At 41.0% G+C, this 72,089-nt stretch overlaps 4 protein-coding genes and 1 long non-coding RNA gene across 5 annotated transcripts; 4 read left to right on the forward strand and 1 right to left on the reverse strand.

The window, feature by feature from the left end:
- Positions 1 to 9,344: 9,344 nt before the first annotated feature.
- Positions 9,345 to 10,206, reverse strand: LOC311050287. Its single transcript, XR_014601282.1, has 4 exons — positions 10,076 to 10,206; positions 9,819 to 9,966; positions 9,590 to 9,699; positions 9,345 to 9,399 (listed from the first exon to the last, which is right to left on the reverse strand). It is a non-coding gene; the product is annotated as an uncharacterized lncRNA (long non-coding RNA).
- Positions 10,207 to 26,980: 16,774 nt separating this feature from the next.
- On the forward strand, positions 26,981 to 27,913 carry LOC311050435 (delta(3,5)-Delta(2,4)-dienoyl-CoA isomerase, mitochondrial-like; the record flags this gene model as incomplete). Its single annotated transcript, XM_084064518.1, has 1 exon — positions 26,981 to 27,913. One exon carries the CDS (start codon positions 26,981 to 26,983, stop codon positions 27,911 to 27,913), a length of 933 nt encoding a protein of 310 aa, XP_083920644.1.
- A 350-nt stretch (positions 27,914 to 28,263) lies between these two features.
- Positions 28,264 to 29,088, forward strand: LOC311050821 (delta(3,5)-Delta(2,4)-dienoyl-CoA isomerase, mitochondrial-like; the record flags this gene model as incomplete). Its single annotated transcript, XM_084064987.1, has 1 exon — positions 28,264 to 29,088. The coding sequence occupies exon 1, from the start codon at positions 28,342 to 28,344 to the stop codon at positions 29,086 to 29,088; it is 747 nt and encodes a 248-aa protein (XP_083921113.1). The 5' UTR covers positions 28,264 to 28,341.
- A 2,749-nt stretch (positions 29,089 to 31,837) lies between these two features.
- Positions 31,838 to 32,770, forward strand: LOC311050139 (delta(3,5)-Delta(2,4)-dienoyl-CoA isomerase, mitochondrial-like; the record flags this gene model as incomplete). Its single annotated transcript, XM_084064106.1, has 1 exon — positions 31,838 to 32,770. One exon carries the CDS (start codon positions 31,838 to 31,840, stop codon positions 32,768 to 32,770), a length of 933 nt encoding a protein of 310 aa, XP_083920232.1.
- A 350-nt stretch (positions 32,771 to 33,120) lies between these two features.
- LOC311050427 (delta(3,5)-Delta(2,4)-dienoyl-CoA isomerase, mitochondrial-like) lies at positions 33,121 to 33,945 on the forward strand (the record flags this gene model as incomplete). The annotated part of the gene is made up of 1 exon (XM_084064512.1): positions 33,121 to 33,945. The coding sequence occupies exon 1, from the start codon at positions 33,199 to 33,201 to the stop codon at positions 33,943 to 33,945; it is 747 nt and encodes a 248-aa protein (XP_083920638.1). The 5' UTR covers positions 33,121 to 33,198.
- Between the last annotated feature and the right edge of the window lie 38,144 nt (positions 33,946 to 72,089).

Below are 72,089 nucleotides of genomic sequence, written 5' to 3' on the forward strand. Positions count from 1 at the left end.
CCTGCTGGTGGCGCTATAACAGGCCAATGTGAAAAGGGTGGCATTTCTTCCTCACATGACTATAGAGATACTGTGTACTGACTTGCATGACGTTTGGTTAAAAACTGTAGGAGTAATGTAAAAAAATGGGTTTTGCACAAATCGGCTCCTGGTGGTGCTATAACAGGCCCATGTGAAAATTTTGGCAGAGGTTCTGAATTGGCATCCAGGGAGTGTGTGTGCACAGTTTCGCAGCGACCGGGCCAACGATGCCGGAGATTAGCCGCTCACAGACAGAAGGACACACGGACGGACGGATGGACGGGGTGAAAAACATACTCTCTCGCCATGCCTTTCGGCCTGGCAGAGACAATAATAATGATAAATTACAGCAGCAACACAGTGTCCTTCAAGCACCATTCTGCAATCTGCACTTAAGTGCAATATACTTAAATATATTATCTTATTTTTCTGTTTTATTTGAAAGCATACACTCTGAGAGTACACACATGGAACCAGACCAAACTGTGGGTCCTTGGAATTAAAACGTTTTAGAATGTACTGTATTCCTGTTGGTGGAGAGGAAACACTGAAAAATACATGCATGTGAAAATGGTCTTTCATTTTATATTGCAAGAGGTTGTTGGGCTTTCATAAAGTGTTCAATTGAGAACATTCTCTGGTTTCATTCATATGCTTTCAAGACTATGCAGTGTTATACTGTGTTACATTGTCAGGAGGAACAGTTTGGCACATCCCTAGGAGGTGATCTAATGGGTGGGCCACACATGCTTTTGAGATTTTAAGTGGGCCCTGATCCACAAAAGGTTGGCAGCCAACCACTGACTGAACACATTCTACTCCTCCTCACCCGTCAACCCCTCTTTCCCCTCATACCTTCATCATTCATTCCATTTTTACCATTGTATTGTTTTTTTTAATCCTCAATAAATACAACCCAAAATGATTCATTGTTTGAAGGTGTGGTCTTTACTAGTGAAAGCTTTTTAAAGAAAATGCCCTGGGTGTCGTTTCATGTAATAAAGGATTTCAGTTTATTTTGTTTTCTTTCCTATAGCCTAGTCTCTTCGTAATAGAGGGGTCAAATGGAGAGTATATTATTTTGGATTTCATATTTTTAGGCGAGTTTTCACAATATAAATTATTTTTGTTTAATGCTTTGTAGTGATAAGATAAATGCTTTGTAGTGATATTTCAACTTGGCTGTGTGTATGATCTGAAAGCATTGTTTGATTTTGAGAAACTGCACAGATGCCAACACAGTAACGAGGATCACATTCAAATCACAACTTGACTTTCCTTAGAGGTAACATATACACGTTTAACTCAGACTACAACTCAAACATACACTATATAGAATAACTGGATCACAACTTGAACTAACATGCAGAGATCCTGACACACACACACTGAAATGCAGCAATGAACAGACAGCAAGGGTTTAAATAGGAGTTTGTTAGCCACAACAGTCTCAGGTGGCATTCACAGGTGAGTCAACTCATACCAATCAAGGTACTGGGGAGAGAGGTGCAGCCAGTGGTGGACAGTAACATAGTACATAAGAGTAGTGTACTTTCAAATGCAGTGAAAATATGCTGGCATATGGCAGTGAATTCTGTAAACAATATATGGCTGTGCATTCTGTAAACAATAATAAAGTGCATTTTAAGCGTTAGGTACCCCATCACCTTCCTTCCTCTTATTTTCCACCCATCTTCTCTTTCCCAATCCACCTCCCATTTCTTCTGCCTATCTTCTCCTCTGCTTATTAATTTTTCACCTTTAGGTTCTCTCCATCTCCACCACCCCTTCTACTACAAACTTAGACTCGTAAAGTTGGGTTTGAGTCCATCTGAGAACTGCAGTGTCACAACACAATGAGGCTAGAGTCAGCTAGCTGCTCAATGAAATTAGGAACTTTCTGAATTGAGGTAGAACTGTCCATCAACATAAGTTCCTCTGTGTAGTCAGTGTCTTGTCCCTGAGTTGAGTGGTGATTAATGTCAGCTCCAGTATACTTTAATCCTCTCAGCCGGCCTAAAACAGATTAATGAGCAGATTCTGATCAACCACTGTCTGTCTCACACAGACACACACATTCCCTTAACGCTACAGGACTACCAAAATCTTTTGTTTAGCTTTAGCAGAAGCTGGTTCTCAGAGTTCTTTGACCCAATGCGTGCTCTTTTCGGGCGGAAAATCAGTCCTGCGGTGCTAAAAAGCCTCTCACAGGCAGCTGAGGCAGGTAATGGTGTGTTGAGCTTGAGAGACAAGTGGCACACTGATGGGAAAGATTTGAGGGCACCCATGGTATCAGCTTGGCCGGCCAGGTAGGACTCAAGCTGCTTGGTGTTTTCATTCGTGTTACCCTGCTTGATGGTGGAAAATAAGTCATCCTCATCTGAAGACTGGGAAGTGTTGTCATCTGAATGCACTGTGGGTTGATTCTTCAGATGGCTTTTTATGTAGTCAAGGCCTATGGAATTACAAAACCACAAAACCAAAGGATTTAAGCATTTCCCCAATAAACACTGTTGCAAAACATTTGAGCATTCAAATATTGTCTAAATCCATGATCTACTTTTTTAATCTAGGTATTACAACGTATTTTTTGGACACATGAGGATTAGTAAAGGGTTGTCATTTTGTTTTCACAAGTAAACATGACTTATTTTGCAAGAAAAAATTGCTCAGTACATTGTGGATACTTCAAATGACAAAATGTCCTTATCATCAATAAACAAAAAAGCATTAGCACTTACCTAGTTTTAGGATGCCTTCGTCACGTGTCCAGCATGTCCTGAACTTGGGGACAAGAATGGCTGCAGCAATTAGCTCTGGATCACCAAGCATCTGTCCAAAACGCCTTTCCAGTCCTGACTGAAGAGCATCCACCAAAGGCCCACAGTACTTGGAGGAGATGCGGAGCTGTTGGAGCTGAGCCTTGATGGAATATTTTATAAGACAGAAATGCAAACATCACGAGTACAGTCAAACACTTAGTCTAAAGGATAACAAAAAAACTGGACTTGTTGGTCCTATTCAATTCATCAACATAGCATAAAAAAGAACACAAATACAATATACAAATATAAAACACTATATGTACGGAGTAGAGAAAGGGGTAAAAAGGGGGGGGGGGAGTGAACGCACACCTTGAGTAGTGTTATTGTAGGTACAAGCCATCCCATCTGCACGCTTTCCTCTCCCTGGAGAACATCAACGGCCTTTGCAACTGGGCACATGGTCTTGGCATATTCCCTGAGAAACGCGACCTCAGCAGGAGTCAACCTGTCAAACAAACAAACATGAATGGCTCCAAAAAGTAAAAAAAAATTAAAACCACATATTTTCAAAAGGATAGGCATACGCAACTTCTATTACTTAGTCTAGAAAGTAGGAATATTGTGCTTTCTTTTTATAGTGTGTGTGTGTGTGTGTGTGTGTGTGTGTGTGTGTGTGTGTGTGTGTGTGTGTGTGTAGTTAGTGGAAACATGTTAATTACAAAATAGCCCATTTTAATCGGTCCTTAAAATGGTAAATAAGACACAAATTGATGACTAACATCACCTCATGCAGTCAATCAGTTTAAAAACAGAGTGGTATAGACTCACATGGGAATTTTTAGTGCACTGCACACAGCTGTAAGGGCACCTTCTCCTTGTTCTCTCAGGATCCTTACGATCCTCTCCATAGCGAAGAAAAGAGAATTCCATCTCATCTCAATTGGCCTCACAAGCTGCATTTTGCATTTCTTTTGGAGGATCTCGGCAGCTGTGCTGGATCTACTGCTCTTGTTCCAGAGACTCTGGCACTTTGCAAAAACCACCCCAGGTTTTTGTTGAACACCCTATTGCCATCAATATCTAACGAGATACAAGGACTCGAAACTTTCGTTTTGGTGGTGCAAGCCAGGTTTTTTTTAAGGTTTTCCATAAGGTTCGAGAGTTATCCTTGCTTTCCCTGATTTGCTCAGTGAAATAGCTGGACTTGGCCTTCTTCACTTTGCGCTGAACCTGATTTCTGAGCCTTCTAAAACGTAGGAGGTCAGCTCGGTTACCTGATTGCTTGAAACGTGACAGGGCTTTGTCCCTGGTGCTGATGGCTTCAAAGAGTGCTTGTGTGAACTATACATTGGATCGCTGCTTGATTCGGACTGTTCTGGTTGGAGCTACTGTGTTAATTACAGAGATAAAAAGCTTTTTGAAACTACCCCATGCCTGATTGATGTCATCAGAATTAAGAACTGGGGACCAGTAGTCTAGCTTCTGTAAAGCCTCGCAAAATTGAGCTACCAAATAGTGCTTAAAGGATCTGGCAGTGATTGACTTATGGGAGTTAAAAATGACTTGTTGAGCTCTCCTGGAGCAGTAAGTAAGAAAGTGATCGCTAATGCCATAGGTTAAAACACCACTTTGAGATATAAGGTCAGTGTCTGAAACCAAAATTAAATCTATGGAGAAGAAAAATCATCAATACGAGTGGGTTCATGGATCATTTGTGTGAGTCCAAAGGCACTGCTAAACCTATCCAGCCCTTTGAAAGTGGCACAGGAATTATTAGCAACATCTGTGTTAAAATCACCAATATAATTGCATTCCCTGGTCAGCAAATTAGGACATTTTGACAAAACTTAATCAAAAAGGTCATATAAGGAGTATTGCTGCGGAGGACGATAGCATACACCCAGGAGTATGGGCGATATATGGGGAGGACGGATGTCAATCATTAGAATTTCAGCCAAATTAGTCTCAAGGTCTTTTCTAATGGTGAAGTCAAGGTCGGCTCTGATGTATGCACACCACCGCCACTACGATTACGATCTTTCCGTACAATGGAATAATTATCAATAGTTAGTTCGGAGTCACTGATACTAGCAGCGAGCCCGGTTTCAGTGAGACAAAAGACACCAACTTTAATTGATTTGACCAGGGCTCTGATCTCATCGATCTTCGGCCACAAACTCCTAACATTAAGATGCACAAAATGCAGGCCCTTTTCTTGAAAGGGTTTGCATAGGTGCGCAAAGTCGGGAGGTGAGAGATTTGTCCGTGAGACAGGACCAGGGTTGAGTTCAACATTGCCAGACAACAGAAGTAACAGGAGGATAAAACATGTTTTTCTGAGAGCACTTACAGGGTCCTTGTTTACATAGGAAGACACACACCTATGACTGAGACAAAGAACATAGTCCTGAAGTAGCATGAGAGCTGGGAAGTCTGCAGTGACAGACAACATTATAACACGAAGAGCAAGAAGCAGCTAAAACAAAAAAAAACACTTGGAATGTGCAAATGTTGTGCTGGTTCCTTTGCTGGGAACACTCACCCCAGATGACGGGTGCGTTGGAGGAGACCCCCAGTCCGAGGAGGTAAAAGCACTCAAAGCTAAAACTATTAAAAAAAGTTTGAAAGAGAAAAGCGAGCCATCCTTACTGCTCGGTAAGGCTGGCCACTGCAAGTTTGCCACTGTAGCCTTCTGAAGTTACTCCCTGGAGCTGTTAGCCTAGTCCAGACCGAGCAAAGCCCCACTGCGGGAGCTGTTGACTTGATTCCGGGAGACGGACAGGACGGAGCGCCGCTGCGGGGAGCTCACTGTAGCCACTGCCCTGGGGCTCGTAGCCGGTGGCTGGCCACTGCAAGTTTGCCACTGTAGCCTTCTGAAGTTACTCCCTGGAGCTGTTAGCCTAGTCCAGACCGAGCAAAGCCCCACTGCGGGAGCTGTTGACTTGATTCCGGGAGACGGACAGGACGGAGCGCCGCTGCGGGGAGCTCACTGTAGCCACTGCCCTGGGGCTCGTAGCCGGTGGCCTCGTAGTTATGCAGTCCATAACTTATCATCCACTAAAAAACTAATTGTGAGCTATATTAACTGATATTAAGTTCTATAATAGATCAAATATTTCTTAAAGTTAGCTGGAAATACTCAAATTAAACATTTGTTACTAGTATTAGGAAATACATTTGGTGTCATAATGAGACATTTTGTCCAGTTTGGCAAGCCTATTCATTTCAATTCAAGTATATTCTAAGCTCTACAAAAGTGATATTGTTCTAGATATAAGACCCATCACCTACTTCAAATATGACTGAAATGATTAAAACAAGTCTTGCATCACAAAAATATTTATTTTATACAGCAGCACTTGCAGTGCATCACATGGCAACTTCTTCACAGTACATACAATAGTGTCTGACTGGAGCACCATTCACTCTTCCCTCCAACCATTGACTGGACAGAAGCCTCACTATATAGTCAGGGCTGTTAAGTCCATTTTTATGTTACAATCGTTCACTTTGTGATACAAGCGCCAAATTTGGCATGAACAATGCCTAGGACCTACTTTTGCAGAAAAACCCGTTAGCCACGCAAAAAATCCAATATGGCTGCCATTTTCCAAAATGGCTGCCTCCGAAAGACATTGTATGTGTATTTTGACCTGGATTGTGATTGGATTTTGATTATTTTGGTATCAACATATAGTGTTGACTCCCCCGCCCCCTCCCCCCGTTAGCCACGTGAAAAAAAAAACAATATGACTGCCATTTTCCAAAATGGCTTCATTCAGAAGGCATTTTATGTGTATTTTGACCTGGATTGTGATTGGATTATCCAATTTTGATTGTTTTGGCATCAGAATATAGTTTTGACTCCCCCCCGCCCCCTCCCCCGTTAGCCACGCAAAAACAAATAAAAAATATGGCTGCCACTTTCCAAAATGGCTGCTGGGGAAAGACATTTTATGTGTATTTTGACCTGGATTGTGATTGGATTTTGATTATTTTGGTATCAACATATGAGTTTTTACCCCCCCCCCCCCCCCCCCCCCCCGGATCACAAATGGTTCTAAGCGTCACATTTGCTGGCACTAAGCTGTGTGCACTGAAGGCCAAAGCAGTAGCACTGCATCTACGACATTCAGTCTTGCACCGGCATTTTGTCAGTTGTTCACAAATCTGGGCAATTGGTAGAGTGTCATCCACGCTACTTCCCAAATATCATCTTCTGCTCGCCATCCTCAGCAGGGCTCTCTGTATGCATTTGACATACAGTTGCCTGGCTTCTAGGGTTGCCAACAGTCCCGTATTAGCCGGGACGCCCCGTATTTGAGCCAAAAGGGGCGTGTCCCGTACGGGACTTTGTTTGTCCCGGACTCTGGTGTAAAGGGAAAAATAAAAAATATATTTCTGTTTGCGCACACTGCAGTGTGTCTGGCTGCGTGTTTGTGTGCTGTATGCGAAGGGCGCTAGGACCACTCAGTTGACAGGGCAGGCACAGTGCTCGCACGCGTGCTTGTGTGTGTGTGTGATTTTCTCCGGTGGGAACGGCATCATTGTTTGTGTGGCATGTCAGCCTGTTCCCAACCCTAACCCTAACCCTAAAACCGAAATAAAGTAACAAAAAAAGCAACTTTATCCGCGGGAAACCCGAAACCCCTGTGCGTGCATGTGTCCCGTTTCTCCAGTTCTGGATGTTTGCAACCCTACTGGCTTCAGACACGGGCAACTTGATAAGTGGCATGCTTCACATGATGTGCAAGAGATGCCCTTGTAGGTGGAATGGCATCATAGGAGGACCTCTGCTTCCATGCAAACAGGTAAAATCTTGCATCATCAACCCCATCAGCAGTGCTGTTCTTGTCATGCACTGTTACTGGTGGGTATTGACTGAGCTTCTGGAAGACATGAGACACTTCAGGCCACACTTGCCGGGTTTGCCATGCTGTCTTTTTGCCTTTTCCCACTGGCTGACACGACATCACATCCAGTGAAAGTGTGAAAGAAAAGGATGCCAATGGATTTTTCAGGGCCTAGATTCTTCACTAAATCGTGACCTGGTAACCAACAACAATACAGTACAGTACAGTTCAATAACAATACAGTACAGTACAGTACAGTACAGTGCAGTATAGTACAGTGCTGTTCAACAACAAGACAGTACAGTACAGTACAGCACTGTGCTGTACAATAGCAATACAGTACAGTACAGTACAGTACAGTACAGTACAATACAGTACAGTGCTGTACAATAGCAATACAGCACAGTACAGTACAGTACTGTACAATAGCAATACAGCACAGTACAGTACAGCACAGCACAGCACAGCACAGTACAGTACAGTACTGTACAATAACAGAACAGTACAGTAGAGTAAAGTACAGTGCTGTACAATAACAGCACAGTACTGTTTTTTAATGTGTTAGTTTGTCGCCGGCAGCCATTTTGGAAAATGGCAGTCATATATATGTTTTTACGTGGCTAACGGGGGGAGGGGGCGGGGGGGAGTCAAAACTATATTCTGATGCCAAAATAATTTCAAACCAGGTAAAAAAACACATAAAATGTCTTTCACTGGCAGCCATTTTGGAAAATGGCAGCCATATTGTTTTGTTTTTTTTGGGTGGCTAACGGGGGGAGGGGGTGGGGGGGGGAGTTAAAACTATATTCTGATGCCAAAATAATCCAAATTGGATTATCCAATCACAATCCAGGTCAAAAACCACATAGCATGTCTTTCGCCGGCAGCCATTTTGGAAAATGGCAGCCATATTGTTTTTTTTTGCTTGGCTAACGAGCTTTCGTGAAAAAGTTTTCGTGAAAAGCTTGTATCACAAAGTGAACGATCGGGTCACTAACAGTCCTGGCTAATAGTCTGTCATTCACAACATTAAACAATACATATTGCACTGGCATTAGATGTTTTCAATACTTTTTGGCTCACAATGTGTACTGAATTAAAACATATATACTGTATAACAATATAGAAATTTGCACAGCATGTCTAATTTGTATAACATTGAGGTTGTAGCCTACTGAACATATTATGACTAATGTCATGTCCCTCAATACACGTACAAAGTGCTTGCTGTATACTAACATTCAAATAGGGCATTGCTTCAAAAGGGCAAGAACACGAGGTAGGGTTGTGAAGTTGCCTTGTGAAGATGCAACTCCAAGGTGGATAAGAAATTCAAAATTCTTATTAGAAATTGATCATCAAAATATGCTCCTCATTGACTCACATTGTACGATGAAACAGTCTCTTCTTTAGCCCGTAAACAAACGCTAACAGCTGATTCAGACATTATAGAACATCACAAAACCCATGTTTTTCCTTTTTGAAATTAAGATGTCAACTTCCAGTTTATTTTACAATTTGAAGATCCAGATGCGGATCCAGTCCAGGTTTTGTTCTTAAAAGAGCAACTTTGAGAGCTGTTTCACTGTACTATGTAGTCAAGTCAATGAAGCAATGGACCAATTATTTTTTATTCCTTGCCCACCTTTGGAGTTACATCATGGCAAGGTAACTACACAATCCAAACCTCTAACAAACACAATCAGCACAGGAGAGGATAGAGGATGCTTCTTCAAGTACGCATTGGGGTCTTCTTTTTCCTTCAACACAAAACACACACACAGCTGTATCAGGTAATGCACCTTTGTTTCAATTATCATTTTTTAAACCTAAGCCAGCTAAATCCTGATTAAGTTATATGCAGGACCTTCAGTCATAACTAGTTCAACACATCAGATTGTGTTGCTTTTGACAGGTGAATATTATACTGTAATGTTGTACACAGCTCACCTCCAAGACATGCACCAGAGCCTCACTCGCGTCTCCTAGCATCTTCGGAGCAGCAGTCGTAGAGGGGAACAGTGATGGCAGTGCACGGAGGACCATGAGAGCCTGTTGAACTGTTGAGGAAAAAATGTGTTAGTTTTATACTTTGATAAAGTGCACAATCAATGATCTACAATAGATTTACATTCAACAAACGATATATGGGACAACCAAGAGATGAAAAAGTGCTTACTTTTGGTCATTCCCATTGGAGCTTTCATCATCTTTTTCGCCACGCCATAAAACTGCACCTTCTGGCAGAAGTCGTGCTATCTTCCTTTCAGTTCATTAATGTAGTCGCTGTTATTCCTGTCCACGATGCGGCGAAGTTCCTCCATCACCTATGAAATATTCAATATATAAACACAGACATTCTAATACATTTAGGAGGAGGAACTTAACAAAACATTAGTAAATGTTTTGAATTATGCCTTGTCAACAATCACTTACATGTCCAATGACCTTGAAGCAAGGATATGCCTCTGTAATTTGGTCGTATTTGTCCTCCTCGCGAACGGCATCTGCATTGATGAATGCTCTTCTGGCTTTGAACTCCAAATCCAGGAGCTGAGAAACAGACTCGTGGCTTGGATTTTTCTTTTTGAACAACGCCTGTAGGGTTTTGTAGTGCTTGGCCATGGTTGCTGGACTGTCGGACTCGGAATCAGGACTGTCGATGTCTGCCGGCTTGTTAGCTATAAGACACAAAAATACATATTACATTCAAATAGCTCTGTATTTTAATAACAATCATAGTGTGTTTGTTCATTAACAGGGTTCTCCTGTCTCTCCATCTCTACTAAACATAATAAAGCATTTTCAGGTTGGGATACCAATTTTATCAAATCAGGAGAGAACTGCTACAGGATAGAGAATAAACATTGAAACGTGAAATAGGAATTGATGACACAGTAGTAAGGAGACAACATTTTAGCTAGGACACTATAAAATTCAAGCTGAAATGGGTACTCTCTTGATTGCCTGAAATTGTCAACCCACCTGAAAATGTTATGTTCTGTTTATTAAATAGTTGGAGAGACTAGCAATGATTTATATCTGAATAAACAGTAGAGCTTTAACTTTAGCTAACAAACAATGACATAAATATATAAATCACTTTCACTACCTATAAATACATAACATTTGATATGAATGACTACTTTACTTTACTAGCCTACTTTGTGTGATTACACAAAGTAGGCTAGTAAAGTAAAGTAGTTGCTGCACACGAGATTGAATGCTTCGGGTCTCTAATAACAGACATAGCAGAATGCACATTTGCCAATACTAACTTTTCTACTTTATCTCTGAGGAGCGGTCTAGAATGATGGTCGAGTCACTCAAATCGATTTCCTCTGTGTCAGTTGGCTGCTCAAGACGGGGCATCATTGGCTTCAGACGGCGCTTCTTTGAAGGTCTCCCATCTGGAAAGATCTTTTGGGGGGATCTCACGTTCTGCAATCGTTTGAATAGCTGTCCATGCACAGTGGCCTGTACAAGACAAAAGTGAAGCAGTCTAAACTCCACTTAAAATGCCACACACTTTAGTCATCAACTGGATACATTTCACTTACCTGTGTAGTCTTATTGTTCAGGTCCTGCAGCATGGGATAGTACAGGACTATCCTTTTTGCCATAGCTGTAACTTCTGGTTTTGATGGGTATCGGTCAGATTCAGCATCCCCCTTTGCCCTCAGGATTGCGATCATACTGGTTATGGTGTTACGGATGAGCCGGCATCTGAGGTCCTTGGACATTTCGCAGTTTTTCTCTTCACCCTTCTTCGCCAACTCAAAGTATTGTTTTCGGACGTGCTCAAGTTCTGTGTCTGTGTGTACTACGTATTCTGGGAAGGATATCTTCACAAACCTTTTCAGGGGTTGTGTAGTTTGCAGTTGGACATACTCTAACAGGTGTGGATGTCTGTGGGAGTGGTGACTAAGCAGAAGTAGAATTGCCTGAGTCTTCTCGGACAGATTCCTATAAAATAAAAATAGTATGAAGTACTAGCAAAACCATCATTTCCAACCAACCAACAACCAACAACTTAGCACAAATATGCTATGTTAAATTTGGGAGGTTAAATCTTGCACCAGCTAACCGAACACCAATGAATCTCTAAACAAGAGGATATTGGAGTAATGAATTAACAATTGCTGATCATGGTTTGCATTATTATTCTGTTAAGCAGAACAATAAACAAACAGTTTTGTGGTGTAACAAATCAGTAAAAGGTAGGCTTGGAGAATGCCTAATGGTGTTACAGCCTAAATAAATACCAATGCTACAAAGTTAACTTACTAAAGTTAGTGTCAATTTAAAAATGATTTAATTGATTTAACTGAATACTTCTATAAGCCATCATGACTGTGCTGCTTCTAAGTTAGATAGGTTGCTACTTAAATATACTTTAATGAAAACAATTTCAAGCAAATGTGAACCTTGACAATTACTTTAAACATGTTGAGTAAACTCAATTTGAAAATAAAGAAAAACATCACATGGATGCACCAGGGACGTATCATCAGTGTTGTAGCCTAGGGTCATTGGGTGTTTCGGGTCTCGCAACATACAACATACAACCTCGCCCAGGTGACCCAGCCAGGGTTGATCAAGCCCCGACTTACGTCCCAGTAGCTAACGGGAGGCATGCGTTAATCCGACAGACCTTTTCTCCGAGGCTCTGTGGGTGGCCTCCTGGCCGGGCTCCTCCTTCGTCTTACCAGGTCCAAGACCTGAGCGTTGCACCAGACTCCCCCCATTCCAAACATTTCCTTCTGGCATGATGGTTTCTTGGGCCGTGGTGGTAGTGCAGGCAAAATCTGGTGTTCACTCTCCATTCCGACATCTCACCACTCCGACTAGTGGCTTCCGCGTGCGGTTAGGGTTAGGGTTAGGGTTGGGTATAGGGTTCGTCAACGTCGGAAAGGCGACATGTCGGAAAGGAGAAATGCACCCGCAAAATCTATGTTTGGTAATGTCAATGTCGATGTCCATTTTGATGTGTTACTGATAGAAGTTAATATCCCATCAAATAAATACACATGAATGCTTTTTTCATAGCATTTTGTGTCCCATCCTCCTGTAATTTCACTAACCTCTGTGGCCGTTCGTTCGTCTGTGTGCCGTTTCTCCTCACTGGCTGGAGCACTTCATCTGATTTTGCACACAGCCATTGCTCATTACGGGACCGTACCTATTTTCCCCGGGTCCTATGTTCCCCGCTTTCCTAGGGAGAGCGGGGAATATAGGACCTAACCTAAACCTAACCCTAACCCTAACCTTAGTGGGGGAACATAGAACCTGGGGAACATAGGGATGTCCCCCTCATTACCATCTGAACTTAACTGCGAAGCCCGTTTTTCAATTTCGCCAAATCTCAGCTGTTTATTAGCCTTTTAAAAAAACAACGGCAGATCAAACTGTGTGTGTGCGCGCTCGCCGACGGCTCGCGCCTATGCTGTGTGTTCGCGCGACGGCCGTGTGTGTGATGTGCGTGTGCGTGCGCCGACAACTCGCGCCTGTGCTGTGTGTTCGCGCGACGGCTGTGTGTGTGTGTGTGTGTGCGCGCGCCGACGGCTCGCGCCTGTGCTGTGTGTTCGCGCGACAGCCGTACAAATAATCTGCTAACTTCATCTCCTGCAATTTGTTGTTTCTTCACCATGTCTGGTTCTATCTGGGTCTATTGTTCTGAAGGAATGTGCAGCAATCGTTGGCAAATTAGGATTTTATACAGACTTGATTGGCCCATCAATGACTCAATGACTTGAATAACAAGCAGGAGGATAGATAGACTGATTCACACATTGGGACATGAATAGAGAGTTGTTTGTTTTACATGTAAATGTGGGCAGGTCATACATAATGGTTAGAATTTGAGGTCCCCAATACAGATAATGGATAGAATGTAGTTTACATTATACTTATAAAAGCTGAATGTCATGTGTATTACACTTTAATCAACAACGGAAAGTTAAATGCAATTCCACCACTTCTTTATTGTCTCCGCCAGGCCAAAAGGCATGGTGAGAGAGTATGTTTTGCACCCTGTCTGTCTGTCCGTCCGTCCGTCCGTGTGTTCTGTCCGTCCGTGAACAGCTAATCTCCGGCACCGTTGGCCCAGTCGCTGCAAAACTGTGCACAAACACTCCCTCAATGCCAGTTCAGAGCCTCCCCTCCCCTATCCATTCCTTTGGGGCGGGGGCGGAGCAGAGGCGATGATTGACATTCAAAATCCCTCAACAGGGACAAAGATTTATTTTTTCATTGCAGTTGAAAAGGCTTTAGAAATCAGAGAGAAAAATCCAGCCATGGATCACTGGAGTGGATTTTTCAGTTAACACTTTTAATACACGTTTGAAGGAAATACTTTTAATTTGTTGTAAAACTGAATGTCATGAAACCTTTAAAGACCATTCTGTTTGCCGCTGCCTTTGATTGAGTTATTTTGATTTCCCTTCTGCGCTGTAATTGTTTGGTTTTTTTATTATTATTATTTTGTTTTAGTTCATCATTATCAGTAAATGTAATGTATTTGTAAAAGGTTGTGTGGAGCATGTCTGGGGTGGGGGGTGGAGCATAGGATGTTAGATTGTGATTGGTGGATAAATGGTTCTATTGTTGTCTTTGGCCAATCATTCAAAGCAGTGGTTCCACCTATATAGTATAAGAAGACTTTGTAGTTGTCAGTTCCCCACAATTCCTCAAGGATTCCTTAGTTTCTGATCAGATCAGACAGACTTCAGGTGAAGATGAACTCTCTCAAACCCACCAGGGACATTTCTGCTGAACAGGAGGAATTACCCAAAGACCTTGGTATGTTGCTCTACTTCCTTTTTCACCCCCCGTTTTTTTCACTTTCCTTTTCAAGTAAAAAAAAAAAAAAACAAGTTCAAGTACAATTTTCAATATTACATTTTGTTTCATTGTAAATTTGACCTTGATTAGATTGAGATCACAGTTTGCCGCAGTTTATTCACCCACATATGCACTATAGAATGCAAGTGGTTTTAGTATTACTTAAGTCTTAAGCAACCACTTAAAAACTATTGTATTACGTTTTTAAGGTGATTCTTAGTTAGCTACTTGACCAAATGTTTAGGGATTGTATTTCTTCATAAAATGCTCTACAAATGTGGACATTGACTATTTCTCTGCTGTCCGGCCAGAACCAGCTAACTCCAAAATGGTAATTGTTCAGGAAATGAAAAACAAAATATATTTTTTTCAGAAAATGAAGAAAACCTTATATTTTTAAAACAAAGCAATACTGCCTCATCAAACTTGGTATTGTGACTTTATATATTATCAGATACTTGCATGTGTCATTATATTATCACCACTTTACCCAAATCCAGCTCAAGTGGAGTTAGGAGGTTTTGTCCATCATTGAGTGGAGTTAGGAGGTTTTGTCCATCATTGATAAGAACAGCTGACAATGAATCTCAAAGCTCACAACACATCACAACGCATTGTGAGCTTGGAGATCAGCTATTTATGGTGTGCGCCATCCTCATATACTAAGTATAGATCAAGCTGAATACTGTACTTAAACAACTTTTATTTTAACATGCATTGGAAACATCCATGGATCTAACTGTTACCACTGTTGTTCTTCTACAGTTGAGTACAACAAACAATTCTGCCTCAATACTCAATACTAAATGTATTTAACAAAAGCAATCATGGCACACCAACAATAAATAAATGGCATATCAATAAAAAAAATACATTCATGAATAATATAATCTGTAGCCTATCAAATCTGTAGCCTACTGCACTAACAATAACAACCATAGTTGCATTTACCTATCCATCAACATTTTATTACTACACTGTCGTGTGTTGTGTGTTGCCTAAACCTTCCAGTCACTGGGTTGGTGAAAACCCCCCCGCAAAACGGTGACCAGAGCCGAGAGCAAATGACTGTTCACTTAAAGTCTCTGCTAAAGGTGGAGGGTAAAGCATGAATGCAGTCTGACATGAGTGATATTCAGTCACATCCTGCATATTGGTTTAACGCTGAAATTACACAGTGAAAACTGTCCAAATTTATATCTGACAATTGGTCAAAAAAAAAGTCTGAATTACGTTTTTTTAAATCTGTAGTATTTATATTTGACAATTGGCAAAAACCCTGTATATATAGTATGCAGCAGTGGAGAGCATGAGAGGAGGGGGGAGTTTTGACGGACAGTTTGAGGATCCAATGGAGTTGGGAGTTTTCGTCAGAGGCGCTTTTTAATACTTTTCATAGGTTATTATAAAAAAAAACTTTACACAGATGTAAAGGGGGTTCAATAGCATTGATTTATGAAAAAAAAAAAAAAAACCTGAAAATGGAGTTAGCTGGTCCCGGCTGGACACCGACGATTTGCAATGTTGTGTCCATGAAGTACCTCTCAACGATCTTTGGCTTTGTTTCCTATCCAGTGTTGCATCACCTGTCTGGCTTTCCTGTCCTACCAGAGGTGAATGAACAAAGAAGTTTGGCTAAGCAAAAACAACACTGCTGTGATCAGTGTAAAAACACTTCCATAACATCTCCAAACTTAAAATACACAAGAGGAGTCACACTGGAGAGAAACCCTATGGATGTGATCAGTGTGGACAACACTTCTCTATAATGTCCAACCTTAAAATGCACCAGATAATTCACACTGGAGAGAAACCCTATGGATGTGATCAGTGTGGACAGCACTTCTCTCAAATGACAAACCTTAAAAGCCATCAGAGAATTCACACTGGAGAGAAACCATATGGATGTGATCAGTGTGGACAACACTTCTCTCAAATGGCCCACCTTAAAAGCCACCAGAGAATTCACACAGGGGAGAAACCTTTTCATTGTGATATGTGTGGAAAATCTTTTAGTCATTCGCAATGTTTAGAAGTTCACAAGGTTGTTCACACTGGATTTAAACTGTTTCCTTGTGGTCAGTGTGGAAAGTGTTTTACTACTTCAAGCAACCGAAAATGTCATGAGCGCAAACATAAAGATAAATCTGATTAGTACGAACAGTAAGACAATTGTAGAGGATGAGAAACATCAGCACATACAACGTGTAAATGATGATCAATTATAGTCTGCTTTAAACAATTGTTTATCAATATAGCTAAACTGTCATAAACACATAACATATATGAGCATGCGTGAACAATAGGATGGGGATGAATAAAATGATGATTCATTCCTAGTTAACTTAACATACCGTTTAAATGAACTGTTGTTTTAGTAGTTACAGGGCCAGAGCTCAGCTCTGGACCTGTTTTGTTATTGGCAGTATTCTGTCACTTCTTCTTCTTCTTTTTCTTCTTCTTCTTCTTCTTCTTCTTCTTCTTCTTCTTCTTCTTCTTCTTCTTCTGCCGCTTTTCGCAGTTCTGGCTGAACCGTGCAGTCGCTTTTTACGAAACTCGGCCATATGGTAGATGGTCATGAAAAACGATCAAAAAATAATTCTCACAATCTTTCGTCCAAAGGTGGCGCTATAGCACTCAATTGAAAATGCCAACTTTGAACAGGTACAACTCATGCCCTGTTTGACCTACAGCCATGAAACTTGGATACACATATGCGTCTCCTCATGCTGAACAACTTTCACACTCTGACTTTTGACCTCTGACCTTTAGATCTCCCACCATTTTGAATTATATGAAAAACAGTCATTGGCTCCTAACTTCTGCATTTTTTCACTTATGGACATTCCGCCGCCTAGAAGTTGTCGGCAGAGGTCCAAAGTTCAAGTGTTAAACGTTTCGTGCAGATTGCTCCAAAATCCTAGGATTCCATAGATTTTAACTATTGCAGTTTTATGAAAATTATTCATCTGCGCCTAAAACATACATGCAGACTCACATTTCTTTGAAACTTTGCAGAAATGTACAGGGTCATTCCAAATATCACTGAAACCAATCTTATTCCAATTGGCCAAAGGGGGGCGCTATAGCAATTTTTTGAAAATGCAGACTTTAAACAGGCATAAGTCATGCCTCGTTTGGCCGAAAGTCGTGAAACTTGCTTACACATGTGCCTTGACTCATGAGGAACACACGTATCGATTTGACCATTAAGCTCCGCCCTTAGATTTTCCGCAATTTCGAGCAGTTTGAGAAATACTTGTTTTTGCCAGTTCTGGCTTAACCGTGCATACGCTTTTTACGAAACTCGGCCATATGGTAGATGCTCATGAAAAACTACCAGGAAATAATTCTCACACTCATTCGTCAAAGGGTGGCGCTATAGCACTCAATTGAAAGTGCCAACTTTGAACAGGTACAACTCATGCCCTGTTTGACCTACAACCATGAAACTTCGATACACACATGCGTCTCTTCATGCCCGACAACTTTTGTGGTCTGACTTTTGACCTCTGACCTTTAGATCGCCCACCATTTTGAATTATATGAAAAACAGCCATTGGCTCCTAACTTCTGCATTTTTTCACTTATGGAAAATCCGCTCCCATCATTATGTCGGCAGAGGTCCAAAGTTCAAGTGTTAAACGTTTCGTGCAGATTGCTCCAAAATCCCAGGATTCCATAGATTTTAACTATTGCAGTTTTATGAAAATTATTCATCTGCCCCTAACACATACATGCAAGACTCACATTTCTTTGAAACGTTGCAGTAATGTAGAGAGTCATTCCAAATATCACTGAAACCAATCTCACTCCAATTGGCCAAAGGGGGGCGCTATAGCAATTTTTTGAAAATGCAAACTTTAAACAGGCAAAAGTCATGCCTCGTTTGGCCGAAAGTCGTGAAACTTGCTTACACTTGTGCCTTGACTCATGAGGAACACATCTATCGCTTTGACCAGTAAGCTCCGCCCTTAGATTGTCCGCAATTTTGAGCAGTTTGAAAAACACTTAAACCCAGGATTTTTCAGCTATTTGCGTGAAACTGTATCATCTGTGTGATCTCCTTTTTCACAGTTCCTTGTCTGTTGGTCCAATGGCGTCTCCCTTAAATGAGTGCCTCACAATCTCAAGGTCGTCAGTTCAAGCCTCACTTGCAGACTTCATTTAAGTTGAATTGCAAACAACATGACTGTATCAATGAATACATGTGCAAATGGTAAAGATAACCTGAAATGCATATTTGAGAGTACGTTTTTCAACGCATGACATACTTCATTCTGAAAATAGCCGATCTACAATCTCAAAACCTTTCAGATAGCAACGTGTTTCTGAGCTTGTAGATCGGCTGCTTTCACTGTTTTCGGTTGCAAGGAGACATACAATTTCTCTATTGGTAAATGGTTTGTGAACGAGTGATCTTAGTGTTGGCTTGGTTCATGACAGAAGGCAAGAGTTTATGATCTTCAACAGACAACATCAGCCTGGACAAAGCTATAGCACTATAGGTAGTGTTGCAGCCTATTAGTCCGAAGGTTGAGAGTTCGATTCCTGTTAATGGCAATAGGTTGAGATGTCCAATCAATCCATTCTGTTTTCATCTCTCTCTCTCATCAATCTATTCCGTTTCCATGTCTCTCTTCAATCTATTCCGTTTCCATGGCGCTCTCTCTCTATCTCTCTCTCTCTCTCATCAATCTATTCCGTTTCCATGTCTCTCTCTCTCTCTCTCTATCTCTCATCTATTCCGTTTCTATCTCTCTCTCTCTCTCCAGTTTCCATGTCTCTCTCTCTCTCTCTCTCTCTCTCTCTCTCCAGTTTCCATCTCTCTCTCTCTCTCTCTCTCCAGTTTCCATCTCTCTCTCTCTCTCTCTCTCTCTCTCTCTCTCTCTCTCTCTCTCTCTCTCTCTCTCTCTCTCTCTCTCTCTCTCTCTCTCCAGTTTCCATCTCTGTCTCTCTCTCTCTCTCTCTCCAGTATCCATGTCTCTCTCTCTCTCTCTCCAGTATCCATCTCTCTCTCTCTCTCTCTCTCTCTCTCTCTCTCTCTCTCTCTCTCTCTCTCTCTCTCTAGTTTCCATGTCTGGCCCTGTATTATCGCTGCTTGCAGCTATATTATTGCTTTGTAATTGTGTCAAGAGTTTTCAGATATATTATTAGAATATAGATAGAATAGATAGAATTACTTCCGAGCTTACTATGCTTTATTATTATTATCCTTTTGTTATGCTGTATTGTCTTAGTGGAACATGTCCCACCAACATTTTGATGCAGATACTGTAGAAATAAACAAATCTCAATATACCTTTTATTCTCAATCTTATTTTTGTTTCACAGTAATTTGACCTGTAGAGTTTTTGTAGATGCGATTATTTGTTTTCCTCTCATATGTTATTCACGCATTGTACATTTTATTATTAAGTTAAACATATAGGAGACCACTTGGAAGACAATAACACACCTAAACTAGAAAGTACTGTTCCTGAAGAAACAGTGTGGGATCGCTAAGAATGTTGATGGTATTGATATTGTTAGTAGGGTTGAAAGGTTTAAAGTTCTAAAAGTTTGAAAGGTTTGAAAGGTTTGAAAGGTTTGAAAGGTTTGAAAGGTTCTAAAGGTTTAAGAGGTTCTAAAGGTTTAAGAGGTTCCAAAGGTTTGAAAGGTTTGAAAGGTCTGAAAGGTCTGAAAGGTTTGAAAGGTTTGAAAGGTTCGAAAGGTTCTAAAGGTTCAAAGGGTTTTAAAGGTCTACGGTTCTAAAGGTTTGTCGGTGTTGAATAGTGTAAAATGTAGTTTTCTAGGGTAAAACTGTGGTTGCTAGGGTCTGATAGCCGGTTGCTAGGTTCTAATTGGTGGTTGCTAGGGTAAAACAGGTGGTTGCTAGGGTAAAACAGGTGGTTGCTATGGTAAAACAGGTGGTTGCTAGGGTCTAATATGCTGTTGCTAGGGTCCAATAGGGGGTTGCTAAGGTCTAATATGCAGTCTATATGGTCTAATATGCGGTTATTATGGTAAAACAGGTGGTTGCTAGGGTAAACCGGTGGTTGCTAGGGTCTAATCGGTGGTTGCTAGGGTATGATAGGTGGTTGCTATGGTCTAATATGGTGTTGCTAGGGTCTAATAAGCAGTTGCTAGGCTCCACTGTAGCTAAATAGGATTTCCCCATTGAAATGAATGGGATGTTTTTAGCAGTAAAAAGTGAAATATCTCTAAAAGTACAAATTATTTCAAAAATTCAAATGGTAGCCAATATGTCCTAAGTAGGCTGAACGTTATAGAGTTGGAACGGAGTTTCTAGCTAAAAGTATGAATTTCCCCATTGAAATGAATGGGCTTTTTTTAGCAGTAAAAAGTGCAATATCTCAAAAATTTGAATGTATGCCGACATGTCCTGAGTAGGCCGAACGTTGAAGAGTTGGAACGGAGTTTGTAGCTAAAAGTATGAAGGACTAGTTATGGGCCAAAAAACGGCGGAATAATAATAATAACCAGAAAGTACTGTTCCTGAAGAAACAGTGTGGGATCGCTAAGAATGTTGCAGGTATTGAGTATTGATAGTGTTAGTAGTGTTATAGGTTTGAAAGGTTTGAAAGGTTTGAAAGGTTTAAAGGGTTTGAAGGGTTTGAAAAGTTTGAAAGGTTTGAAAGGTTTGAAAGGTTCTAAAGGTTTGAAAGGTTCTAAAGGTTTGAAAGGTTCTAAAGGTTCTAAAGGTTTGAGAGGTTCTAAAGGTTCTAAAAGTTCTAAAAGTAAAGGTTCTAAAGGTTTGAAAGGTTCTAAAGGTTTGAAAGGTGTGAAAGGTTTGAAAGGTGTTAAAGTATTAGTGTTAAAAGTTTTTATAGTGTTGGCAGTGTTGAATAGTGTAAAATGTATTTTTTTTAGGGTAAAACAGTGATAGCTAGGTTCTAATAGGCAGTTGCTAGGGATTAATAGGCGGTTGCTAGGGTAAAATAGGTGGTTGCTAGGGTAAAACAGGTGGTTGCTAGGGTAAAACAGGTGGTTGCTGGGGTAAAACGGGTGGTTGCTAGGGTAAACAGGTGGTTGCTAGGGTGTAATACGTGGTTGCTAGGGTCTAATAGGGGGTTGCTAAGGTTTAATATGCAGTGTATATGGTCTAATATGCGGTTGCTAGGGTACAAAAGGTGGTTGCTAGGGTAAAACGGTGGTTGCTAGGGTGTAATAGGTGGTTGCTAGGGTATAATAGGTGGTTGCTAGGCTCTAACTGGTGTTGTTAGGGTATAATAAGCAGTTGCTAGGCTCCACTGTGGCTAAATAGCATTTCTCCATTGAAATGAATGGGATTGTTTTAGCAGTAAAAAGTGAAATATCTCTAAAAGTACAAATTATAGTAGGCTGAACGTTATATAGTTGGAACGGAGTTTCTAGCTAAAAGTATGAATTTCCCCATTGAAATGAATGGGCTTTTTTTAGAAGTAAAAAGTGCAATATCTCTAAAAGTACAAATGATTTCAAAAATTTGAATGTAAGCCGACATGTCCTGAGTTGGCCGAACGTTGAAGAGTTGGAACGGAGTTTGTAGCTAAAGGTATGAAGGACTAGTTAGGTGCCAAAAAACGGGCGGAATAAATATTGACAATAACACTAGAAAGTACTGTTCCTGAAGAAACAGTGTGGGATCGCTAAGAATGTTGCTGGTATTGAGTATTGATAGTGTTATTAGTGTTATAGGTTTGAAAGGTGTGAAAGGTTTGAAAGGTTTGAAAGGTTTGAAAGGTTTGAAAGGTTTGAAAGGTTCTAAAGGTTCTAAAGGTTTGAAAGGTTCTAAAGGTTCTAAAGGTTCTAAAGGTTCTAAAGGTTTGAATGGTTTGAAAGGTTTGAAAGGTTTGAAAGGTTCTAAAGGTTTGAAAGGTTCTAAAGGTTCTAAAGGTTCTAAAGGTTCTAAAAGTTCTAAAAGTTCTAATGGTTTGAAAGGTTTTAAAGGTTTGAAAAGTTTGAAAGGTGTGAAAGGTTTGACAAGGTGTTAAAGTATTAGTGTTAAAAGTTTGTATAGTGTTGGCAGTGTTGAATAGTGTAAAAAAAAAATAGGAAAAAAAAAAAAGAAAAAAGAAAGAATTTGGAAAGAAAAAAAAATCTGAAAAAAAAAACAATCTGAAAAAAAAAAAGTTCGGAAAAAAAAATCTAAAGAAAAAAAATTGGAAAAAAAAAATTGAAAAAAAAAAAAAAATTGAGAGTTAACATGGGTGTGAAAGGGGGACTGAGGATGATGATAAATTTCCCCATTGAAATGAATGGGGATTTTTTAGAAGTAAAAAGTGCAATATCTCTAAAAGTACAAATTATTTCAAAAATTTGAATGTAAGCCGACATGTCCTGAGTAGGCCGAACGTTGAAGAGTTGGAACGGAGTTTGCAGCTAAAAGTATGAAGGACTAGTTAGGTGCCAAAAAAACACTGTTGACAATAACATTAGTGTGATCGCTTTAGCGATCCCACAATTAGTGTGATCGCTTTAGCGATCCCACAAATATGTAAGATAACATTAGTGTGATCGCTTTAGCGATCCCACAATAATAATAATAAGTTGTCCCTTAACTACACCAGGTTGTATTGTTCTGAATGAATTTTGAGTAATCATGTACGAATTAAGTTTCTATAGGAAACTTGAAAGTGTCTCAATGGCTCTGCTTGAATAACAAGATGATGGTGAGAGAGACATGTAAATGACAGTAGGCTAGATTGGCAGATGTATCATACCAAAATATAAACTAGACACATGTAGGAAGAAAAAAATACAAAAACTTTACGGTCACCTTCTTAGGCAGTAACAATTTGTGAAAATGTCAGTGTTGGCCCCTTGACTATAAGTATATTAGACTGCCTTTATTTCCTTCTAGTATAGGGTAGATGATTGTCATTTACACCTGTATTATGAGATACCACTTTTGATCTCCCAGGATGCAAATGGTGAACCAGCCCATCAACACCTAAGATGTATTGAAATGAAAAGTCTGACCAGGTCTATGCAGACTGACGACTGTTCTTTACAAAACAACAACTGTCCTGTACAGAACCAGACCACTGTCTTCGAGGTACTGAAGTGAAATCAATTTAAAAAATGAACGTATACTGCAACTTAATTCTAAAAACGTACAGGGCATATTATACATGTACACGTCCAGATGTGAAGGAGTACTGTGTGATAATGACCATTTCAGCCAGTAACATAACTTATTCTTTTAGCATAACCTTTGACTGTACTACATGTACTGTTAATAATCATGTTTTCTATGGATGTATATTGACTCCTCATTTGACTCACGTTCACGTGGACGTATATCAAGATTTCCAAGTCAATTTTTCCACGTGTCAAAGAGACATTAAAATTGTACATCTTCACTTGTAGTCAAGTTATAGAAGTTAATCTATTTATTTCACTTTTAGTAATACAATGGTTACAAAACAAAGGATTTAGTAGAGATTAGACTTTCACTGTCCATGTTAGATATTAGTCTCCTCCCCATCACACAAGGGTTAATAATGAGAACATTGTACATCCCGTCTTAAGATCTGTTATATAGGATTACAGACTCGTACTTTGACACAGTGTCTGTTCTTTTGGATATCTACTGACTCCTGCTTTAATATTTAGTTAACAATAATAAAAAATAACAATAATGCAGAACACTGTGGGACATATCTTACCAACTTGCGCTAGTGAGACACATCCAAGACTGAATCTTTGGACACATTCATAACAGGCCTTTGAACCGGAACGTAACCCTTACAACGTGTGCCTGTGAAAATAGCATTGATCAACAGCTCTATCTACAGGTGTAACTATGATAATGATATTGAATTCATGCATTGAATTCATGCATTGTGCATATAAGTTCTCCTGTTCACAGACTTCACACAGGAAAAAGAAAGGTTCTTAAATGGTTCTTTAAAAGGCTACATGGTTCCACAAAGAACCTACTTACTTAAGAACCATTTCATTCTGTGGTAGATAACCTTTTTTGTTAACCTTATTTTAGGAACCAGAAATGTACCAAACCAAAATTTATGGTTCAAAACAAAAGACCCAGAAGATTCAGAGGAAACTGGAAAGGCAGAATAAACAACAGAATGTGGTCATCGATAAGAACAAACTGATAGACAAAAAGGAAACCTCACGATACCTTAATTTGCCGTTTTCTAAAAAACATACAGTAGCAACTTAGACAAGTATCAGTGGTATGCAGTTTGTTATTATGAATTTACATAATTTTAACGTTTGAATGTTACATGGGCCTTGAGTCTTTGTGTCCTAGATTCTAGCTAGGACCTAGCTTGTGGTAAGGCTGCTACTCCCTAAAGTTTCTTAGCTGGATGTAGGATAAAGTTGACAGTTTATAAAGATAGCAAGAAAGCTGAATTTCTTGCATTTCTTACAATTCTGACAGGAGGACTCTTGACCATAGAGGTATAGTATAACTAGAGGGCGGATTGCCCCGCCCCCAGCTATTCATTTCAATGAAATTGTTCAGTGGCGTTTTGAAGCACCCGGAAGCCTGCCGGATTGATTGGAGAGATGGCATCATTGTTAAGATCCCCAAGAAAGGAGACCTCAGGGAGTGTAAAAACTACAGAGGTATAATGCTGCTTTCAACACCAGGGAAGGTGCTCAACCGCATCCTACTTGAGAGGCTTCAAAAGGCAGTCGATGGGAAACTGAGGGAAAACCAGGCTGGCTTCAGGAATAATAGATCCTGTGCAGACCAGATAGCCACACTCAGGGTTATCATCGAACAATCGATTGAATGGAACTCTCCTGTCTATGTCAATTTCATAGATTTTGAAAAGGCTTTCGACAGTGTGGATCGGGAGATGCTGTGGAGACTGATGGCGCACTATGGCATTCCCCCAAAGTTGATCAGCATTATTAAGAACACCTACCAAAAGGATGCAGTGTAGTGTCCTCCATGAAGGATGCCTATCAGAGGCCTTTGAGGTCCTGACTGGGGTGAGGCAGGGATGCATGCTCTCGCCCTTCCTGTTCCTCCTCTGTATAGACTGGATCATGATACAAGCAACGAACAATAGCCGAACTGGCATAGGCTACAGTGGAGCCTGACCGAACAGTTGGAAGACCTGGATTTTGCTCATGATTTAGCACTCCTAGCACACACACACCAACAGATGCAGGAAACATCAGGCAAACTGGAGACAGCAGCTGCTTCACTTGGGCTTAAAATCAACTCATCAAAAAATAAGGTAATACGGATCAACAGCAAGAACAACACCCCAATAATCATGGACCAAAAGCAGCTAGAGGAGGTAACCAGCTTTACATACTTAGGAAGCATAATCGCGGTGGACGGAGGAACGGATGAGGATGTCAGTGCTAGAATAGGCAAAGCCAGGACCATATATGTATGTATAATATGTTTACATATTTATATATATATATATATATATATATATATATATATATATATATATATATATATATATATATATATCTCTCTCAGTATGTTTTGCTTGTGCATGTATTTCTCCCCGCCTGCAGTTCCAGCTTTGGCCACTGGGGGCTTCAATGTTTCTCAGCAACTCTGGGGGCTTGCTCTGGACTCATTGAAATGGCAATGTAAAAAGGCTTTCACATCATACAATAGCTGGACAGGTCACCATAGTTACGCACCCACATATTTGCTAGTGTTAGATGTTATGGAACCACTGTGAATCAGACAGGGGTGCAATGCTCACTGGACAGCCTTGCACGCCGTGCCGGAACATATTTGACCAGGAGCACATGCAGGCACACGCATAGATTTAAAACTACTTTAAATCCGCACTGCAACAAAGTTTTCAAAGGCTCCCGACACACACCTAGCGAATTAACATAGGAATAAGCCTAGATGCATATTAATTGTCCATTGTGTGACTTGCAGTGTAGGTGTTAAGCGACGTGCGCGTCACGTCATTGAAATAGAGTGCAAGAACATACCAAATGAGCATTGCATGCCTGGAATCAGACCACGTCACTTGATGCCTGGTACTCCATGTATGGAGCTAACTGAAATAATCGAAGTCTGACAACATAGACTCCATTTCTGGGCATGAACAACGTTCGGACTCCATGTATGGATATGAATGATTCAAACATCACCGGGATGACACAATCACTGTAGCCAATGATATAAAAGGCAAGGAAATCAGAGATAAATTTAGATCCAATGGTAATAAGAGACGATTCCCAGAGACTTCAATGATCTCCAAGACGCAATTCTTCAACATATATTCCAGCAAGACTACATTTTCAATACCTTTAACCAGTTCCAAACTATCACCAGCACCTTCTCTACTAACCAGGGTGTTTGGCTTACATCCCAGATACTGTTTCTTTCTACAGAGTCTTTCCACCTATTCTCTTCCAGCCTCTGTTACTATGTCATCTTGTGAACCACTTGGGTTAGACATCTCCGTTTAAGTTCTGCTTGGACATCACTGTGGCAGGTCTTGGCCTTAGAGATAGATAACCAGCCAAGGTTTTGGTATTTTTCATGCAATGTTGTCGTTCACTGTCAAGTCAACTCTCATGAAAAACAGGTGTCTGTGGCTCCCACTTTGCAGTGCAGTCAGAACTATGTCTTCTTCGGGCGGCCCCACCCCTCCCTTCACCACCCTAGCCATCAATCATCCAGCTGAGTTCATCACTCATGTTGAACTACACCGGCCAGAGAAACGCAACGCCATGAACAGGGCTTTCTGGAGTGAGATGGTGGACTGCTTCAACCAAATTGCTGGAGACCCAGATTGCAGAGTTGTGTTTGTTTCTGGTGCGGGGAAATCTTTTACTGCAGGTATTGACTTGATGGACATGGCCAGTGATGTACTTCAACCAGAGGGGGATGACATGGCAAGAACCTCCTGGAACCTGAGAAAAATCATAGCTAAATACCAGGAGACATTCACTGTTATAGAGAAGTGCCCAAAACCTGTGCTGGTAGCGGTCCATGGAGCTTGTGTAGGAGGAGGTGTTGACCTGATCACAGCCTGTGATATTCGTTTATGTACCCAAGACGCATGGTTCCAGGTCAAGGAAGTGGATATTGGTCTGGCAGCAGATGTCGGAACTCTCCAGAGACTTCCTAAAGTCATCGGCAGTCGTAGCCTCGTGAATGAGCTCGCTCTGACTGCTAGAAAGATGTATGCAGATGAAGCCAAGAGCAGTGGCTTAGTCAGCCGCGTGTTTGCTAATAAGGAGGCCATGATGGCCGGAGCCTTGGAAATGGCCCACGAGATCGCAGGTCGTAGCCCAGTAGCTGTGCAGGGAACCAAGGTCAACCTCATTTACTCCAGAGACCACAGTGTGGCAGAGGGACTGGACTACATGGCCACTTGGAATATGAGCATGCTTCAGACACATGATGTCATGAAGTCAGCTCAGGCCGCCGTGGAGAAGAAGAGTCCCAAGACAATACCCTTCTCCAAACTGTAAAGCAGGAGTCAGTTCCAGGTCAAGGAAGTGGATATTGGTCTGGCAGCAGATGTTGGAACTCTCCAGAGACTTCCTAAAGTCATCGGCAGTCGTACAGTATCAACGGTGCAGAATGTACTGGTCAACAGAGCAAGGGCTTCGCCTGGATTTGATTGCCAATGCCATGTCAGTAAACAGATTTGAGCAAATCTTGAGATACCTCCACTTTGCTGATAACAGTTCACCGGAGCCAGGCGGTGTTGACAAGCTGGTCAAAATCAGGCCAGTGTTGGATAGATTGCAGACCACCTTCCACTCAGCTCTGGATCCTGAAGAGTTCCAGGCCATTGATGAGATGATCAATCCCTCCCTTCACCACCCTAGCCATCGATTATCCAGCTGAGTTCATCACTCATGTTGAACTACACCGGCCAGAGAAACGCAACGCCATGAACAGGGCTTTCTGGGGTGAGATGGTGGACTGCTTCAAGCAAATTACTGGAGACCCAGATTGCAGAGTTGTGTTTGTTTCTGGTGTGGGGAAATCTTTTACTGCAGGTATTGACTTGATGGACATGGCCAGTGATGTACTTCAACCAGAGGGGGATGACATGGCAAGAACCTCCTGGAACCTGAGAAGAATCATAGCTAAATACCAGGAGACATTCACTGTTATAGAGAAGTGCCTAAAACTTGTGGTGGTAGTGGCTCATGGAGCTTGTGTAGGAGGAGGTGTTGACCTGATCACAGCCTGTGATATTTGTTTATGTACCCCAGACGCATGGTTCCAGGTCAAGGAAGTGGATATTGGTCTGGCAGCAGATGTTGGAACTCTCCAGAGACTTCCTAAAGTCATCGGCAGTCGTAGCCTTGTGAATGAGCTCGCTCTGACTGCTAGAAAGATGTATGCGGATGAAGCCAAGAGCAGTGGCTTAGTCAGCCGCGTGTTTGCTGATAAGGAGGCCATGATGGCCGGAGCCTTGGAAATGGCCCACGAGATCGCAGGTCGTAGCCCAGTAGCTGTACAGGGAATCAAGGTCAACCTCATTTACTCCAGAGACCACAGTGTAGCAGAGGGACTGGACTACATGGCCACTTGGAATATGAGCATGCTTCAGACGCATGATGTCATGAAGTCAGCTCAGGCCGCCGTGGAGAAGAAGAGTCCCAAGACAATACCCTTCTCCAAACTGTAAAGCAGGAGTCAATAGGCTCTATGCACAGCAGCCATATTGGGAATGAATTGGGCCCCTTCCTTACTTCCTTCACAGGTGTTACCAATGATACTAATTAAGGCTCTGTTCCATTTAGTGTGACATAGTGGTTGTCTTATTTTCAAGGACCGCCATAACTCTGAGAGTGTACAAATGGAACCAAATGGACCCTCTCAGAGTTACACACCCACCATAAGGGGCCATTTGGGAACCAGAATTGAGTGTTTCTAGTGAGCCAACATGCATGAAATCAGCACCCTGACCAGAATGGAACAGAGCCTTCATTTGTACCATTGGTAACACCTGTGAAGGAAGTAAGAAGCCAAATTTATTTCCAATATGGCTGCTGTGCATAGAGCCTATACCCTTCTCCAAACTGCAAAGCAGGAGTCAGTCATTCAAAGAACAGAACAGAACAGACAGTGCAGGTCTTAAGATTGGATGTACACTGTTCTGCTAATTAAAGTCGCAGGTGACTGTAAGTTATGAGTCAAATAGTTCTGTATTCCCATAACAATAATTGCTATAGAATATTGTTCCATAACAGGTGTGCCCTGGTCCAACCCTTTAGTAGATAGAAGATACATCATAAGTTCAGGATGGAATGTCCTTCCAATCAGAAGAGAGAACCCATACAGGATGCAGGATAAACTAGAAAATGTGCTCCTCGGAGCACAAGTCTCCGCCAGCAAATATTGGAATTTATTCCAATATTTGCTCAAGATTGGAACTTTGATGATAGTGTGTACGTCAGATGGCACATTGACTGCATTACCGTGGATTGCCTTGAACTTGTTGGCAACTTCTTGGCAAGCCAACAAGTTTCATGAAGGCAATACGTTGACTTATCAACCTTTCCTCTAACGGGTGCAAATCCTGCAGTCTTCGTTCTCATTTTCAGATGCGAGTGTTCTTCGTCTTTGTTTCTTAGCTTTGTCCTTCTCCTGTTGGCGTTGCGCCTTTGCTTCTTCATCGGTTTGCAGACAATGATTAGCTTCTTCAGTTTGCATAATAAGAGTTAGTTGCACTGTGTCATCAACTGTGATCTCAGTTTGTACTGGAATGTACTGTTCTTGATTAATCCTGTCTAAGCTATTTATATTACATATTGTGATGACACCAGTGTGTCTACATAATGTATTGCTCCGCCATTTCTCAGCCATTTCGTGATTATTCCTGTCTTACCTCACTTTGAAAGAGGCACAGACTCTTTCAAAGTGACACATCTATTTATAGGCCGCTATACGTCATGCGTCTCACTAGCCAATCAGAGCACACTCTTTCAATGTATTGTCACGTGTCACGTGAGGCTTGACTGACCAATGTTAGCTTGGCCGAGGGGGGGGGACGGAAAGTGAAAACATAGTCTCCTGGCGGAGACAACAAGTGAAATTGGAAGTGATGAAACACATTAATAAAAATTAGAAAGTACTGTTCCTGAAGAAACAGTGTGGGATCGCTAAGAATGTTGATAGTATCACACTAGAAAGTACTGTTCCTGATTAATTCTGTCTTACCTATTTATATTACATAGAGAGGCAGTTATATTACAATAGGCAAAGCCAGGACCATATATGTATGTATAATATGTTTACATATTTATATATATATATATATATATATATATATATATATATATATATATATATATATATATATATATATATATATATATATATATATATATATCTCAGTATGTTTTGCTTGTGCATGTATTTCTCCCCGCCTGCAGTTCCAGCTTTGGCCACTGGGGGCTTCAATGTTTCTCAGCAACTCTGGGGGCTTGCTCTGGACTCATTGAAATGGCAATGTAAAAAGGCTTTCACATCATACAATAGCTGGACAGGTCACCATAGTTACGCACCCACATATTTGCTAGTGTTAGATGTTATGGAACCACTGTGAATCAGACAGGGGTGCAATGCTCACTGGACAGCCTTGCACGCCGTGCCGGAACATATTTGACCAGGAGCACATGCAGGCACACGCATAGATTTAAAACTACTTTAAATCCGCACTGCAACAAAGTTTTCAAAGGCTCCCGACACACACCTAGCGAATTAACATAGGAATAAGCCTAGATGCATATTAATTGTCCATTGTGTGACTTGCAGTGTAGGTGTTAAGCGACGTGCGCGTCACGTCATTGAAATAGAGTGCAAGAACATACCAAATGAGCATTGCATGCCTGGAATCAGACCACGTCACTTGATGCCTGGTACTCCATGTATGGAGCTAACTGAAATAATCGAAGTCTGACAACATAGACTCCATTTCTGGGCATGAACAACGTTCGGACTCCATGTATGGATATGAATGATTCAAACATCACCGGGATGACACAATCACTGTAGCCAATGATATAAAAGGCAAGGAAATCAGAGATAAATTTAGATCCAATGGTAATAAGAGACGATTCCCAGAGACTTCAATGATCTCCAAGACGCAATTCTTCAACATATATTCCAGCAAGACTACATTTTCAATACCTTTAACCAGTTCCAAACTATCACCAGCACCTTCTCTACTAACCAGGGTGTTTGGCTTACATCCCAGATACTGTTTCTTTCTACAGAGTCTTTCCACCTATTCTCTTCCAGCCTCTGTTACTATGTCATCTTGTGAACCACTTGGGTTAGACATCTCCGTTTAAGTTCTGCTTGGACATCACTGTGGCAGGTCTTGGCCTTAGAGATAGATAACCAGCCAAGGTTTTGGTATTTTTCATGCAATGTTGTCGTTCACTGTCAAGTCAACTCTCATGAAAAACAGGTGTCTGTGGCTCCCACTTTGCAGTGCAGTCAGAACTATGTCTTCTTCGGGCGGCCCCACCCCTCCCTTCACCACCCTAGCCATCAATCATCCAGCTGAGTTCATCACTCATGTTGAACTACACCGGCCAGAGAAACGCAACGCCATGAACAGGGCTTTCTGGAGTGAGATGGTGGACTGCTTCAACCAAATTGCTGGAGACCCAGATTGCAGAGTTGTGTTTGTTTCTGGTGCGGGGAAATCTTTTACTGCAGGTATTGACTTGATGGACATGGCCAGTGATGTACTTCAACCAGAGGGGGATGACATGGCAAGAACCTCCTGGAACCTGAGAAAAATCATAGCTAAATACCAGGAGACATTCACTGTTATAGAGAAGTGCCCAAAACCTGTGCTGGTAGCGGTCCATGGAGCTTGTGTAGGAGGAGGTGTTGACCTGATCACAGCCTGTGATATTCGTTTATGTACCCAAGACGCATGGTTCCAGGTCAAGGAAGTGGATATTGGTCTGGCAGCAGATGTCGGAACTCTCCAGAGACTTCCTAAAGTCATCGGCAGTCGTAGCCTCGTGAATGAGCTCGCTCTGACTGCTAGAAAGATGTATGCAGATGAAGCCAAGAGCAGTGGCTTAGTCAGCCGCGTGTTTGCTAATAAGGAGGCCATGATGGCCGGAGCCTTGGAAATGGCCCACGAGATCGCAGGTCGTAGCCCAGTAGCTGTGCAGGGAACCAAGGTCAACCTCATTTACTCCAGAGACCACAGTGTGGCAGAGGGACTGGACTACATGGCCACTTGGAATATGAGCATGCTTCAGACACATGATGTCATGAAGTCAGCTCAGGCCGCCGTGGAGAAGAAGAGTCCCAAGACAATACCCTTCTCCAAACTGTAAAGCAGGAGTCAGTTCCAGGTCAAGGAAGTGGATATTGGTCTGGCAGCAGATGTTGGAACTCTCCAGAGACTTCCTAAAGTCATCGGCAGTCGTACAGTATCAACGGTGCAGAATGTACTGGTCAACAGAGCAAGGGCTTCGCCTGGATTTGATTGCCAATGCCATGTCAGTAAACAGATTTGAGCAAATCTTGAGATACCTCCACTTTGCTGATAACAGTTCACCGGAGCCAGGCGGTGTTGACAAGCTGGTCAAAATCAGGCCAGTGTTGGATAGATTGCAGACCACCTTCCACTCAGCTCTGGATCCTGAAGAGTTCCAGGCCATTGATGAGATGATCAATCCCTCCCTTCACCACCCTAGCCATCGATTATCCAGCTGAGTTCATCACTCATGTTGAACTACACCGGCCAGAGAAACGCAACGCCATGAACAGGGCTTTCTGGGGTGAGATGGTGGACTGCTTCAAGCAAATTACTGGAGACCCAGATTGCAGAGTTGTGTTTGTTTCTGGTGTGGGGAAATCTTTTACTGCAGGTATTGACTTGATGGACATGGCCAGTGATGTACTTCAACCAGAGGGGGATGACATGGCAAGAACCTCCTGGAACCTGAGAAGAATCATAGCTAAATACCAGGAGACATTCACTGTTATAGAGAAGTGCCTAAAACTTGTGGTGGTAGTGGCTCATGGAGCTTGTGTAGGAGGAGGTGTTGACCTGATCACAGCCTGTGATATTTGTTTATGTACCCCAGACGCATGGTTCCAGGTCAAGGAAGTGGATATTGGTCTGGCAGCAGATGTTGGAACTCTCCAGAGACTTCCTAAAGTCATCGGCAGTCGTAGCCTTGTGAATGAGCTCGCTCTGACTGCTAGAAAGATGTATGCGGATGAAGCCAAGAGCAGTGGCTTAGTCAGCCGCGTGTTTGCTGATAAGGAGGCCATGATGGCCGGAGCCTTGGAAATGGCCCACGAGATCGCAGGTCGTAGCCCAGTAGCTGTACAGGGAATCAAGGTCAACCTCATTTACTCCAGAGACCACAGTGTAGCAGAGGGACTGGACTACATGGCCACTTGGAATATGAGCATGCTTCAGACGCATGATGTCATGAAGTCAGCTCAGGCCGCCGTGGAGAAGAAGAGTCCCAAGACAATACCCTTCTCCAAACTGTAAAGCAGGAGTCAATAGGCTCTATGCACAGCAGCCATATTGGGAATGAATTGGGCCCCTTCCTTACTTCCTTCACAGGTGTTACCAATGATACTAATTAAGGCTCTGTTCCATTTAGTGTGACATAGTGGTTGTCTTATTTTCAAGGTTGTTGTGTGCAATGCAATTGAATTGAAGTCTGCATGAGGTGGGATTTGAACCGGCGACCCTGTGGTTTCAAGGCAGATGATTAAGCCATTGGGCCAAGAGACCTGAACCAGTGAAAAGGGAGTGCACACAGATGACACACTTTCACGCAAATTGCTCAGAAATCCTGGATTTAAATGTTTTTCAAACTGCTCAAAATTGCAGACAATCTAAGGGCAGAGCTTACTGGTCAAAGTGATACATGTGTTCCTCATGAGTCAAGGCACATGTGTAAGCAGGTTTAACGGCTGTCGGCCAAACGAGGCATGACTTTTGCCTGTTTAAAGTTTGCATTTTCAAAAAATTGCTATAGCGCCCCCCTTTGACCAATTGGTTGACCAATTCATCTGCCCATGTGTTATGGGCAGATGAATAATTGTCATAAAACTGCAATTTTCATTGGCTTATAAAAGCTTAACGTTTTCACTTATGGAAAATCCGCTTGCTCACGTTTGTCGGCATTGGTCCAAAGTTCATGTGTAGACAGTTTCGTGCAGATTGCTCAAAGATCCCAGAAAGCTATGGACTTTTACTGCTTTTTACTGCTTTTCATAGAATTCGAAATGGTGGGAGATCTAAAGGTCAGAGGTCAAAAGTCAAACAGTGAAAGTTGTTAGGCATGAGGAGACGCATGTGTGCATCGAAGTTTCATGGCTGTAGGTCAAACAGGGCATGAGTTGTACCTGTTCAAAGTTGGCATGTTCAATTGAGTGCTACAGCGCCACCCTTTGGCCAATGGTTGTGAGTTTCGGGTCTTCGCCGTTTGGCATAGCCCTCTACCATATTGCCGAATTTCATAAAAAGTTACCACGCGGTTAGGCCAGAACTGCCTAAAGCGGCGGAATAATAATAATAAATATAGCTGCAAGCAGCGATAATATGGGGCCAGGAGAGAGAAATGATAATTCCTTTAACAGGTCAGTTCATGAAAGTCCTTGCGGTCTTGTTTCCAATGAGTGCCTGTGAGCAATTAGGGGTTAAGAGTCTTGCTCAGGGACAAATTTAATTTCATCGACACATTTGCTGACCTGGCCTGGAATCGTACCTGGGGCAACCAGAGTCTCTGGCTCCCTAGGCGGGCTCACTAACCACTCAGCTATGGCCACCCCTCAGAGAGAGAGAGAGAGAGAGAGAGAGAGAGAGAGAGAGAGAGAGAGAGAGAGAGAGAGAGAGAGAGAGAGAGAGAGAGAGAGAGAGAGAGAGAGAGAGAGAGAGAGAGAGAGAGAGAGAGAGAGAGAGAGAGAGAGAGAGAGAGAGAGAGAGAGATACGGAATAGATTGAAGAGACATAGAGAGAGACAAATGGAATAGATTGAAGAGACAGAGAGAGAGACATGGAAACGGAATAGATTGAAGAGAAAGACATGGAAATGGAATAGATTGAAGAGAGAGAGAGAGAGAGCGCCATGGAAACAGAATAGATTGAGTCATGCTTTTTGCATTTCAACTTAAATGAGTCTGCATCAAGTGAGGCTTGAACCGGCAACCTTACGGTCATGAAGCACTCTTAGGTAGCTGCAACACTACCTATAGTGCTATATCTTTGTCCAGGCTGATATTGTCTGTTGAGGATCACAAACTCTTGCCTTCTGTCATGACCCAAGCCCCTGTTTCACTAACACTAAGATCACTCGTTCACAAACCATTTACCAATGAAGAAATTGTACATCTCCTCAGAACCAAAATTAGTGAAAGTAGCCGATCTACAAGCTCACAAACCATTAAAAGTTGTCAGATTGTACATTGGCTATTTTCACAATGAAGTATGTTATACATTGAAAAAACATACTCGCATTGCTATCTGAAAAGTTGTGAGATTGTAGATCAGCTGTATGTAAAAAACACTCAATTAAGTATTTCATGTTATCTTTAACAATTGCAGATGTATTCATTGATAGTCATGTTGTGTGAAATGCAACTCAGATGAAGTCTGCACCAAGTGAGGCTTGAACTGGTGACCTTCGGGTTGTGGGGCACACATTTAAGCGAGAAGCCACCAACAGACAAGAACCTGTGAAAAAGGAGATCACACAGATCATACAGTTTCACGCAAATAGATGAAAAATCCTGGGTTTAAGTGTTTTTCAAACTGCTCAAGATTGCGGACAATCTAAGGGCGGTGCTTACTGGTCAACGTGATAGATGTGTTCCTCATTAGTCAAGGCACATGTGTAAGCAGGTCTAATGGCTGTCGGCCAAACGAGGCATGACTTTTGCCTGTTTAATGTTTCAATTTTCAAAAAATTGCTATAGCGCCCCCGTTTGACCAATTGGAGTAAGATTGGTTTCAGTGATATTTGGAATGGCCCTTTACATTTCTGCAAAGTTTCAAAGAATGGTAAGTCTGCATGTATGTGTTAGGGGCAGATGAATAATTGTCATAAAACTGCAATATTCATTGGCTCATTAAAGCTTCATTTTTTCACTTATGGAAGATATTTTGCAAACGTTTTTTGGTATAGGTCCAAAGTTCATGTGTAAAAAGTTTCGTGCAGATTACTCAAAAATCCCAGGAGCAGATAGGTTTTAACTGTTTTTCATATAATTCCAAATGGTGGGAGATCTAAAGGTCAGAGGTCAAAAGTCAGAGTGTGAAAGTTGTTCAGCATGAGGAGACGCATGTGTGCATCGAAGTTTCATGGCTGTAGGTCAAACACGGCATGAGTTGTACCTGTTCAAAGTTGGCATTTTTCAATTGAGTGCTATAGCGCCACCTTTTGACGAAAGATTGTGAGAATTATTTCTTGATCGTTTTTCATGACCATCTATCATATGGCCGAGTTTCATAAAAAGCGACTGCACGGTTCAGCCAGAACTGCCAAAAGTGGCAGAAGAAGAAGAAATGGAAATATAGCTGCAAGCAGCGATAATATGGGGCCAGGAGAGAGAAATGATAATTCCTTTAACAGGTCAGTTCATGAAGAAGAAGAAGAAGAAGAAGAAGAAGAAGAAGAAGAAGAAGAAGTGACAGAATACTGCCAATAACAATACGTGTACAGAGCAGAGCTCTGTCCCCGTAAATATAGCTGCAAGCAGCAATGAGCGGTTTCGAGAATAATGGCAGACTGGCAGACTGGCAGACTGTGACAGAGTGGCAGACTGGCAGACTGGCAGACTGTGACAGAGTGGCAGACTGGCAGACTGGCAGACTGTGACAGAGTGGCAGACTGGCAGACTATGACAGACTGTGGCAGACTGGCAGACTGGCAGACAGACAGACTGTGGCAGACTGGCAGACTGGCAGACAGACAGACAGTGACAGAGTGGCAGACTGGCAGACTGGCAGACTGTGACAGAGTGGCAGACTGGCAGACTGTGACAGAGTGGCAGACTGGCAGACTGGCAGACTATGACAGAGTGGCAGACTGGCAGACTGTGACAGAGTGGCAGACAGACAGACAGACAGACAGACAGACAGACAGACTGTGACAGAGTGGCAGAGTGGCAGACTGGCAGACAGACAGACAGTGACAGAGTGGCAGACTGGCAGACTGTGACAGACTGGCAGACTGTGACATAGTGGCAGACTGTGACAGAGTGGCAGACTGGCAGACTGGCAGACTGACAGACTGTGACAGAGTGGCAGACTGGCAGACTGTGATAGACTGGCAGACTGGCAGACTGTGACAGAGTGGCAGACTGGCAGACTGTGACAGAGTGGCAGACTGGCAGACTGGCAGACAGACAGACAGTGACAGAGTGGCAGACTGGCAGACTGGAAGACAGACAGACAGTGACAGAGTGGCAGACTGGCAGACAGACAGACTGTGACAGAGTGACAGAGTGACAGAGTGACAGAGTGGCAGACTGGCAGACTGGCAGACAGACAGACAGTGACAGAGTGGCAGACTGGCAGACAGACAGACAGTGACAGAGTGGCAGACTGGCAGACAGACAGACAGTGACAGAGTGGCAGAGAGAGAGAGAGAGAGAGAGAGAGAGAGAGAGAGAGAGAGAGAGGGAGGGGGGAGAGAGAGAGAGAGAAAAGAAAGAGAGATAGAGGGAGAGAGAGAGAGAGAGAGAGAGAGGGAGAGAAAAGAAAGAGAGAGAGAGAGGGAGAGAGAGAGAGGGAGAGAGGCAGTGAGAAAGAGAGGCAGTAAGAGAGAGAGCGAGAGAGAAGAAGTGAACATGCATTAATTAACAAAGTCATGATTTTTGTTCAGTAAATTATATTTGGACCGGTTAAATTGGGGTTTGAACCAGGGACCTATAGACTTGTGGGTAGACAGTGTAAAGGATAAGGATAATTCCAGGTCCGTTCATGAAAGTCCTTGCGGCCATGGACCTCTGGCACATGAGAATAACAGTGTATTGATCAAGCTATTCAATGCACAGCCTTAGTCAGTGAAAAAGGAGAATCCAACAAAACAAAAGAGGGAATGAAGTACGTCATACATTGAAAATAACTACTCTCAATAAGCATTTCATTTATCAATTGCATGTTTATTCATTGATACAATCATGTTGTGTAGCAGGGCGGAATTTTGCCGTTTTCAATACATGATAGTGCACTTGGTGATACAAGCGCGAAATTTGGCACAGATGTCCTTCATATGACCCTAATTGATAATCAACCTCTGGCCACGCAAAAATCCTAAGATTTCAAGATGGCCACCACCAGTTTTCAAAATGGCTGCAACTGGGCCAACATTTTGGACTATATCACTTTGCTGGGGCTGTAAATCTTTGATTTTCCCCTTATTTTAATATAGGAGAATATGTTCTGAAGGTATTTCTACCAAGTAAGATAAAAAAAATATATATTAGGTTCCAATATGGCGGCATATTTTCCAATATGGCTGCCGATAAATTGCATAAATGTACATTCACGTGAGCTTGTAGCACATGTATTTTTTTTATTAATTACCATACACAGAATCAATTTATAGCACATTTTAAAGTGATTTGGTAGCTTTTTAATGACCTAGGGCAACAGACTTTTCAATATGTTCACCAATAAATACAAAAACTTAGATATATATAGGGATATTTTCTCAAACAGGTGCTGACCTTTTTCTCTTTCCATGGAAGGACAGAACTGTATGGCATCTGCTGAACGCATGAAAGAAGCAAAGACCTGATGACTTTGATCCAATAGCTGATGCATTTTCATGAAGGGGGATCCATCTGAGGTCCTTCGACAGCTTTTTCAAGCCAAGTCTTTGTGTCTGGGTAGCTCAGTCGGTAGAGCTTTCACCTTCGGATCACATGGTCATGGGTTCGATCAGGATCAGTGTATGAGTAGCTACAGTGAGTGTGGCGCTCCACCTCAGCAATACCAGGGGGTCTATAAGACCCCTGCGTTCTCAGCTGATACTGACAATAAGTCTCAGACTTACTTAATATGAACAAGTGCAACTGCTATGACAACAATGTCAGTATCTGAGCTGCGAATCATGATGTGTCAGATGCTGACATTGTTGACATAACAGTTTCACTTGTTCAAAGACTTGGCTTGAATTAGCTGTGGATTGCCTTTGGAAGGAGGGAAGGATCTCAGATGGATTCCGTTCATGAAATTGCATCAGCTATTGAATCAAAGTCATCAGGTCTTTGCTTCTTTCATGCATTCAGGGGATGCCACACAGTTTCGTCCTTCCATGGAAAGGGAAAAAGGTCAGCATGGCAAACAACTTCTCCAAATGAGGTTCAACACCTGTTGCAATAAATGATAAACATATGCAAGTCATTGAGGAGTTCATAGTACTCATGTACGATAGAACTTCATAGAAGTAGTTCCTACAAGGAAGTGAATGCAAGTGAAGTGCATTCCAAACAGGACATATATGGGGCCAGTCACTCTTGTGCAGTCCTGTTTGCCAAATTATGCCAGAAGCTGACAAGATGTGGATGTAAAAAAGCATGTTCTGGACACTGAAAATGCTTTAAGTTTGGACTTATCTGCACACCCCTCTGTGGTTGCAGTTGCTAGTACACTGGCCTGTCACTTGCCCAGTCACCATTGTAAATGAGAATGTGTTTATAATGACTTAATAACAAAACAAAAAGTAAGCACTAAGCTTTACCAAGCTAATAAATCACTTTCAAATGTTCCATAAATGGATTCTGTGTATGATAATTAATACAAATACATGTACTACAAGCTCATGTGGATAAACCATAAGCAGATGCACATTTCTGCAATTTATCGGCAGCCATATTGGAAAATATGCCGCCATATTGGAACCTAATGTTATTATTTATAAACTTACTTGGTAGGAATACCTCCAGAAAATATTCTCTTATATTAAAATAAGCCCCAGCAAAGCGATATAGTCCAACACATTGGCCCAGTTGCAGCCATTTTGAAAACTGGTGGTGGCCATCTTGAAATCTTAGGAATTCCGCGTGGCCAGAGGTTGATTATCAATTAGGGTCATATGAAGGTCATCTGTGCCAAATTTCGCGCTTGTATCACCAAGTGCACTATGGTATCAAAATTCCGCCCTGCGATGTGCAATGCAATTGAGTTGAAGTCTGCATGACGTGGGATTTGAACCGGCGACTCTGCGGTATCAAGGCAGATGATTCAGCCATTGGGCCAACAGACCTGTACTAGTGAAAAGGGAGTTCACACACATGACACACTTTCACGCAAATTGCTCAGAAATCCTTGGTTTAAATGTTTTTCAAACTGCTCAATATATTTCGGAATGGAAACTAGTGGAAAATAGTCGATCTACAAGCTCACAACGCATTGCTATCTAAGAAGGTGTGAGATTGTAAGTCGGCTATTTTCACAAGAAAGTATGTCATACATAAAAAACAACTACTCTCAAAAGCATTTCGTGTTATTGTCTAAACATTGCACATGTCTGAATTAACAGGGTCATGTTTTGTACAATGCAATTTAAATGTGAACTGTAATAAGTGGGATTTGAACCAGGGACCTTCGGCACATGAGACTCACACTCTACTGGTGGAGCTATCCAATACACAGCCTTAGACAGTGAAAAGGGAGAATCCAACAAAACAAAACAAAAGGGCGAATGAAGTACGTCATACATTGAACATAACTACTTTCAAGTATGCATTTCTCGTCATCTTTAACAATTGCACATGTATTCATTGATATAGTCATGTTGTGTGCAATGCAATTATAATGAAGTCTACCTGAGGTGGGATTTGAACCGGCTACCCTATGGTTTCAAGGCAGATGATTAAGCGATCAAGCTATTGAACCAACACACCTGAACCTGTGAAAAAGGGCCTCAAACATGTATTTGACACAGTTTCACGCAAATTGCTCAGAAATCCTGGATTTAAATGTTTTTCAAACTGCTCAAAATTGCAGACAATCTAAGGGCAGAGCTTACTGGTCAAAGTGATACATGTGTTCCTCATGAGTCAAGGCACATGTGTAAGCAGGTTTAACGGCTGTCGGCCAAACAAGGCATGACTTTTGCCTGTTTAAAGTTTGCATTTAAAAAGAAATTGCTATAGCGCCCCCCTTTGACCAATTGGAGTAAGATTGGTTTCAGTGATACTTGGAATGACCCTCTACAATATTGCAAAGTGTCAAACAAATGTGAGTCTTCATGTATGTGTTAGGGGCTGATGAATAATTGTCATAAAACTTGCAATTTTCATTGGCTTATAAAAGCTTAACGTTTTCACTTATGGAAAATCCGCTTGCTTAGTTCTGTCGGCATTGGTCCAAAGTTCATGTGTAGACAGTTTCGTACAGATTGCTCAAAAATCCCAGGAGGAGTTTGATTTTTACCGCTTTTTACTGCTTTTCATAGAATTCGAAATGGTGGGAGATCTAAAGGTCAGAGGTCAAAAGTCAAACAGTGAAAGTTGTTAGGCATGAGGAGACGCATGTGTGCATCGAAGTTTCATGGCTGTGGGTCAAACAGGGCATGAGTTGTACTTGTTCAAAGTTGGCATGTTCAATTGAGTGCTACAGCGCCACCCTTTGGCCAATGGTTGTGAGTTTCGGGTTTTCGCCGTTTGGCATAGCCCTCTACCATATTGCCGAATTTCATAAAAAGTGACCAGGCGGTTAGGCCAGAACTGGCAAAACCGGCGGAAGAATAATAATAATAGTGAAAGTGTAGAGATGTAATAAGGCTTCGAGCCTATTGGCATCGAAACCTTAATGAAAGTGTAGTATCCCAATAAGGCTTCGAAGCCTGATAGGCTCTCGAAACCTTAACTAGAAAGTACTGTTCCTGAAGAAACAGTGTGGGATCGCTCAGAATGTTGACATATTGTGATGTCACGTGAAGCTTGACCAATCCGAAAACGGGCGGAATAATAACTAAAGCAATAATGCAAATGAACATAATAACATTGGAATTGGAGCACAAGCTGATACATGTGTGGTTCTCTCTCCTGATTGAATGGAAATGTGTAACCCACCTTCAAATGTATTTTCTGTTAAATAATTGTATTCAGTTTACTAGAGAGCTGGGGAGACCCAGTAATTATGCCCAGGTTCACAATCACAATTCTTAAGTCCATGAGCCATGAGACTTAGGTGTGCTGTTTTATTCTTATGTTGTATCTCTCTAAATGATAACTGCTAGCATGAGCTGAATTAATATAAACACAATACATACTTAGTACATCTAGTACAAACTTCTGCTTTTGAAAATAAAATCTATACTACAAATGTGTTCTGTAACTTCTAGCCATTGTGCTTGCCTTGCTTTCATTTGCAACAATATTCATTCCAGAAGGTGTGAATGAGAGTCCCTCTATCCTCTTGTTAAGCAACCATTCATAGCACTTGTAAAGAGTCATTCATGTAGATTGGCCAATCAAGTCCTTATAGAAACCCCATCTGCTCCAAATTCCTTCAGAACAGAACAAGCTTTGGTGAAGAAACAACTGTTTGTTATACTGTGTTTATATGTTATTGTACTGATGTGTATCACATCATCTTAATTTATTTTGCGAAATTGTTATGTGATTTAACATGACAAGGATGATATTGCCACCAAAAGGATATGTCATGTGGTTGACTGAAATGACAATAAACAGAAAATACTCCTATGAACCACAAATCCCAATCCACATCTTGATGGATGTTTAACATGTTTTTCAAATATAAAACACAACATGTCAAACGTTAAAGGACGACTTCACCACTTTTCAACCTATCTTCATATAATAGGTCCTCACCAATGCTCATGATAAAATGATACCATTTTTTCCTACTTGGTCTGTGTCTCATAGGAGGGCTGTGGACAGTCCAGAAACCCGTCTACCAGTGACATCATCGTTAGGCAGGATTTTTTTTTCCCAAAAAGATTTTTAAAAAATTATTCAGATTTGTATTAAGGGGAGAACAATGGGATCTATTATTGCATTGCAACTTTCCAGGAATACAAAGCCTGCAGTTTCTATTAGCTTGGATTCCCCATCGATGATGTCACTGGTAGACGGGTTTCTGAACTGTCTACAGCCCTCCTCTGAGAGACAGACTGATTAGAAAAAAATTGTACCATTTTATCATGAGCATTAGTGAGGACCTATTATATGAAGATATGTTGAAAAGTGGTGAAGTCGTCCTTTAATAACATCTCACTCACAATTCTTTTCTCATAATACTGCACACAGACCAGAGGCACACACATACTCAGAATTTATATCATAAATATCTCTTCAAAATCTACGGCCCACAGGCACAGCATTGTTCTAATCAGCACCAACCTGCCAGTTGTGGTCTGGCAGGAGAATGGTCACAACAACACTTAACTGCACACATATGGGGCACTGCATGAGTTTTTAACACTTCAAGTGGTCATAACTCAGTAACCATTCAGTGCAATATAATAAAAAAAACATTGTATATTGTAGTATATATAAGACTATTAATTCACATATTTAGGTAGGCCTACTTTATAAACATTAATGTAACCAAACTCAACAAACAATTAATTCCATCACCACTTAATTATTATGTCCCACCATTTCCTTTTGTCCTGTAAATGATCAATTAACTGTCTTTAGAAAATGATGCAAATGTGGTCATCTTAATAAATGCAAGGAATCTCTGTATGTACGTATGCACTTCATTATGCTTCATGTGAGTGCTACTATTGTTAAATAAACACCACTAAACATTATGCTTCCTGTGAGTTGTGAAGTCTGGAGTTCTCATGTCTCCCTGATCTCGGCCTCAGTTTCCTGTCAGTGAGTTTATAATAATTTAGTTTTGACATATTTCTTATCTTTATCTTGTTATAATGACAATTCAAAGTCAGTGGGGTGTGTGTGTGTGTGTGTGTGTGTGTGTGTGTGTGTGTGTGTGTGTGTGTGTGTGTGTGTGTGTGTGTGTGTGTGTGTGCGCGCGCAATATGATGACTGTAGTTACTATAAACACATTACATCTTATTTGCTCAGCCGTTGCACCTTGACCTCGTCTCTTCACCATGACACAAGGGTTAACATTGTACATCCCATCTTAAGACCTGACTCTGATTAGAGACTTATTTCATATTCACTTGTATTCATTAATGAGTGAATACAACATTGTTGAAGTCTGAATATACTAATTGTCTGTTTACTGTACATGCATTCATTATATATGTGCGTGAATACGAGTGTCAATAGGAATTGGGTATGGACATATTCATATATTATAGGAATATAGGACATATTTGAATTGCATGAAGATTACAAATCAAATCATCCACAAATGGATGCTCTTGGTTCTCTTGTAACAGAAAGTCATCAGTGTCTAGAAGGCTGCATGGGGGAGGAGGGAGGGGTGGAGCATGTAGGGACATGCAGAAGTATGTTAGGTTGTGATTGGTGGAGAGATGGATGTATTGTTCTCTTTGTCCAATCATTCAAAGCAGTTTGTGGTTCCACCTCAGGCTCTCTGGTATAAGAAGAGTTTGCAGTTGTCCATTCTCTACAATTCCCCACAGCAGGATATCAATCATTTCTGAGCATATCTGACTGTGGACTCCAGACTTCAGGTGAAGATGAACTCTCTCAATAGCCTGGTAAACCCTCCCTCCGGAAATCTCATTTCCATTTGATTTCAGGAAGGAGTCTGGCCTGAAACGCCTTTCTGCAATAATCGCTGTGGGCTGGAGTTGGGCGGGAGTAATACCGTTGACTGACAACCCCTTCAACCAATGATCGTTTTTCCCCTTCAGCCAATCAGCAGTTCATTTTGACGAGCTCCAGACTATGTGACGCAACGGGACTTTTGGGACGGCCATGCCGAAAATAGGTTGCCTTATTGGGATACATGCGTGTCACTCGCCGCCCCTGCCGGTTCTCTATTTTAAATAGGCTCTGTCATGATTAATTGACCACATATATGAAGTTAAACAACTAAATTCTATTCAAGCGATATGTTAATAGTAAATTCCGTGCCTCAAAAAAGAAGTTTGAGACCGTTTTAAGAACGAAACTAAGAAGTGACGGCACTCGGACAACAACAATGGCTGCCGTTCGTCTTTTGTCGGCGGCTCTCAGGCTGCACTCGGCTTCATTCGGGCTCACTCGAACTCGCCACCTGATTGGCCAACTGTCGCTGTCAATCACAGAACGATGTGCGACGACCGTGATCGGCTCGTCGGTTCGGCGAGCAGAGCGATTATTGGAGAAAGGCGGTTCAAGCCAGACTCCTTCCTGAAATCAAATGGAAATGAGATTTCCGGAGGGAGGGTTTACCAGGCTACTCTCTCAACCCCACCAGGGACAATTCTACAAAACACGAGGAATCCAAAGACCATCAAGTTACTTTATCTCCCTTCTTCTAGTTGTATTCTTTTTTTGCCACATGTTTTATTGCTTTATGTTTCATGTTTAAAATGAAGCAGTCTCACTATTCATTTAATCTTTTACTTTGTGGTTCACTTTGTGACTGGAAGTTTTGCTGTTTGGGATTGTATTTATTTTATTTTCAAAAATTGAACTTGTTAACCGAGTTAATGTAAACCTAAATCTGTACTGTCTGTTTACCTCTCATTAATCTTTGTTTTTGTTTCCAATCTAGTGTTGAATCTTCAGTCTGGCTTCCCTTTGCTATCTGCAGTAACTGAAAAAATAAGCTTAGCTAAAACAAAGCGGCACTGTTGTGACCAGTGTGGCCACCACTTCTGTAGCATATCTAAACTTAAAAGACACAAAAGAATACACACTGAAGAGAAACCCTATGGATGTGATGAGTGTGGACAACACATCTCTTGAATGTCCCACCTTAAAACACACCAGAGAATTCACACTGGAGAGAAACCCTATGGGTGTGATCAGTGTGGACAACACTTCTCTATGATGTCCAGCCTTAAAACACACCAGATATTTCACACTGGAGAGAAACCCTATGGATGTGACAAGTGTGGACAACACTTTTCTCGGATGTCCAACCTTAAAACACACCATATAATTCACACTGGAGAGAAACCCTATGACTGTGACCAGTGTGGACAACACTTCTCTATGATGTCCAGCCTTAAAAGCCACCAGAGAATTCACACTGGAGAGAAACCTATGGATGGGATCAGTGTGGACAACACTTCTCTATGATGTCCAACCTTAAAACACACCAGATAATTCACACTGGAGAGAAACCCTATGGGTGTGATCAGTGTGGACAACATTTCTCTTTGATGTCCAGCCTTAAACGACATCAAAGAATTCACACTGGAGAGAAACTCTATAGATGTGATCAGTGTGGACAACACTTCTCTATGATGTCCAACCTTAAAACACACCAGAGAATTCACACTGGAGAGAAACCCTATGGATGTGATCAGTGTGGACAACACTTTCCTCGAATGTCCAACCTTAAAACACACCATATAATTCACACTGGAGAGAAACCCTATGGCTGTGACCAGTGTGGACAACACTTCTCTATGATGTCCAGCCTTAAAAGCCACCAAATAATACACACTGGAGAGAAACCCTATGGATGTGATCAGTGTGGACAGCACCTCTCTCATATGACCAACCTTACAAAACACCAGAGAATTCACACTGGAGAAAAACCCTATGGATGTGACCAGTGTGGACAACACTTCTCTCATATGTCCAACCTTAAAACACACCAGATAATTCGCACTGGAGAGAAACCATATGGATGTGATCAGTGTGGAATACACTTCTCTACTAAGGCCATCCTTAAGAGACACCAGATAATTCACACTGGGGAAAAAAACATACAACTGTGACCAGTGTGGGAGCAACTTTACGAGACAATTTTCATTAAAGAGACACCAGAGATTGGTGTCTATTTAATGACCACAATTAGGGATTTAAACCCTAATTGTGGTCAATGTGGAATACATTTTACTCAGTTAAGCTGCCTAAAATGTCATGCACACTCTCACTTCAATGAAAGATGTAACATGATAATCCATTGTTGCTAGGATTGTTGATGGACTGTAGTTTCACAGTGTTTTCATTAAAGTAGCGGCCTGTTAGGGTAGGTACCCTCACAAAAACATGCTGTAATCCTGGTCTCTATACTGCCTCCCCCTGGTCAGTCGGGGCGCCTGATGGAGGAGAAAGGAACTGGTTGAAATAACATGTTCCTTCCACACGCTACGTCTAACCAGGGAAAATCCCAATGTTATGTGATAAGAAGCGGCTTGCTAGCTCTCATGCATTGAAGGAGGCATGTGCTTGGCTCTAGGCTCTCCCTAGGTTGGCAGAGGGAGTGTAGCGCCCAGGATCACTTAGATAATTGGCACTGGGTGAAAAAATAGGTTATGAGCGTTTTTGTATCAAGTCAAGAGTAGGATTGTGAAATATGCTTCATATTTATATATATATATATATATATATATATATATATATATATATATATATATATATATATATATAATGGCAATTTCATTAATAACATGACATATCTGTTGGAACAGAATCTCTGTGACTTTATTGTTGTACTTACTTTTGACATACAGTGTGATGCTCGTTTTTTCTAATAAACATTCAAAGTTAAGAGGTGGTTTGTGATGTGTGATTTATAAGAGTACTTTGTGTTGTATGGCATTGTGTGGTCATTTCAGCAATAACATGAATTATCCTGGAATGCCGTAACACACCAATTTGGGTCATTTTCTAAATACAGCTAATTGATCATTTACAGGACATGGGGAATATTGCCCCTTAACCCATTTAGACCGGGTGCTGCGCAGACGTTACTGTACCTTTAAGACCGGCTGCCGCACGTAGGTTGCTTTACCTCTGAAGCCGGGGCAACGTGCGCGTCTCCATGTAGTTTTGTAGTCTTTTCTAGTACTTTTCCGGTCACGTGACCAATGAAATGCATCCTGATTCGCTAGAATACTTTCTTGGGAATCTCGCAATGCTTTTTGGGGATTTTTTTTCTTCTTCTACGCTTTTCTGTGATTTGTTTTGTTCAGCATGCACCAGATACACAGTAAATATGGCGACCGCAGCAACAGCGCATCGGAGCGGTAGAGACGATGAACTCAGCGAAGGCAGTGATATAGACTTAGATTACAGTTACAGTAGTAATGTAGAGTACAGCACAAGCAGTGACGTTGATCCAAGTGATGGAAAGGTGGAGTTTGAGGAGGATTTTGAACAGCCGTCAGATCCACTGGCCAGAGACCAGTGGATGCCGTTTTCTGGGATGATGATTCTGACGATGAGTCTGATTTTGAGGGCTTTGACTGTGACTGGAAGACAAATAATTACACCCCACGCACAAAAAAAGAATACACAGGCCATCAGGGTATAAAAATAGATATTCCTGAAAATGATAGTAATAATAGTAATAGATGGTGATAATAGTAATAGATGATGATGATGATGATAATAATGATGATGATACTAATACATTATGATGATACTAATAGTAATACATTATGATGATAACAATTATGATAATAGTAATAAATTATGATGATGATAATAGTAATACATTATGATGATAATGATGATGATAATACTAATACATGATGATGATGATAATAGTAATACATTATGATAATAGTAATAAATTATGATGATAATAGTAATACATTATGATGATGATAATAGTAATAAATTATGATGATAATAGTAATACATTATGATGATGATAATAGTAATACATTATTATGATACTAATTATGATGATAATAGTAATACATTATGATGATGATAATAGTAATACATTATGATAATAGTAATACATTATGATGATGATAATAGTAATACATTATGATGATAATAATTATGATGATAATAGTAATACATTATGATGATAATAATTATGATGATAATGGTAATAAATGATAATGATGATAATAGTAATACATGATGAGGGTAATAATGATGATGATAATAACTTATGATGATTATAATAGTAATTGTAACCCAGGTCATATAGACTGGTTACTAGAAAAGCTGATTTAATGAATGAGGATATTATGTCAAGTAATGTCACTAAGGAAGAAAGGGAGCAAGTCTACCTAACTTGACTGGCCTGTGAACAACACCCTGTTGCTGACAGAAAGAGAAGGGTCTGTCTGCAGACTGCAGACTAGGGGCGTATCCTATTGGGGCGTTTCCCATTGTAGGGGGGGCGTTTCGTATTCCTCATTATTATCCAATAGAATCGTTAGATGGCCGAAAACTACACAAAACTACAAGACGCCATTGCAGACGTCATTTCAAGATGGCGGACTACGTTCAGGAAGGGGTGGTAGGTTTATACATTACATTTTTGTATTGATTAAAAATGTATTTTTTAATAATGCACTAGTCTCGTTACTAAAGTAAATAATCTACTGTCCAACCTTGTTAAGCGTTAATAAAGTAAATCATAGTTTGACTCTGTTTGTGGTGTTAACTTTAATATAACTGGAGATTAGCATGATGCAGGATTAGCATGATGCAGGCCTACTATACACTTTACAGCTGTATTATAATAACGCTACGCTTAGACCGGTCAATAAATGATTATGGTCGGTAGCAATACCGATTTGTGTTACCTAAATTGATAATCTACTTAATGACCGGCTTAGTTTATCGTAGATGCTTAGATGGTAACCACTAACCGGGGCTTAGATGCTAACCTGGTAGCACTTCAAAAACAAAACAAACACGTACTCTGCCCTACTTATTGTAATGTATTCAAATACTGATATGGATAGACAACGAAGCCTAGTTGGTGGTTGAATTGAGTGATACAATGTGTGGTACTAATTAAGGTTGTAACTGTTAAAAGTTTAACTATAGTAATGACCATGAGAGACAGATTATTGAGCCTTAAATGTCAGCTGCAGATCTGTCTTCTATATGTAACATTATTTATTTGACAGGGACAATGCTCACTATATCAACATGTCAGTTTTAACATCCATGTAAATGGGCCAGAGTTGGCCATACGCTAATTTACATCTGTAGTTCCTGAACAGGCTCTTAAAAATGATAATATATAATTAGGGCATCATCAGAAGTGTGCTAAATGACGAGTCACTGTCTAGTCATCCGACACATGTAATAGCTCACCTAACACTATAAAAGACAGGTTAAAGAATAACATAATAAACTACCTAATATCAATGAGCCAAAACACTAGCAATATTATACGAATGATGTGTTCCCACTTAAATTATATAAGCATATTATAATTAGAATAAATCTAATTTAAGATTATTCCTGTCATTTATGTGATATGAATGTTTACTGTTGGAAGTGCAAATAAGTTTAAAAGAAGAAAATCATTTGCTTTCAGATTCACCCAACTGTTGTGAAGGGAGATCATGCCTATATTCCACCGATTCCTGAGGGCCCCAATAATTATAAATGCAGACTCTGCAACAAGGTTGGACAATATGGCAACATTGTTGCGCATCTTCAGTCCCACCGGCTGACTGCTCTTAAACATGGAGGTATTTATTCATGTAAATAAATGTTGCAGCTCTCAATTGTAATATTAAATACTATTATTCTAATTTGAATACTGTTAACATTTTTATTGCCTTAACAATGTTAAGTTATTTGTAAAATGCATTTTTCTTTGTAGATTACACTATGTACAGGTGTCATGGACTGTGCATCAAAAGTTCTCATTTCCACTGCTGCTTCTGTGGACACAGCAAAACACAGCAAGTGATTTTAAAGCATGTTCAGAACTGTGCAGGGGTAGCATCCTCCGCCATGCCTCCTGCATCCTCTTTAGCCCCAGCCTCTGCAGGTAAATCACTTCATATTTATGTGCTGCACAACATCAGAATGACTGACTAATCTGGTTCCCCCAAAACACAACTTAGACATGGTGGAAAGTGTCACACTGCTATCATGTGAAATGCCGTGCCCCATCTAAGTTCTCCACACTGTCACCCCTGTAGCGTTCACTGCACCCAGAGCCCCTGCATCTGCCAGCCCTGCGTTGTGTACTGTCTCCTCCGTGGCCTCCACAGCATCTTCTGCCTCCTCTGTAGCCTCTGCAGGTAAATCACTTCATATTTATATGCTGCACATCATCAGAATGACTGACTAATCTGGTTCCCCCAAAACACAACTTAGACATGGTGGAAAGGGTAACAGTCTTCCACGCCGACATCTCGCCACTCCGACTAGTGGCTTCCGCGTGCGGTTAGGGTTAGGGTGAGGGTTAGGTATAGGGTTCGTTAACGTCGGAAAGGCGACATGTCGGAAAGCCGCCATGTAACCGGTGGAAAGTGTCACACTGCTATCATGTGAAATGCCGTGCCCCATCTAAGTTCTCCACACTGTCACCCCTGTAGCGTTCACTGCATCCAGAGCCCCTGCACCTGCCAGCCCTGCGTTGTGTACTGTCTCCTCCGTGGCCTCCACAGCATCTTCTGCCTCCTCTGTAGCCTCTGCAGGTAAATCACTTCATATTTATGTGCTGCACATCATCATAATGACTGACTAATCTGGTTCCCCCAAAACACAACTTAGACATGGTGGAAAGTGTCACACTGCTATCATGTGAAATGCCGTGTCCCATCTAAGTTCTCCACACTGTCACCCCTGTAGCGTTCACTGCACCCAGAGCCCCTGCACCTGCCAGCCCTGCGTTGTGTACTGTCTCCTCCATGTCCTCCACAGCATCTTCTGCCTCCTCTGTAGCCTCTGCAGGTAAATCACTTCATATTTATGTGCTGCACATCATCATAATGACTGACTAATCTGGTTCCCCCAAAACACAACTTAGACATGGTGGAAGTGTCACACTGCTATCATGTGAAATGCCGTGTCCCATCTAAGTTCTCCACACTGTCACCCCTGTAGCGTTCACTGCACCCAGAGCCCCTGCACCTGCCAGCCCTGCGTTGTGTACTGTCTCCTCCGTGGCCTCCACAGCATCTTCTGCCTCCTCTGTAGCCTCTGCAGGTAAATCACTTCATATTTATGTGCTGCACATCATCAGAATGATTGACTAATCTGGTTCCCCCAAAACTCAACTTAGACATGGTGGAAAGTGTCACACTGCTATCATGTGAAATGCCGTGTCCCATCTAAGTTCTCCACACTTTCACCCCTGTAGCGTTCACTGCACCCAGAGCCCCTGCACCTGCCAGCCCTGCGTTGTGTACTGTCTCCTCCATGTCCTCCACAGCATCTTCTGCCTCCTCTGTAGCCTCTGCAGGTAAATCACTTCATATTTATGTGCTGCACATCATCAGAATGACTGACTAATCTGGTTCCCCCAAAACACAACTTAGACATGGTGGAAAGTGTCACACTGCTATCATGTGAAATGCCGTGTCCCATCTAAGTTCTCCACACTGTCACCCCTGTAGCGTTCACTGCACCCAGAGCCCCTGCACCTGCCAGCCCTGCGTTGTGTACTGTCTCCTCCGTGGCCTCCACAGCATCTTCTGCCTCCTCTGTAGCCTCTGCAGGTAAATCACTTCATATTTATGTGCTGCACATCATCATAATGACTGACTAATCTGGTTCCCCCAAAACACAACTTAGACATGGTGGAAAGTGTCACACTGCTATCATGTGAAATGCCGTGTCCCATCTAAGTTCTCCACACTGTCACCCCTGCAGAGTTCACTGCACCCAGAGCCCCTGCACCTGCCAGCCCTGCAGTGTTTAATGTCTCCACAGTGGTCCAGTCTACGCCCAAAACAACATGCCCTCACTGCAATCTTTCTTTATTGAAGAAAAACCTCAAGACCCACATTGAGAGACGTCACTCATCATCGGTTGTCGAGATCACTGCTACACATCACCTTCCATCCCAATGCTTGGACATAAAAAAGGGCATTTTTGCTGTTGCAAGAACTTTTTCTGGTGTGAGAAACCCCATACATGTGAAGAAATTCACATGGGGAAACAACCACCAAGTTGAGTGTGAGCTACTTAGTTGCCAGCAGGCATCAGAATTTTCGAGAAGAAGTGGCTTATTAGGTTTTCAGTGTGTCCATGTCAGATCTCTAACATACTGTCCTACTTCATCAAAGCCAGATGTCCAATTGAAGGAAGAAGTTTTGTCTGATATGGTTGCAAAGAAGTGGATTTCCGACAACACCAAAAAAATGTGTCTTGTCAGAAAGGAGAAAGCAGTGTTGGATAACAGCCCATTGAGTGAAGAGGTCACATTTTGCAGTGGAGCATCTAGAGTGTATGTGTCAGTACTGGAATCACGTACCTCATATTATTCTCGTTTAGGGAGAGTGCCGGTCTGTTATGACATAAAATCAAATACTTGGAAGTGTCAGTGCCCCCAAAAGGCATGTCCTCACAAGTCCATAGCAAAATGGCACTTAAACCAAACCAGACCTGAACTGTTTATAAAGGTCAGAAGTTCAGACAGTGATTTATTTGACACCTTCACTCAATCGGATCCTCAAGGTCACAGTACTGAGGACAATAGGGACTTTAAGCTTTCTGTTTTTCAGTACGGCGACGCCAGGCGGAGTGCGGCTGCTATGACGCAATCGCCGTAGCAGTCAAAATCGTTAAGCAAGCAGCCGTCGGCGACGGGTTCCCACCCCTTCTTGGTTTCCATGGTGACGCGTCTATGCAGCACGTGTCAAACATAACGTTGTAGACACTACGTGGAACGGTAGCTTCTGGCGTAGTAAAATAGGCTGCGGCGACGGCAGGTTTATCTATCGAGCGCTGATCATTTCCGGTTACCGTAGTCCTCTGCCGTAGCAGTCCATTGCTTAAACTCCGTATTCTCTACCCACCTGAGGGAGCTGCTTTAACCTCGCTTGTCCATTACTTGTTGAACAATAAGAAAATACCAGCTGTTCTGCCACAGGATGTATGTTCACCAAAGAAAGTACAGTGTTCCGAGAACGTAGAGATGCTGCCAAAGCGCCTCATACCCTTTGAGAACTTTTGCACTGTGTGCACAGGAGACATTGCCCTTTCAGATCCTATGTTGATAACAAAGAAAGCCAACATCATAACATTCGCTGGAATACTAAAGGGTATGTTTAGTTTGAGTACTTAGAGGTTATTCGCTATTCATGTGCTGTATGTCAATTTATCACACACTTTCAGAATAAGATGAGCCAAACTGTTAAACAGATCATAAACAAAAGCAAGGGCTCGCAACTCACTTTGTAATGCTCCAGGTAAATTCATTCACAATCACAGCAGGCAGGACTTACGTTTTGACCCGTATCGCTCTTTCTCAAGTATGGGACAGACCGATATGGGTTGAAATGTATGTCCTGCCTGCTGTGATTGTGACTGAATTTACCTGGAGCATTACAAAGTGAGTTGCGAGCCCTTGCTTTTGTTTATGATTTATCACACACCGACTATCTTACACACACATATTTCTATCAATAACATTAATAATGTGTAGTTGTGTATATGTATTTTCTCAGACGTGTCCACGTACTGCAAAAGATGTGGGATTTGTGGACAATTCTATCGGTATCAAGAGTGGACAGAGGGGCTGCACAACTTTGATGACCACACTGTCTTGTCACTGCATCTTTGCCTTTTCTTGCGACAGTCTGTCCAGGTGATCAACACTTACTGTATGCTTTAATGCAGCTTTAACCATTTGAACCCAGCATCCATATTCTGGGGAACATTAGCCAGAAATTACTATCTACAAGCTCTCAGCACGTCTATGGTGCTGTGAGCTTGTGGATTGGCTATTTTAGTCCAATTACAGCAAATAACTCGGGCAGTTTTAATGAGACTGAAGGCTTCTAAGTGGATATTCATCTAACCCATTTACACATGGTGTAACCTATACGTTATACCTTTGATGCCGGGAGCTACCGGATAAAAAAAAAAAACTTAGGTTTGTAACTCAAATGTAAAACATGTATTGCATTGTAATCTCATTTCAAATTCTATTTCAGAATCACACTGCAGTGGGAAGGGCCTTGGATATCCTGGAACTGACAAACAAAGAAACGTATCCAAACCATGACTCAATTGTTCATGGATATCTCCACTTTGAGGCAATGACGGATGTCAGTACTGGAATCACGTACCTCATATTATTCTCGTTTAGGGAGAGTGCCGGTCTGTTATGACATAAAATCAAATACTTGGAAGTGTCAGTGCCCCCAAAAGGCATGTCCTCACAAGTCCATAGCAAAATGGCACTTAAACCAAACCAGACCTGAACTGTTTATAAAGGTCAGAAGTTCAGACAGTGATTTATTTGACACCTTCACTCAATCGGATCCTCAAGGTCACAGTACTGAGGACAATAGGGACTTTAAGCTTTCTGTTTTTCAGTACGGCGACGCCAGGCGGAGTGCGGCTTCTATGACGCAATCGCCGTAGCAGTCAAAATCGTTAAGCAAGCAGCCGTCGGCGACGGGTTCCCACCCCTTCTTGGTTTCCATGGTGACGCGTCTATGCAGCACGTGTCAAACATAACGTTGTAGACACTACGTGGAACGGTAGCTTCTGGCGTAGTAAAATAGGCTGCGGCGACGGCAGGTTTATCTATCGAGCGCTGATCATTTCCGGTTACCGTAGTCCTCTGCCGTAGCAGTCCATTGCTTAAACTCCGTATTCTCTACCCACCTGAGGGAGCTGCTTTAACCTCGCTTGTCCATTACTTGTTGAACAATAAGAAAATACCAGCTGTTCTGCCACAGGATGTATGTTCACCAAAGAAAGTACAGTGTTCCGAGAACGTAGAGATGCTGCCAAAGCGCCTCATACCCTTTGAGAACTTTTGCACTGTGTGCACAGGAGACATTGCCCTTTCAGATCCTATGTTGATAACAAAGAAAGCCAACATCATAACATTCGCTGGAATACTAAAGGGTATGTTTAGTTTGAGTACTTAGAGGTTATTCGCTATTCATGTGCTGTATGTCAATTTATCACACACTTTCAGAATAAGATGAGCCAAACTGTTAAACAGATCATAAACAAAAGCAAGGGCTCGCAACTCACTTTGTAATGCTCCAGGTAAATTCATTCACAATCACAGCAGGCAGGACTTACGTTTTGACCCGTATCGCTCTTTCTCAAGTATGGGACAGACCGATATGGGTTGAAATGTATGTCCTGCCTGCTGTGATTGTGACTGAATTTACCTGGAGCATTACAAAGTGAGTTGCGAGCCCTTGCTTTTGTTTATGATTTATCACACACCGACTATCTTACACACACATATTTCTATCAATAACATTAATAATGTGTAGTTGTGTATATGTATTTTCTCAGACGTGTCCACGTACTGCAAAAGATGTGGGATTTGTGGACAATTCTATCGGTATCAAGAGTGGACAGAGGGGCTGCACAACTTTGATGACCACACTGTCTTGTCACTGCATCTTTGCCTTTTCTTGCGACAGTCTGTCCAGGTGATCAACACTTACTGTATGCTTTAATGCAGCTTTAACCATTTGAACCCAGCATCCATATTCTGGGGAACATTAGCCAGAAATTACTATCTACAAGCTCTCAGCACGTCTATGGTGCTGTGAGCTTGTGGATTGGCTATTTTAGTCCAATTACAGCAAATAACTCGGGCAGTTTTAATGAGACTGAAGGCTTCTAAGTGGATATTCATCTAACCCATTTACACATGGTGTAACCTATACGTTATACCTTTGATGCCGGGAGCTACCGGATAAAAAAAAAAAACTTAGGTTTGTAACTCAAATGTAAAACATGTATTGCATTGTAATCTCATTTCAAATTCTATTTCAGAATCACACTGCAGTGGGAAGGGCCTTGGATATCCTGGAACTGACAAACAAAGAAACGTATCCAAACCATGACTCAATTGTTCATGGATATCTCCACTTTGAGGCAATGACGGAACACGATTATAACTTCTCATGTGTGCACTGTGGTGTCCATCCGCCAGTAGTCATAATGGACTTGCACAAGAAAGGAGTGTTTTCTATGCCAGGTAAGTACTGTTCTGTCTTTCCTTTTAACAGACAAATATCACCAAATACTGATTTTGAGCAAAATGTCTTGCAGTGAGTGAAATCGAGGCCCCCCCACCAGAGTTTGACGGGCATGTCGACATTGACGAATTCTGGCAATCGGTTGACCAAGAAATTGTCTGCAGAGGGTTTCTGAAAAGTAAGATATACATATTAATGTATCTATTAAGGGAGTATCCAGCACAAATGTTTTCCTAAGACCCCCCTGATCTGTCTTGGCCTATGTTACTGTACATCTAGCGTACATGTATCCAGCTAATGGGCACTCACTTAATGACCGTCAAAGACTATGGCCAGTTCTGGTCCAATCCGTAATGTTTTATCAAGTTTGAAACTGAAAAGCCTAAATGGGGGAAACAAACTTATTTTAAATTGTACTCAACATTTCACAAATTAAACAGAGTCAAATATTACCGAATGGATAAAGCCAAAGTGTTAAATTCACCTGTAATAAACCATGGGTGATTGTGTCTGTTAATAAATCGTAATTGCAGCTCTAAATTGTGTTTAGGTAATGAATTCATATTTATGATTGTTTTTTTTCCCCATTCTGAAGGTAACCGTGACAATCCGTGCAAAGTTTCACCTTCGTTTCACAAGTGGGCGCCATGGATTGGACCTCGTACCAGATCCGGCAAAGATGTTCTCAACACAGAGTACACAAAAGGCACAATGAAGTCTTCTGTAGAACAGCCAGAAATCAATGTCACAGAAGAACGTCTCACAACTGAGCTGATGAACTTAAAGGTGAATTCAAATGTGTTGGTGCTCTTGAACTGTAGTGTATCCATTGACAAGCACATTGTTGTACTAGATGTCTATTCTGCTGGATGTTTTTTAAATGGTTCCACACTGTCAGACACTTTTCTACATCTTAATGGTTGTGAATGTGATTCCACAGGTTGAAGCTTTGCGGAATCTGGTCAAAGGGTGTGGGATGGACAGTAAAGGCTCCAAAATGGATCTGATTCTACGCCTGAGGGAGGCAATGAAAACGAGGACCTTTTCAAGGTCTTTGAAAAGGTGTGGGGGGCATCGGGTAAGTGTCCAATTTCATTTAGTTGTTGTGATGTTTGTGATTGATTGTTTTACTAATGTTGTTAAGCACTTTTGAACATTGTTTAAAAAGGGGCTATATAAATAAAGTTTATTATTATATATTATAGTTCATCAACTGCATTTTGTCTATGATAATATATGTTATTGTAATTATTAATGGTCGGACTATATGTATTTACATTTCAAGGTGGCTGGGCAGTGATCATGTGTCCTTGTGGCATCGTGAATGCAGTGAAATTCAACTTGAGAGCTGAAAGCCCACGTGACTATGCTGATATGCTGCTGTCGTTCCAGCATTTCCCAAATGTTGTCGTGTATGACTTTGCACGGGGGTTGGTAAGCCATACTAACCTGCGGGAGGCTCAGTCAAACAGAAGACTACCCTTCAGTCCACATGAAGGAAGGTTGGCTGCACCGACACAAGAATATATCGAGTATGCAAAGCGAGGGCAACTGAGAAAGAACAATTACTTCATGAACGGTTTCTCACCATCTAGTCACATCTTTCTAATGCGGAGTGTCATTCATCACCATAACGAGAGGCTTAACCAGTTGGCACAGGAGAAGCTGAGGAAAGTGTGTAATGGAGAGATCACCTTTGATGCACTTGGAAGGGCCATTTATGGTATTTATGCATTAATTACCAACTAATTTCAATACATTTACATTGGGCTCTGAGTAAAACATTCACTTCAAGTAACACAGTCTAGACATAGCATAACCACTTACATAGCTGTATACTAGATCCACTCCAGTTTTTTTTTCTGCATGGAGATTTGTTATACTCGGCCAAATAAATCTACAAGCTTACACTGCATTGTAATGTGTTGAGTTTGTAGATTTCATACTAGAAATTTCACCATATAATATGAAGGCTGGTAGGATTCCTCCATTGTAGTCCCATGTAACACAGAAGGATACATTAATTATATGTTGACCTTGTCTTGCAGTGCAGGCAGGCAGGCAGGCAGATGTCTCGTCCGACGAGCATGAAGTGAACATCACCCCTGATGCACTTGGAAGACACATTTTGGGTATTTATGCTTTAATTACCAGCTAATCAATACATTTACATAGGATCTATTTGAGTAAAAGTTTCACTTCAAGTAACAATGATAACCAACACTGTCTAGACATAGCATAAACGTACAGCCCATATCTGTATGCTAGATCCACTCCAGTTATTTTCTGCATGGAGTTATACTGGGCAAACATCTACAAGCTTACACTGCATTGTAATGTGTTGAGTTTGTAGATCTCATACTAGAAATTTCACCATATAATATGAAGGCTGGTAGGATTCATCCATTGTAGTCCCATGTAACACAGAAGGATACATTAATTATATGTTGACCTTGTCTTGCAGTGCAGGAAGGCAGGCAGGCAGATGTCTCGTCCGACGAGCATGAAGTGAACATCACCCCTGATGCACTTGGAAGACACAATTTGGGTATTTATGCTTTAATTACCAGCTAATCAATACATTTACATAGGATCTATTTGAGTAAAAGTTTCACTTCAAGTAACACTGATAACCAACACTGTCTAGACATAGCATAAACGTACAGCCCATATCTGTATGCTAGATCCACTCCAGTTATTTTCTGCATGGAGTTATACTGGGCAAACATCTACAAGCTTACACTGCATTGTAATGTGTTGTGGGTTTATAGATCTTTCATTTTATAATAGAAATGCTGTGGGCTTGTAGATCTTTCATCCTATAATAGAAATGCTGTTAGGGTTCAACTTCATATTGAAGTCCATCACATAGGATATGTCACGGGGCTGCCCGTGCCCTATAGGCAATGCACACAACTTACAGCTGCTTCCATTTGATGATCATCATGCCGACCGGCTTGGAAGTGTCTGGCCTGCGTAGGCCTACTGTGTATATGCTGCACTGCTATTTATTAAGGTGTTTGTGGTGGTAAATAAATATAAAAAAAACCCTGCATTTCTGGACTTTGAACTGTTCTTGGAGCTTTGGACAACTTTACAGGAAACATTAGTTATATATTTACTTCATCTTGCAGTGCAGGCAGATGTGCACCACTGTGGGGATCATTGTGAGGCTCTCACTGTGGTGTCAAACATCAGGCCCTGTCGCACCTCATGGACATCAGGGGGTCATCCCTATGTTCCCCAGGTTCTATGTTCCCCACTTCCCCCAAAAAAGGTTCTATGTTCCCCGGGTTCTATGTTCCCCACTCAACCAAAAAAGGGTTCTATGGTCCCCACTCATCCAAAAAAAGGTTCTATGTTCCCCACTCAACCAAAAAAAGGTTCTATGTTCCCCACTCACCCAAAAATGCAGGAAATAGTGAGACATTTAAAAAGGTTTAAATACATGTATTATACCCATTAGTTATTTGTAATTTTTCAGTTTTTAAAGTGTCAAAATATCATGTTTTGAAAACTTCTTTGAAATGACTCAAAATCTATTTAGGGGTGTCACGACATTAATTTCACGATACATACGATACACGATATTGGGCTCACGATATCGATACGATATTATTATCATTTTTACTATCATCAAAGTGCTTAATTTATAAAGCATATAAAAAGGTGCTCCTCAGAGCACAGGTCTCCGCCAGGTCAGGTACGTTATTGTGGCCTCCTGGTGGTGGTATAATAGGCCAATGTGAGAAGGGTGCCATTTCTTCTTAGGCCTTTCAATCGGACACTGCATTCATGATTTGAGGCATTTTGTTCCAAAAATGTGTTTTGCTGAATTAGACCTGCTGGTGGCGCTATAACAGGCCAATGTGAAAGGGGTGGCATTTCTTCCTCGGCCTAGTGGGAATGTGCGTGTGAAATTTCACGGAAATTGCAAGCTGCGTTCATGATTTGAGGCATTTTGTTCAAAACAGACCAATCCTGCAAACTTTGGAAGCCAACCTTAGCCAATCAGGATGGAATATGGGAAATCGGACAGATCCGGGTTCATCACATGACTATAGATATACTGTGTACCGATTTGCATGACGTTTGGATAAAATCTGTAGGAGTAATGTCAAAAAATGGGGTTTGCACAAATCGGCCTCCTGGTGGCGCTATAACAGGCCCATGTGAAAAATTTGGGGCAGAGGTTCTGAATTGGTACGAATGACGAATCACAACGATCACGCTGTTTTTTTTGTCCCGCCCCGCACCACAGACCAATCAGAAGCCACGTCACGATTCAAAACGTTTGGCATGTCCCGCCTCCCTTGGAGATAGGAGGCATTCCAGACTGAGTAGCGAAGAGAGAAATAAAAGTCCGCCGAACGTAGCGAAGCAGGCTGGATCCCAGGCTAGTAAAACATACTCTCTCGCCATTCCTTTCGGCCTGGCGGAGCCAATTATACAAGCTTAAAGGGCTACACCATGAATGTAAAAAATATATATTATATATAAATATTGCCCCCTAATACGTATTAAACAGGTTGTAAGCCTAAAAAAACATCCAGATATTTTTTCTCACAATCTGACTGTCTGTCATTCCAAGCTTTTTCAGCTGCAATACCAAAACGTCCTTTTGGGCAGAGGGGTGCTACTGAGCAATTCTGTCTGTCAATCATCACCGTAATTCTGGTTTTCAATTCTCTTTTGGTCTTTCCCAAATAGCAAAAACCACAAGGGCAAAGGCGGTTAAGTTTCTGATAGTAATTTATCCCCATTATGTTCAGTTGTGTGTTCAGAGATGTTATTAATAATTGGAAATAAAAAATGTATGTTTCCTGCATTTTTGGGTGAGCGGGGAACATAGAACCTTTTTTTTTGTTAATGGGGAACATAGAACCTTTTTTGGGTAAGTGGGGAACATAGAACCTTTTTATAGGTAAAAGGGGAACATAGAACCCAGGGAACATAGAACCTTTTTTGGTAAGTGGGGAACATAGAACCTTTTTTGCGGGGAACATAGAACCTGGGGAACATAGAACCTGGGGAATATAGGTACGGTCCCGACATCAGCAGTGCATCATCCCCTTCAAGAGCAGTTGGTATGTGGTTGCATTGCTGTGACAAAGATTTTTGTTTTGCAATTGATCCAAGTCTCGGAGCATGTCGTTCCAGGCGTATGTTGAAGTAGTTCAATTACAGAAATATACACATTTCCTCCTGTGCACCGTTTTGTTTCAATTTATTTTTCTTGCTTTAATCCCTTATTTGTTGACATTCTTCGCAATGTGTAGGTCAGCTATGTACTAGACCAGACCAGACCAATGGGGGAGCTGATCATTAAAGAGCATGATACATGCCTCACAAGAGAGAACCTTCTTACCCTAGGGCTAAGACGGGATATGGACTCCATGGTGGTGAACCTTTTTATTCTGAATTTCTGAAGTAATCACATTTTTCTGGAATTGGGAGGTTTAAAGTGATGTCTTTACAGGTGGGGAATGCGTGCTTGAGGCTCATAGGTGAAGCCATGCAGTATCAGGTAGGGGTGTGTGACAAATTTGTTTACTTGGGGGTCATCGCTCCCAGTGGCGCATAGGCCATCTATGACTCTTCTATATCCAACACACTTTTGGTCTGTCCTCCCCTACCCCACCACCCTATCTTCTACAGGGAAAAGGGGTGTTCATAGTGGATCTACATGTTCCACCTACCTGGCTGGCACCCACTCACTGCAACCCTCTAACATGTCTTCCAGTAAGTAACATGGATGTGCAGGTGAAATTGGATGGGCAGATATTTAAAAAGGGCTCATTAGCCGGCGAGAAAATCTTTTAGACATTTCTGCTGTATTTCATGAAAAGTTACATTTGTTATGATAACACTTGTATATCAGTATTCAATCTTCAATGTGTAGAAGGGCAGGGGCTTTGTCTGCATATGCCTAGTAAGCACACACAAATACACAACTATTTTTAAAAAGTGTTATTTAAATTACAAAAGAAGAAAGATTTGACTGAAAAGCAAAGCAAAAGGAGCTGTACATTTAATTAAGAGACGAGCAAAGATGCCAGAACTGTAACATTTGCCTCTTCTCTTGGCCAGTTCACACTTGTAAAGAGACTAAAGTATCTTTCATACAAAAGGCAAAACATTATAACAATGTATAGTTGGCTAAGGGAATCTTAAAAGTATTTGTTGAAAGGATTTCAAAGTTGAGTGTGGGGGGAAATTAGCTTAACTACATGTATTTGCAATATTTTCTTTTAAGGTGGACGCCCACAAGAAGGATGCCATGATTTTCCCCCTATGGATCCCAGGGCATTTTGTTCTGTGTGTAAGTGAATCTTTATTGATTGCAAAACCACACTGATGGAAAGAATGATCATGTCGTGAGCATGTAGATGGCTATATTTTGTGTTAACATACTGTTACATTTGACATACTTTTACATTTTACATACTGTAGCCTACTGAGGAAAGCCAAATTTCATTATGTTTGACCTCATCAACCAACAGATCAACTTTAATATGTAAAATTAACTCAAATATTGCCATATACAACTTTTGTTGGTCATCTTTGAATATCAATATTTTTTTTTATTTTCTTTTTTGTTTTCTACAAAATATTTGTTAAACCCCGGAATGATATTTTGCAATGTCTGTGGAAATTTTAATTTGAACAGAGCCATAAGGGCATCAAATTGAGTTGTGGGAATGTCTGTGGAAATTCTACAGAAACAAAAATAATAGATAGATATTTATTGATCCCGAAGGAAATGTGTTAGAATGGTCTGTCTCCTCTGTGACCAAACAGCACATAGCCTATAGAGTAGAGACAACCGGACAAACTTCCATTTGTACATGTTTTACATATTTAATATTGCCATGTAATAGAGAAGTTGTCATAGCTGCCATACATTCTTCAACATGATTGATGTTTGTCCGGCAGGACCAGCACAGCTCCCCAGTATGTCACAATATCGTCTTTTATATTGTTTGTTGCTTGTATATTGTATATATGCTTGTATGTATGCTTGTATGTATTGTATGTATTTTTTTATGCATGTATTTTTATTTTATGTTTTGTTTTTGTTTGATATTTTTGTTTATTTATTATATATATTATATAATATTATATATATAATTTATTATTATTTAGTTGTTTTGTTATTGTAGTGTTTTTTTATGTATGCATTTTCCCTCTGTGGATCTCAGAGCACTTTGTTCTGTGTGTAAGTGAATCTTTATTGATTGCCAAACCACACTGATGGAAAGAATGATCATGTTGTGAGCATGTAGATGGCTATATTTTGTGTGCATTGACTTAATCTGTAGCTAAATGAAGATTGTGTGTTCATTGACTTGATCTGTAGCTAAATGGAGATTTTGTGTTCATTGACTTGATCTGTAGCTAAATGGACTTTGTGCGTTTACTTAATCTGTAGCTAAATGGTGTGGGGCCCACTGGCTTCATCTGTGATGTAATTGTGAAGACTCAATTTCAAGATTTTTTCCCCAAATCCCTATAGGTTATGAAGCCATTAAAGAGAGAGATTCTCTTCTTGGACTCTCTATTTTCAAACAGGGGACAAGGCTTTGCTCCAACGCCTTATCTAAACATCTTAAGGTTTTAAAACAGTTTGTTTGCTGAAAGTCGTGTTCTCCAGACTTTCTCAAACTTAAAAGTATTATTTTGGCAGTCATGATGTTCCCTGACTTGCAAACTGTTTGCACTAGGGCTGGGTGATACGGACATTTAGGTTGATATGTGAAGGCTATATCTCTTGACTGTAAGCCTTTAAAACGAGGAAAAGAGAACACTTCACACTATGACATAATCTGAAATTCCAGGCAATGTCTATTCTAATGTCATGATGACGTTATAAAATACCTATATCGCCCACTCCTAGATTGCTCTGCATGTATTTAGGGCTTGCATGTGTTGGGTTGTAAGGTGGATGTATTGGGCAGTTATGTTTACTGCCTAATATTTGATCATGTTCAAATGACAGCAATGTAGATGTGATGTCATTGTTTTGCAATTAAGTGAATTAACTACTATTGACATGCTGACATTGATTAAAGGAATGGATTAGCACAGAACCTTACACTATAGATTACATTTCTCAGCTCAACATTGGAACCGTGTGATCAATGGAACCATTTTCGGTTCCTAAATCAAATTCTATTGTTCCCAAAACGTTTTCAAAGTGTTTCAAAATGCTCAGAGTTCTGTTCCTCTGAATTTGGAGTTCTGTTCCTCCGAGATGCTTGAACCTTCTAGAACTGATTCTAAAAGTTACTAATTTTATTTTTTCTATCAGGTCTCTTACACAATATGTCATCCCAGGAGGAGCATGGTCTGAATTCACAGGCCTGGAGATTGAGGTAAATTTATTTTGCAAACAACATGTATCAGTTTTTAGTCATTAATACTACTACATCTATTTCTCCTTTCACACGTTTACTTTGCTCTTGTTATCGTTGAATACTTGATTGACAGAATAGTTTATTGATTGTACAGTACATTCACACTGAATACTACAAAAACGACACTGGCTTGTTTCCATCGTGATCCATGTAAACGTGGTCCATGGAAACATCCAACATCTCTTGTCCATCAGAGGTAAATAATCCATGTAAAAAGGACATTTATTGTGGGCTGGTTTCTTCAATTGTACCATTGAGCAATGCGCCTCCGAGACTATTAATATAATTTGGTGTGTTGAAGGCTTTCTGCTTCTGCAGACTTTTTCTCAACATCTGGACAATGCAATGTACGACATAATAAATGCAGATAAAATGCAGATACAAATATTAATGATGACCCTAATTCGAGATCATTAAGCCACATTCACAAATCTTTAAGCCTTGAACTTTGTCGGTTTATTTCATTTAACATGTCTTTTATATAGGGTCTCCCGAAACAACTCTCGGGAAATGACTGTGGCGTCTTCATGCTAATGGTGAGTGAAAATGTTTGCAGAAGGGGGAAAATATGAATTGGCATTGGGCCCATATGTAAAAGAGTCTGTCTAAATGTCGGTGCTCTCTGACACAGCTTTAATTTGTTCACATTGCCCCAGCCATTTATTAACATTTTGTTGTAATAATGCCCACCCCCAGTCTATTCTGAGTGCTGAATTTAAAAAATGAATTGCACCAACACAAGTTTACTATATTTGCAGTATGCCTGGTATGTTGTGATGGAGGCTCCATTTGACTTCACAATTGTAAGTACAATTTAGGCATTTATTATCATTGTATATGGGATTATATTATTGTAAGTACATATAATAATCAATGATATGCTTAAAATAGTGCTATTATATTTTGGGAACACCTCTCTGCGGTCCCAAAGTGTTTCCCTACACTTTTCCTCCCTCTTTTCTGAGAAGTCAGAATATGACATTGTGATTTGATGTAAACGTGGAGGTCTGTTAGGCAAATGGTGAGTTGGGTCTCCTAACAAACTGATCTGTTAATGCATTGTACTCTTCTTTTCTTCAGCATGACATGCCGTGTTTGAGGAGGTGGTGGTGCACACTGTTGCTGGAGAATCTTCAGGTTGAAGGGTACGAGTGTTAAATAATCAAATGATTTAAAGCAATATCTGTGGCAGCAATGTAATTTTTATTTTACTATAGCCATGGACGTAGATTTGCCCACTTCACAGTGGAGGGCCAACAGATGGGCAGACAGATTGCCAGCGGAAATGTACCGTTACTCCCCAGGATCCCCAGGAAGAGAAGGTCTGATGCTGTCGCCACGGTAAGAAATAAACATTTTACAGAGCAAAGAAAGTTGTGTTGTCTACGAAGCCATTAGGTAATATGTATCTCACGTCCTTGACCTAAAGGAGACCGTCCCGTTGAAGACCTGTAAGGTGGAGGAGCCAGTGGATTCAGATCCGGAGCCAGTGGATTCAGATCCGGATTCTGATTGGGATTCAGAGAGACTCAATCTGGAGGGAATGGCCATTGGATTTGGCATGTTGCAGGCAAGTAGCTATATTTTTCTGTGAAGCACATCTAAGCAATTCTCTTGCAGTTGCAGAATCTGATATTTAGATCTGATATTTTAAACTACATACAATACAGTATTATCTACAGGACACAAATGTGACGATGGTTATAGAATGAAATATCCTTACTGTCCTTGTTACAAGGTTATTACAACAAGATTTAATTTGTAATTACTCATTGTATGTTCACAGCTGCCAAGCAAAGTGCTAAGGAAGATCTTCGTCCTTGTGGTGCTTGACGATGGCTACGCTGCAGTACGCACCCTTGCTCTGACTTGCAGACGTTTCTGGGAGGTGCTGAGAAGGAAAACGTTTTTGAACGAAGCACACTTTGCCTGGCTTGACAGTAAGTGTTTCACATTCTGCCTTGTATAAGGACAGGCCCAACAAAGCTTTTTGCAAGCAACTCTATTGGAGTGTATACCCACACATGCCAATTCAAGAGATATTTTATTGACGAGATAACATTTCGGTTGTGAGACCTTCCTCTGGCTTAATTTACAGCAGGCTGACACTGACTCACTGAACACATTTTGAAAGGTGTAGACAGCCAACCAGGTGTAGATTGACCTTCAAGGTTCAATACACTAGCGTCTCTGAACATCCTAATGAATCATATAAAGTAAATGACAATAATTCAGAGAAGAGAATATAAATACAAATATCATAATGTACTACTCCCAATGTCTGGTTGGAGTGTTTGGAGGTACTGGTTTTCAACAAGGCAACGTCCTGCTTCCTCCTGTATTATGTGCAATTTCCAAATGGGTGGTACAAACAGTGTTGGGATAGTTACTAAAACATAGTAATATGTTACTTATTACATATTACTTGTTTAAAAAGTAATGTAGTTACTTTACTTATTACTCCCTGCCAAAAGTACCTAGTTACTTATTACTTTAGTTACTTTTTTTTTCTCGCCCCCAATAATTTGCATCCTTTCTCCCCAAAAGTCTGACTTTGCATTTTCAACATTAGCAGTTGTTTTTTTCTCTTTTCTGCAGCCTACATTGTAAAATCCTCATTGTACACTCATTTGAATTATATTAACACTAAGACTTTTACAGTGTATGAATTCATAACTTACAGACTAAATGAAAACCATTTGACGACTATGAATTGAATACTAAGGACCTCAATGGAAACAAGTATTTTAAATGTATTTAATGTATTTTTTGCCTAATAATATATATAGAAAATAGCCGACCTACAAGCTTACGGCGCATCTTCATCGGTTAACAAGTCGCTTATAATAAGCAGACATGGCAACACTGTTTGTTCCGGTTTAAGGGCGGCCCGCCCTTCCGCAGCTGATAATAAGCATGATAATAAGTCACACAGACAAGTGCGCAACGTTTCCGTATCCGCTCTAGACCGGATCAGCAAGCAGCCTGCATAGCAACTCGATCCCAACCAGTCTACCATTATCAATGGACCAAAAACAACACAGGATCAAATAAACACACTCAAACCCAGAGTACCACCGAGGCTCGTGAAAAAAAGTAATAAGTTACTTTTTGAAAAAAAGTAAAGGTAATATTATTACTCAAAACGTGAAAGTAATTAGTTACGTTACTAGTTACTGGGAAAAGGTAATAATATTACTTTAAGTTACATATTACTTTAGTTACTTCCCAACACTGGGTACAAAGGACTGTTGACTGATTTGAGTTGCTTTCAAACTTGTAACACTGGATAGTGTTCACCTGCACAACATTTCTTGACAAATGAGCTCATAACATGTGAATGTTTATGAAACAAACATTTAGCAGAATTTAGAGTTTTTTTGCGGCTGCAACAAATAAGCTATGGACTTTATTTGAATTGTGTCTTGACCTCTACATTTATCGTGGATTGAAAAGGTTCTTTCTACAGTTTGTCACTGTATATTTGCATACACCATGAAATTAGCTAGTTGCATTTAACCCATGTTCATGAGTCTTCTGTTTTTTTCTCATCAGGTGTGGTGAACTGGAATAGCTATTCAAAGAAGTACACAGAGGAGTTCAGGGTGCCATTACAGATCGACACATGCAGACAGTGCCTCTCCAAGCATAAAGACCGAATAGGCTACAGGGGGACTGGACGTAGAGGGCAGCTACTGTCCTTTTTTTCTGCCGATGACATGCAAGGGTTCTGCAGCATTGACTGCTTTTACAATGCTGGATGCAGTTTCAATGAGAGCGACTAGCAGGTCCGTACACACTTCCAGGCCATAGTTCCAGTTCCAGTGCCATATGGATCGTGTCATAAGACGGACAGTTTCCCTCATTTCCAATTTGTCCAGTGCATAAACTGCGTATATCCTACTGCAGGCTGAAAGTAAATAAATAAAGCTCTCCAATAAAGCTGTTCATACCACACTTTAATTGTACTTGTATTTGTATCTCTTTGAAATGCAACACTCAACCTAGTTGTATACTAAACTGTCATGTTTTTCATGGATGCCTTTTATTAATACAGCTTTGCAATCACTCAAGGCTGCAGACAGCATTTTATTTGGGTTAAAACATATATCTTAATCTTATATTAACAATATACTGCCTTTTATAGTTCGGTTCAGTAAACCAAGCTCACACCAAGTGAATAGAGACACTTCAATCCTATTGTTTCATCACACAACAGCGTAATTACAGATTAGTATAAGTATGATATTGTAAAAGGAGGGGTTACAGCATGTTTGTGTTAAAACAAATTTTCCATAGCCATTGATAAGATGCTGCATTTCTCATAAATATGTAGGCCTATTAAAGCCATGTATAGTGTACATAAGTTGAATGTTTAAGGACTATTTGTGTTGAAATGAAGGAATTATAGTAATTACCAAAATTCCAAGGCAATTACCATATTGTAAAAGGATTGGTGTTACAGCATGTTGTACTTTCATCATGTGCATTGATGATAAAATGCACTCACAATAGCCTATGTATTTATTAAAGCCATGTAGTGCACAGTACAATATTTCCCCTCATTGATAATTGTTTGAAAACACCATAACAGGGAATCCTATCAATGCTGGCATAAAGAAGGGGGTGGACGTGACTAGGTGCCATGTAGCCTACAGCAGGGGTTGGCAACCTTTTTGACATGATGTGCCATGTTTAAATTATCTTGATAGTCAGTGTGCACGCCATATCATCACTAGTAAGTTTAATTATGATGTATCAAAATCAAATATTTGCAACTGATTTTGATTGTCCATGGTCTATACAAAACCTTTAGATGTAATAATGCAGACAGAGTTAGTAGTTTGAATGACTATAGAATTATGTGCCGGATGTAATTTGTATATAGATGTGAGGGGACTTCTGAGCTATAACCTTTTTGAATATTTAATTTTAAAATAAACAAGACCAGGAGACCTGCTTCTGCCAGACCCAGAATGAAGTCCTAGTATGTAACACACCTACAAACCACTTTATAACTGAAAAGCATAAATCATTTTAGGCATTTGGTGTGGAGTTGTTTGTGTATAGGGGTATTTGGTTGGAGATTTGTGTATAGGCTAGACCAGCAAACCTTCCAGTCTGATTACATTCACCTGGCCTTTGTCAGTCAGTGCACAGAATATGGCAGAAGGGCTTTGAGTCCAGTATTTCATAAGTGTAGGTAATTTACTATGTTGTTTGTGTAGTAATAAACCTTCACACTTTTGCCCATGTATGGAGAAAACAGGTACAAAACCTGCCCATGTATGGATGGAAGGGGGACAGACTTTTATGGCTGGGGCCTAAGGGCAAAGGGGACAAAACCTGTTTTTTGCCCATGTATGGAGAAAACAGGTACAAAACATGCCCATGTATGGACGAAAGTGGGACAGACTTTTCTGGCTGGGACCTAAGGACAATGCCCATGTATGGATAAAACAGGTACAAAGCCTCATGTTTTTGCCAGACCCCCTTGGGTCTGGCAAAAACATTCCTCTCACACTTATGCCAGTGTGCCAGTGATCACCCTCCCTTGTGCCAATGTTGGCACAGTGGCACCCGTGCTTATAGATTGCCTTCCCCTGGCCTACAGGAGATTAGATTGGAAACCAGTGAACCACATAGGGATATCTGAGTGTATAACAGACAGATCTTAGAGGAAATTCATTATTTTTATCATCATTGGATTGACTCAGGTATAATTTGAAGTAAAGATATGCCAAAAGCTTCATGATAAAAGGAATTGAGTGTGTGACTTATTCATTATTGGAAAGGTAACTCCTTAAAAATGTCCCCTGCTTCTAAATAACAGTACAAACCTGAAGATGACATTGACAATGTACTATACATATGGCTCTGAGAGATGTAATTATAAAACAATATACAAGACAATATTGTGACATACTGGGGAGCTGTGCTGGTCCTGCCGGACAAACATCGATCATGTTGAAGAATGTATGGCAGCTATGACAACTTCTCTATTACATGGCAATATTAAATATGTAAAACATGTACAAATGGAAGTTTGTCCGGTTGTCCCTACTCTATAGGCTATGTGCTGTTTGGTCACAGAGACAGACCATTCTAACAAATACTACCAAACTAACACATTTCCTTCGGGATCAATAAATATCTATCTATCTATCTATCTATCTATCTATCTATCTATCTATCTATCTATCTATTATTTTTGTTTCTGTAGAATTTCCACAACTCTATTTGATACCCTTATGGCTCTGTTCAAATAAAAA

The sequence above is a fragment of the Gymnoscopelus microlampas genome (assembly GCF_963454915.1).
Source record: "Gymnoscopelus microlampas genome assembly, chromosome: 8".
NCBI classification, from domain to species: domain Eukaryota; kingdom Metazoa; phylum Chordata; class Actinopteri; order Myctophiformes; family Myctophidae; genus Gymnoscopelus; species Gymnoscopelus microlampas.